We start from the raw sequence: 72,089 nt of genomic DNA, 5'->3' as shown, positions 1-72,089 counted from the left end.
CTAAATATTATTGTTTTGTTAAATTAATTTTTCGTACATATTCAAATAATGCTTTTGCCTCACACCCTTTTTTTTGGCCTCAAATAGTACCTTCAAAAAGTTTTCGTGATTAAATAAACCAAACAAAACCTTTTGCGCATGCGCTTTGAAGGAGCAATGATTAAATAAAAACACCAGGGTCCACGATCACCCTGAAGTATCAAATTTTCTAAAAAAATATTTGTTTTATTACTTGATAATACAAGAAGTGTTTTCTTTTTTTGTTTGTTCCGTAATAAAATATAAAGGAAATGTTAAAAACTAGAGTATTTTTTTTTTAGAAGTATATGGTTTCGTTTTTCGTGTCTTCCGTTCGGTTTCGTTTTTCGTGTCTTTCGTTCGGTTTCGTTACATAATCAACCGTATCCACGTCCGGTAGCTTGATTTTTTTCCGAGCAGCGATCTTGGACATTACCTAAAAATATACAGATTTATTATGCGGGGGGGGGGGCTCGTTTTAAAACTATATCTACGGCAGTATTTTCTTTAATTTTCTATTTTTGAGTGATTATTGAGACTCCTAAGTCGTGATTATCTCATGTCGGACATTTTTTGTACGAAAGTAACACTCTACATTACTTGTTTGTTTGTTGTTTTTTTTTTTACTAAATGAACTCTTTAAAATAAGTTGAACCACTAAAGACTTTCAAAGCTAGGTAGAAAACAAACACTTAGAAAAATCAATTTATTTTTTTTAAAACAACAGTAAACAAGTAAAAATATTTTTAAAAAATATTATGAGATGTGTATTTTCTTTTAAAGACGATATCTTCTTCAAGAACGGTCATAAAATATGTTTTCAATCGATATTTATTCAATAAGGGATCAGTTTTCCTACCTAGCAAAAGGTGATGAGTTTTCCGGGGTCGAGTTTTCCGGATACGAGTTTTCCGGACACGAGTTTTCCGGAGACGAGTTTTCCGGGGACGAGTTTTCCTAAATTCACCTAGATATGCGATATGCAAATAAAAAAATGAACATATGCGTTATATATAGATTTTTTTCCACCGCAAAAGTTACAAGACAGAAAAGAAAAGAAACTGACGTAAAAATGACTTTGGTATATTTATATCTCAATATCATTGATCTATTCAATATAAGTAAAGCGCCAAATATCAGAACATTTCTCTATTAGCAGAACTTAAATCGACGCCATTTAATAAACTCTTTCGATAGAGGCAACGAACGTCTATATTACTCGTATGCTATGGCTGTGTTTTTCGAACGCTTTTGTTATTAGAATCGGAATCGGTAATTGTATCGAATCGAAAAAAATTGGAATCGTCCAATCTCTAATACATATACATAAGGATGGAATACTGTTGCCACATCTGAGCAGGAGCTGCTAGAAAGGACTGGTCCTGCCTTGATAGAGTTCAAAATAGACTTCGTAGCCTCGTAGGAGATGTGCTTTTCTCCTCCTTGCAACCTCTATCTCACAGAAGAGATGTTGCGAGTTTGTCTCTGATGTATCGTTATTTTCATGGAAAGTGTTCAACTGAGCTTCAATCTATGGTCCCCCCTCGCCAAACTTTCACAAGAAACACTCGTCTAGCTGTAAACACTATCAATAATTTCCCCCACTTTTTATCTGTGCCTAAACCTAAACGTAGATTCCATGAACAAAGCTTCTTTCTTAGAACTGCACGCCTGTGGAATTGTCTTCCGTTTTCCTGCTTTCCGGCTGACTACAATATGGTTGTGTTCAAGTCTAAAGTAAATAAGTTCTTGATGAGCCGTTCCATATAAGTTATCAAATTTACCAAATTTTCATTACTAATGATTACTATATTGACCAATTTCTACTGTACACTCTTTAACCCTTATCCTTGAGTGGCCTCTGGGCCTTGATAATGTGGTGATGCTAATGTAAAAAAAAAAAAAAAAAAACATAAACACGGTAGTGTTTGAATACATGTTTAAGTGGCAGTTTTAGTCATTTAGAACTGTTTTAAAGCTTCACCGCTCACTTATTTTTCGACCAAATTTCAAACAATTATTACAGTTTAGTGATCATCTTCTCAGCTATATTGTGAAAAAAAAAATTCAATTTTCGTTCAGTAAAATAAAAGTTATGATGAATTTTCTGGTGTTCAAAATCGTAAAAATATGTAAGGAAGTGAACGACGCTTTTTATGACTGATTTCCATAGCAACCACGTCGCTTCAGCGACTACTGTTGCTGCTAATTTACTGCTGTCGCGGAAAGAGAAGTAACAAGTGAAACAGAGAGAATGAAATCTTGAAAGGGAGATAATGAGGGGATTTTATTGAAAGCAGACGAGTGCCGTACATTGTTATTACATATGTGTTTATGGGGGCAAAAGAATAAAACTGAAATTAAACAAAGAACAAGTGAATTTATTGGAAGCCTGGAAAAATTATGAACTACAATAGAAAAATGCGAGCATGAAAAGTAATATGGTTAAGCTTAAACATGGAAAAGTAAAGGACTAGTTGTTAAAACTGGAAAAGAAAAGAACAAGATATTCTAGTAAAAAATATAAATTTATAACTTAAAATATTGCAGCATAAAGAATTTTATTTTAATTCAATTTATAACATTCTATAATCAATTCATGTTTGAGCTTAACCATGTTATTTTTCATGCTCGCATTTTTCTATTCTGATATATACATGGTGCGCAGTAAAAATAGCATCGAAAAAATGTCATGGTAAAATGGTACCAGTAAAAATGGCACCAGTAAAATGGCACCGGTAAAAATAGCAATGGTGAATAAATAGGTAAAGATGGCACCTTGATAACGGAAAAGCAGAACCGTTTGAGAAGTGCGGGCTAAGCTCCCATTCCCCCAGTTTAAAATAGGGCTAAGCCTCTTTATTTTTAGTTTGAAAAAAGTCGGTTTAGTTAGGTTTAAACTCTGCAGAAGCACTAAAGAAATTATAACGTCTTATTTAATAATTATTTTATTATAGATATTTATGTATAATAATCTGAAAAAAAGATCGAAATAACATTTTACCGCTGCCATTATTACCTAAATTCAATTTATTTTTTAAGTTTTGAAAATGGAAACTTCATTCAAAGATTTAATCGCTGGCGGCCATTACTTTTAATTTACTCGCACTAAAACGATTTTTGCTTGTTAAAAATCATGTTAATATACAGAAAATTGGCAAAACTGATTTACAAATTTACATTTACAAATAATCAAATGAAACTTTGTTTTACAATAGACTTTAAAACGTTTATTTGGTTCGAAAAATAAGTAGTGTTGAGCGTTATGTGAAAATAAGAAAAAAATGACCGCCACTATAAGGTTATATCTTTCGAGTTTCGATAATGACATAAAATAAATAATAAAACAAATTACTAGTAGAAATCCACCCAATAAAAGTTACTGACCGTGCTGAAATAATAACATTATTTAGAAAGACACCCTTAACACGAAAAGAAAGGTCCTTTGTTAACTATTCTGTACTTTTACCTAACAATTTAATAAATAAATGAACTTGGGAAATTGAAAATATCGCCGGAAGTTATATTACTGATGAAGTTTAATATCAGGAAAAGGATCTGATCAAACACCGTTTGCTACTAACTTTGGATCGGGTACTGTTATGGTTTGCCAATATTTATTAAATTATCATTGCTTTTGTTTTGTTTATGTTTTCTCCCAGTTCGAATTACAACATTTTTGTTGAAAATTAGTTATTACTAGAAGAGAGACCCGACGTTGCCCGGGATTAAATGATGATCAAAGAATGTTTCACTCTCCCATATTTTTATTGTCATCAAAATTGGTAAAATCATCCATTTTTCAACCAAATCAATTGATTGCCTGCTCTAGTTGGAAACCCATGACTGCATCGGGAGGAAGCTTCAGCTTCACATGCCTATTCGAAGTGACTTAGTCCACAATACATTGTAGTCTACATTGCACTGTAGAGAACCTAATGTTGATTTCATTAAATTATTTTTATATAATGGCTTGATTTAAAGTTTAAAACGCAAAAGTGGTCCAATTGTGCTCTAAACAGAACATTCATTTCAGACGCGCCCCTATCATATCAAAGGACCTACCATTGATTTTATATGCCTGGCTTTTCTTAGGTGCTACAGGGTTATGAATTTATGATGAATAGTCAAACTAATAGAGAAAAACAGAGAGTGGATATAAAAGCAATAAAATTTAATATTCCTTACCATACCCCCCCCCAAGACTTTTCACACTTGTTCGCTAAGTCAAACTATCAGAAAACATTTTCATTTTTAGTTAACCGCCATTAGCCCCCATTAAAAAAAAAAGGAATTTGGGAAAACTCGTACCCGGAAAACCCGTACCCGAAAAACTCCCCACCTTTTTGCTAGGTAGGAAAACTGGTCCCTTATTTAATAAATATCGTTTGAAAACACATTTTATGATCGTTATTGAAAAAGATATTGTTTTAAAAGAAAATACACAATCCATAATATATTTTAAAAAAATATTTTTACTTGTTTACTGTTGTTTTAAAAAAATTAAATTGATTTTTCTAAGTGCTTGTTTTCTAGCTAACTTCGAAAGTTTTTCATGGTTCAACTTATTTTAAAGAGTTTATTTAGTTAAAAAAAAATGTAACGTCGAGTATTACTTTTGATCAAAACAATGTCCGACATGAGATAATCACGTCTTAGGAGTCTCGATAACCGCTCAAAAATAGAAAATTAAAAAAAATACTGACGTAGATATAGTTTTAAAACGAGTTCCCCCCCCCTTCCAAAAGAAAATAAATTTTTATATTTTTAGGTAATGTCCAAGATCACTGTTCGGAAAAAATTAAGCTACCGGAAGTGGATACAGTTGATTATGTAACGAAACCGAACGGAGGACAAGAAAAACGAAGCCATATATTTATAAAAAATTACTTTAGTTTTTAATATTTCTTATGTTATTACGAAACAAACAAACAAACAAAAACACTTCTTGTATTATCAAATAATCAAACAAATATTTTATTTAGAAAATTTGGTACTTCACGGGGGACGATGTTTTTATTTAATCATTGCTCTCTCAAAGCGCATGCGCAAAAGGTTTTCTTTGGTTTATTTAATCACAAAAACTTTTTGAAGATACTATTTGAGGCCAAAAAAAGGGTGTGAGGCAAAGCATTATTTGAATATGTATGAAAAAATAATTTAACAAAAAATAATATTTAGTGGAGAAAATAATAATAAAAAAATAAAATGAAATAAAATAAAATAAAACAAAATAAAAGTATGAATCAAATTTACCCAAAGAAAAAAATTTTTTTAATAAAATAAATACACACACGATAAAAAATAAAGTCGAAGAATGTGAAAGAAAACTGTTTGAGGGAGCAATTATTAACTAAAAACACCGTTTACGCTGGGTCCACATTCCCCGTGAAGTACCGAACTTTTAACACTTTTTGTGTACACGAAACAACAAAATGCACTTGTGCAGTATGAGGACGGCGGCCATTTTTTCTTGGCGCATTTCCCTAAACTGTCGCCAGATGGCGCTTCTCGGTCAAAAGACATTTAAATTATTAATTTGTTGTTGACTCTTCAAAGTTGCTTTAATTTATAAAAATGTTTCATTTAAATTATTTTTTTGTTCGAAAAAAAAGAAGCTCTTTTACTTACAAAAATCTAATGTTGTTTTTAATACAAAATTGTTTTATTAAAATTATATCTTCTTACGCAGACTTTTAAATAAATGTTTTTACAATTATATATTCATACATTTTTATATAATTAATGTTTTGGTTTTCAAATATTTTTTCTGTTTGGAAAAAACTCTTGTTTGTTACTTATTTGCCTCGCTATTTGACCAAGAATAAATTGGAGATATCACCCCCCCCCCTAACAATAGCCGCCGTCTGCATACTACACAAGTGCTCCCGAAATGACTTTTACACGATACCCTCCCCATGTTAAGAATGGCTTTCGAAATAACGTTATTATTTCAGCGCTGTACCAAAAATACACAAGTACCGTGTTTTCTTATGCCAAAAATACATATGTACCGTGTTTTCTTTTTTGTTGTTTCGTAATAACACAAGAATTATTTAAACTAAATTAATTCTTCTAAATAAAATAATTGCTTTCTTTGATAATACGTGTTTTCTTTCTTTTATTTTTGTTTCGTAATAATAACACAAAGAGTGTTAAAACTGTATACTGTATACTCTGGAATATCAGAGGGTGGCTAACACGTTCTACACCTTACCCAAGTGTGATCTGGAACTGTGCAAGGTAGACGCGTTCAGCTCCTTGAGGTATTACACACACCTGCATACCTAAATAGATACAACACCTAGTATTTGCAAATGGTTACCCATCTGATACTGGCCAGACTCAACATTGCTTAACATCTGTAATCTAATGAGAACTAGTGGGTCAACATGATTATACTGTATTATCACTGCTTTACTTGTGGTTAAATATTGCAATATCATATTGTGTCTTAGATGGGTATGTTTGCTAATGATACACCGCACGAGGGAAGAACAGATGTACACAAATCTAAGACAATTGGCGAATCCTTAGAAAATGACCTCCAGGCCATAGTGGAATGGGGCTGTAAATGGATGGTAACATTTAATGCTGGTAAGACTAAGCTGCTCTCCTTTAACAATTGCAAGAAACATTCTCAGTCACCGATATCCATGACAAATAACACCCTACGTTAAAATTCTTCCTTCAAACTCCTCGGCTTAACATTCTCAAGCAATATGAACTGGAACAAATACATTGAGGATATTGCAAAGACTGCTGCAAAGAAGGTGGCTTCCCTCTATCGTGCTAGAAGACTCACACCTGCCAGTATTCTGAACCTCTACTAAGCCACCATTTGCCAATGCATGGAGTATTGTTGCCATATCTGGGTTGGTGCATCTATCGCTAGTTTCTCCTTCTTTGATGAGGTCTAAAAAAGGGTCTCCAATCTAATAGGTCCCACTTTGTCAACTAAGCTTCAACCCCTGTTCCATCACCGCAATGATGCATCCTTGCGCCTGTTTTACAAGTATTTTAACGGGATGAGTTCTGATGAATGATGATGAAATCACACCCCTTCGCTGTTGAGGTCCTTAAATGCCAGAAAGCTTTCTTCCTACAAACAGCTAGACTTTGGAATTCCCTTCCTGCTGCCTGCTTTCCTAACTGTACTAATATGCAAAAGTTTAAATGTAACAGGAATTAAGATCTTGTTCATCTTCCCTAAGCATAGTCCCAAATAGTAGCCCTTTACGTCCAATGGCAATTGAGGTGAACATGTTTAAAAAAATAGGACAGCGTGTGTGTTATTTATTTTGTGTGCCACGCTTACATCCGAGTGACTGTCGTTTATTTGTTATGTACATCCATTTCTTGTAATAAATAATTTTACCAAGAATTTTTCATAAGTTTTGGTTACAGTTTTGATTATAGGTGATGGCACTCAAGTAATTTATTTATTTTTTTTTTTTTAGAAATAATTTTATCAAGAATGCTTCATAAGTGCTGGTTTCGGCTTCAGTTATAGCTGAAGGAACTCAAGTTATATATATATATAAACATATATTTTTTTGATATGTTTTAGTTTTGGTTTCAATTCAAACTAATGCACCCAAGTCATATGTATATTTTTTTTTTATTTTTCAAATCGCAACTTTATAATATATAAAAATCGATAGAACATTAACTCTATAATAATATATACGAAATCTGCAAGAATTAAAATATCATATTTAAGCGTACTTTTACGGGCGTTCGTGCTAGCTTAGATAAATACTTTTGCGGTTTTAACAAAAAAGCTACAATAATATCAGAGCGTCTCTATTTATGCTGAATATCTACAGAATGCCAACATCAATATATTACATATGAATGAGTCCCCTGTGGAATTTCTTTTTTGTTTTGTTTTTTACAAATGATTAACCACTTATCAAGGCTCAGGACCACTTGAGATTAAAGATTAATGTATGGTGATCACTGGGGGCAACAGCATAGTAATCGTTAGTGATGGAAATTGCATATAATTTGATTATTCAAGGGGCCCAGCTCAAACAGGACATTTTTTCATTGAACTTAAGATGACCATATTGCAATTCGCCAAAAAGCAGGCTGGCCGAACAGAATTCCACAGGTGGACAGTTCTAAGAAAGAAGCTTCGTTCATGGAATCTGTGTTTAGATTTAGGCACTAATAGAGAGTGGAGGAAATTGTTGATAAGGGTTGACAGAGCAAAAACAGGCTCACAACGTCTCGTCTGTGGGGAAAGTGGTGGCAGGGAAGAGAAAAAGGCATCGCCTATTAGGTTTCGAAGCCAGTTTAGAATTCTATCAAGGCAGGGTAGGGTGATCACAGCAGCTCCTGCCCAGATGTGCCAACAGTATACCATACTAGGATGTACTTTACTCTCATACAGGTGGAGGATTGCATTATCAGTGAGATATCTACTGAAGCGCTAGTATGATCCAATCATCTTTCTAGTGATCTGATGTATGTGTTCCATTTCAGATCAGGAGTGAAAGTCAATCCCAGAAGTTTGTCAAACATAGTCCTTCCTCTAGACAAGAGCTATTCATTTTAATCCAGGCCAGATGGGGGTGAAAGCGTGGATGATGAAAAGAGAGAAGTTTGGATTTAGATGCATTAAAATTAACCAGCCACTTTTGTCCCCATTGAACTATGATTTTAAGGTCAGAAGAGAGAGAAACCAAGAGATCTTGGTCATTACCGGCCTTTGAAGTGTTACCATAGATGGTAGTTTTGTCTGCATAAATGTCTATGAATTATCTAAGAATGTGATTTGGGAGATCGTTGATGAAGATCAGGAAGAAAGTTGGGCCCAGGATGGAATCCTGAGTGGAGGCCAGTATTAATACTATGAGCATCTGACTGCTCATCGATGAATACTCTTATAAACCTATCAAAGAGAAAGGATTTAATGATTGAGAGGACATTTTCAGCTATTTCATAAATGGAAATCTTGTGAAGTAGACCTTTGTGCCATACTCTATCAAGTGACTTTAATATGACAAGAGCGATTGCTCTAGAAACGAACACCCTATCAAGAGATTCCTGTGTGATATTACTCTGAACATATGAGCCATAGATCTAACAGAACAAAAACCGTATTACATGTCATTGAGTAGGTTATTTTTACTGAGGTGGTTGGCCACTTCTCTATTTATCACAGATCCCAGCACCTTATTCATGATGCACAGACATGACAATCAGAGACATTGGAGATGACAGAGGACACATAGAATGTAGAGGGTTTTTCGGGATGCAAATGTCTGAAGCTATCCGAATCAGCCCTTGAGTATTAATACGTCCTGCAAAAAAGATGAATATTGATGCATCATGCAATGCAAAGGAACATTAGAGTTGTACTTGAGCTTAAATTTTTTTTTTTTTTTTTTTGTTATTGTTAATTTTCTTCCTTTGAAGATTGTAACGCTGGGTATTGGACAGCCAAACCAGCTGCCAACATTTCCGTGCTTTTTATTTAATCCAACCGAGAGCTCTTTTTAGTATCCTCACTGTTCCCTTAAGTGCAATTGTCTGGATCTCTTTTGCACTTGGTTCACCAGGAATATTAGTTAGGTAGGACTTCAGGTTCTTCTTCATAAGTCCTGTAGCACCTATAATAATTGGTATGATTGATATCTCCCTAAGATTCCAGTTTTTTTTCATATCATACATGAGACCTTATTTGATCTCTTTCTCTCTTTCAGCTCTGTTTAGACCTCCATTATTAGCGACATTCACTAAACCAAGGTTGCCACTCTCTCTGACTTAATGAAGACAACCATGTTGTATCAGAAAGGATGGAACTGAAGATATGCATTGTTCAGGGAAAGATGTCAAGAAAAGATCAAGAAGGCTTGAAAAATGAGTGTCTGCATGATAGTTACACAATAATCTAGGTCAACTCATAACCAGGGAAATCTATATATATATAAAAGTGAACGTGTCTGTGTGTGTGTCTGTTTGTGTCTGCATGTGTACATTTCCCTACGCAATAATTCTGTCAATTTTCAGTCTACAGACTCGAAATTTGATATACAGGCTACTGAGATTTGCGAAAATCTTTGTGGTCGGTTTTCGACCAGAAATTTGTCTGTTAAGGGGTCAAAGTTCAACGATTTGACCTTTGAGAACTCTACCAAACTCCTCCGACAATTTTGGATCTAAACACTTGAAATTTTAGATATAGGTTCCTTATGGATCTAACTTAATAATGTAATTTGAGACCAAAAAAATAAATGTTAAGGGGACATAATAGGGGTCAAAGTTTAAAAAATTGATCGCATTTTTTTTTTTTAATGCTCAACCTACACCTCCAAACACCCGGGCAACGCCCGGCTGAAATGCTAGTATAATAAAATCTTATTCATCATGAGTTGTGTTCGAGTAGACTAGCCATTGAACGTTGTATATATTGAAATCGCTATAGGTATAAATGTTGGCAGAAGGATCATCAGATAGTATCTCGTCAATTTTTTTTTTTTTGGTACTAGTGCACTTATTGAATCGTGCTGAAATAATAACATTATTATTCAGAAAGCCATTCTTAACATGAGGAGAGGAGAGGGTGTTTTGTAGCTATTCTGTACTTTAACCTTACAATTTAATAAAAACAGATATCATAAAACTTTAATTAAACTTGAAAATACTATTTAAAAATAATAGTGCAGGTCAATAAGTGCACTATACCTTTTTTTATATATAGATACTCTGAATAACAGTAACTCCTCATTATGGGGATGATAAGCGCAAAGACGAAAGCGGTGTTGTGGACAAGGGTGATGCAGAAACACATATAGGGTAACTCAGTGTCTTTGTTAGATCCGCTAAATCTAACAGGTTCCACACTGTCTACCAAGCTCCAGACCCTGTCCCACCGTCGTAATGTTGCCTCAGTGTACTTTAATGAAATGTGCTTCAACGAGCTTGCTGTACTTGTGCTCCCTAAACGTAAATATCACAGACTAATCTGACAATCAACAAAATCCCACCTCTTCATTGTAAAAGTACTTAAATACTAGTAAGCTCTCTATAATAGCTTCTTTCCTTGAACTGTTTACCTTTGGCATTCCAACCTGTTTTCTTAGATTGCACCAACATACAGAGATTTAAATGTAATGTGAACAAACATCTTGCTGTACGATTTCACACTTAGAATTCCCCTATAAATCTGGGCCCAATTTCATAGCAGCCCCTTATATGTCAGTAGCAATGTGTCTTGTTTGGGATGAATTTAAACCCAAATTTTCACAAATAATTTTGCTGCAAATTTAATTCTTTCTGATTAGGGACACCTATTTCACAAATTTTCACTTTCCCCTTTCGTCACCATATAAATCTCGCCTGTCTGTTTAAATGTATGTATGTATGTATGTATGTTTGCTTAAAACTGACGACAGAGGCAGCGGATTTTTACGAGATTAGTATCGTTTTGAAGCTCGACCCTTCGGACAACAAATATAAAAAAAATTGGCCAAAAACATTAATTGCTTCACCCTCAACTGGACACCTTTCTACAAAGAGGGGTCGCTTTTTTCGCCAATATTTTCAAAAGTCATCCCCTTTTTTTTTCGATTGACTGGCCTTAATTTAAACCTTCACCAATGGACGCAACAGCAAAGACGTCACGTTTTTTTTTTTTTCATGTTCTTTTCCTAATTCGCGGTGCAGGTTCAAGCCTGCCTACTTACTTCCACTTTTGTTTTGTTTTCATTTTTGTTTTGGCTCAACACACCTGAGCAACGCCAGACACCCAGGTTTGTAAATAAAATAAATTGTAAGCGACATCTGAATAACTGTCCAGAATGTTGATGGTTGGTTGTTTTTGTTTTACGGCATATCAACCCTTTTCAAGTTATTTAATGCCGAATCTAGTGATTATGAAGAACAATTTTTGATAGAATATATTTGTTTTTTCAAGTTGGTTTCTATTCAACCCATAGTTGGGACCCTAGCAGATGCTACCACTCCGGGTCAGGGTGGATCTGGGAGCAATGGCAATTAAGGAGTGGCTCCACACTCCCCAAAGCCCGCAAGCTGGGGCCTCACCATCGGATATAGTTTAAGGTCATATCCAGGACCCCCAAAGCAACTGGTCTTGACAAGATTTCAGTCATAGTACCCAGGAAACTGCAAACAGCAATTGAGTATTTAGTTCTCTCCCTCTACAAGAACTGTGATACCAAGGTCAGCAAGTGGGATTGGCAAGTCAGCGCTACTGAGGAGGGGCACTCAGACCTGTAAAAAATGCTTGGGCAGCCCTATCAACAATCCCTGGTAATGGCGCCTCAGGCAATTAGCAATAAACTAACTGTTGTGGTCCTGTTTAGGGGGGTCACAATATTAAGGTGGAAGACTCCTGGTGTTGACTGCAAGTATAAACTATGCGGTAGAAATGTCTGGCTTACAAACTGCCAGACGTATCCAAACTATCATGGATATAGGGGTGTTAACTACCCCAGAACACTAACCCATTCTCAAAGAGAGAAGGCAAAACCTTGGTAGGTAGACCTCCTAGAACTTCACAGAACCAGCATTACACTACAATCAACAGGGACTAGATCGTTACAAGATCTAATCCCTGTTGATTTTCAGGGCTGAAAATAAATTCCTAGCCATTGCGCAGGACTCCTATCCTTATAACCGTAGGCAAAAATTCCATGTCCATGGTGATATTATGGATTAGGTTAACAGCGGAGTTACTATCTTTAAGAGTATATCTAAGAAAATTGACTACATCCTGTCAGCTCATCCTTCGGCTAACATCCACATTTGTGGTGACTTCAATGTCCACAATGTGGAATGGCTGACCTACTCGAACAAGACAGATGATGAGGGGAGGTTCTGTCATGAATTCTCCATTGCCTATGACCTCATCCAGATTGTTCATGAACCCATCCGTGTGCCCGATACTTCTGGTCAGTACGCTAGCCTTCTAGATCTTTTTCTCACAAATTCCCCTGAGCTGTGTTCGTCTTCCATTCTGTCCCCTTTGGGATCTTTCGATCACTCGGTTGTATCAGTTAAGATAAAAACAAAATGCAATAAGTCTTCAGACATACCTCTCCACTGTATGGTATATCAATACTCTACGGCTGACTGGGATAGCTTCTGTACATTTATATCTGATCTACCCCTACATTCCATGTTTAAAAAGGATGTGTCCTCCATAGTATCAGACCTGACCGAATGGTTAATTGTAGGCATAGATCGATTCATACCATCCAAAAATTTCCAACAAAAACCTAACAGCCAGCCATGGTTCTCCCCAGAATGTTCTGCTGCCATTACGCACAGAAATCACTTTTTCCATAGCTACCAACGTAATAGATGCACTGTAACTAGAGCTGCTTTCAGGACTTCCAGCAACCACTGTAAAAGAGTAATAAAAAATGCAAGAGAGCTATATGCTCAGTCCGTTAAATCCAAAGTTGCTGAGCAGTTCTGGCAAATAGCAAACAGAATCCTGAACAGAAGTGTGCGTTCTATCCCAACCATCATCAATGGACCTGAGGTCATCTCGTCAGCATCAACCAAGGCCAAACTATTTGCCAAGAACATTGCAGCTAATTCTACCCTACGCGACAAAGGCCATCAACTCCTCGTATTTCCTCCTATAACAGACAACATGCTATGCAACATACAAATATCTGTGCGTGAGGTCGCTAAGCTAATCAAGAACCTTGAAAAGCAACTGGACCTGGTGGCATTCCAATTATAGTGCTGAAAAAGCTTCAACCAGAACTTGCCCTCATACTTACAAAACAGTTTAAGCATTGCCTTAAAGAGAAGTGCTTTCCAACACCCTGAAAAACCTCATCAGTATGCCCTGTATTTAAGAATTAAGGTGATAAGTGGTCCCCCTCTCAGTACAGACCAATAAGTCTCCTGTGTGTCATGAGTAAGTTGCTGGAATCTATATTAAATAGAGAAGTAGTCAACCACCTCAACAGAAACAACCTTCTTAGTGACATACAATATGGTTTCCATTCTGCAGGATCTACAGCAAATGTGCTAACGGTTATATCTCATAGGATTAGTGAATCTCTTGACAAAGGTTTTCTCTCTAGGGCAATTGCTCTTGACATATCAAAAGCCTTTGATAAAATATGGCATAAGGGCATACTTCACAAGATTTCCAGCTACGGTATAACTGGAAATGTTTTCTTGATCATTAAATCATTTCTCTCTGATAGGCTCATAAGAGTAGTGGTTGATGGGCAGAAATCAGAGACCCTCAGTATTAATGCTGAAGTCCCTCAGGGGTCCATCCTTGGTCCAACTCTCTTCCTGATCTACATAAATGATCTCCCAAAACACATACTTAAATCATTCATTGACATCTATGCTGATAATACAACCATCTATGGCAACACATCAAAGGCCGTAAATGACAAAGTTCTCTCTGATTCTCTCTCCTCGGATCTTGAGCGTGTAGTACAGTGGGGGAAGAGGTGGCTGGTTACTTTTAATGCATCTAAAACCAAGCTCCTATCTTTACATCATCAACGCTCTGATCCCCATCTGGCATCAACTGAAATGGATGGCTCTCGACTAGGGGGAGCTCCATGCTTTGATAAGCTTCTGGGCTTGACCTTTACTCCTGACCTGAAATGGAACACGTACATCAAGTCTATCGCCAAGGTCACTGGAAAAATGGTAGGATCCTTCTACCGCTCAAGAAGATATCTCACTGCTGATGTAATTCTCTACTTATATAAACGCCAAGTACGTCCAAGGATGGAGTACTGCTGCCACATCTGGGCAGGAGCTGATAAAAATACTTTATGCTGCCTTGACAGAGTACAAAATAGGCTTCGTGGCTTAGTGGGTGATGCCCTTTTCTCTTCCCTGCAACCTCTCTCCCACAGAAGAGACATTGCAAGCCTATCTTTGTTTTATCGCTACTTCCATGGCAGATGCTCGTCTGAGCTCCAATCCCTGGTCCCCCCCTCACCGATCTTTCATGAAAAACACCCGTCTGGCTGAAACTACTGTCAAAAACTTTCCCCACTCTTTATCTGTGCCAAAACCAAAACGTAGATTCCATGAACAAAGCTTCTTTCTTAGAACTGCACACTAGTGGAACTCTGTTCTGTTTGCCTGTTTCCCACCTGACTACAACTTGGATGTCTTCAAGTTCAACATAAACAAATTCCTGATGAACCGCCTCCTTAAGTAGACACTTTATCAAATCTCAACATTAACGTACTGTACACGCAATAACACTTATCCCCGAATGGCTTCCGGGCCTTGATAAGTGGTGACCACCTTGTAAAAAAAAAAAAAAAAAAAAGGTCATCAGTAGCATTTGATGGGTCAATACCAGTTTAAGACAAAATGAACAAGTCAGATTCAGTTTTCTGCAAATAGGTTTCAACCTCTGGCAAGTTGAAATACAGACCACTGATTTTTAAACAAGGGGATCTGCTGATAGAAGGGGTCCACATTGACTGCTATCGTTTGTTCTTTATTAAGAGGTAAACTGAGCTATCCATTTTAGGAATAATAGACTTATTCACAGACTATAAATATAGTTATATCCAAACACTGGGGTAGTGATTCGCGCTATTCATTTGGTGATGGTTCTAGGTCGTAGAAATACCAGTTGAGGTTCCGACCTTGACAATCAATCCAATAGGAACCAGGTCATTTTGGTGTCCTGTTGTGTTGAAAGAAGAATGAGAAATCTTGGAAACAGTGAAATGAAATATATATTAACAGAAAATACAGAAACATATATTGGTTGAGTGGGACTCTGTTCAGCTCAAAGGACAAAGTAAGATTAGGACCCACTCCCACTGAGTCTCAAGTCCAGACTGCTGGATAGCAAAACCTGGAGGTAACATCAGGAATAGTCCATTGCCAGAATCTGTAGGGGTGCCACCCCAACATCTTTTTATATGATAGGCTGAGGCATTCATTTTGGATATAAACAAGGCAACTGGTCCCGACAACAGTACTCAAAAAATTGCAACCAGAAATAACTCTTATCCTTACAAAGCTGTTCAATTGTTGCTCAAAAGAGAACTGCTTTCCTTCACCTTGGAAGATTTTATTGGTCTGTTTACAGTATTTAAAAATCTCAAAGATTGGTCCTCTGCATCTCAGTACAGACAAAGCATTCATGTGCACCATGAGCAAGCTGCTCAAATGTGTAATAAATTAATAAATTGTCAACGACCTACAGAGAAACAATCTACTTAGTGACAATTAATAAGGATTTCATCCTGCAAGAACTACAGTTGACATGCTGACTATGATACCCCTATAAATCTGTCCCCTAATCCACAGCAGCCCTTTATATTTTCACGATAGACATAGAAGATAATGGAGAGATTCGGGACTACTTCACTTAGGTTATGAGGACACTTTGAGATCTGGAACAACTTCCATTGTCTTTCCAGGAAAATATTTGACATATAATTTAAATTTCATTGAAATCGGAGATGGGTATTTGAAGTTTTATGAGAGTTTTTTTTTCTAAATGCATTACTTAGAAGTGGGACCTGTTACCGATCTATTGCTAAATATTATAATTAGTGTTCGGACGATTGTGACGTGGCTGTTACATTTCCACTCGGACCCACACGTTGGATGCAGAGACAATTGCAAAGGAACAAAGGAAAGAAATTTAACTCCAGTTTTTTCAGTTTTAACAAAAGGCACTCATTAATGGTACTTTCCAAGCCATGCTTGTATCTTGTTTTTCTTGTAGTTCTTCTCGTCTGCCATGTTGTTAATAAAACTCTGTATCTCGACATGTCTTTTTTTTATTCTCTCATTCTGCCACAGGCTTACACAACTATCTGACATGCTGATATGTGCTTTCCGGTCACTGATGCCAACATGTCGTTCCCAATTCTCTGTTTACTTTTTTCTTCCCTACACTATGACGTCAACTTGCACCACGGCTTGGTCATTTGCATACGTAAGATGCCACTGCTATTAAATACGTGTCCATTGCTTTTTTACATTATTAATCGGAATCAGAATCAGGAATCGAAAAAAAAAAATCAGAACTATTTGAAGTATCGGAATTGGTCTTGGAACCGGGGAAAAATTGTTTCTTTTTTCTGATGCCAAAAACGATTCTTTTGTTTTTATTTGATTGTTTTTGTTTAAAATTTAATTTTCCAAGACTTGCAATAATAATGAAATGATAAATATTTATTAATTTTTAATTATCAGTAAAACTAAAATTTATATATCACTCCTACAAGTGTATTTTCATGTTTTCGAAATCATATGCATATATTATATGGGTCTTTACAGTAATCTGGCGGCCCCCGCTCAAACAAAAATTAACTCTATATTTAGAAATCTAAAAAGAACCAGAATCGAAACCAGTAATTGCATTGAAATTGCAAAAAACATTAGAATCGTTCAATTCCTAATCATAATAGCCCCTTATATTTCAGCAACAATGTGTTTGTTTGGGATCGGAATGAGTTTTAAAAAAATGAATTTTCTGCATCGATAAATATTAAATGTAAAAATCGATCAAATATTAAATGTAAAAAATCGATAAAATATTAAATGAAAAAATTGATCAAATATTACATGTAAAAATCGATTAAATATAAAACGTAAAAATCCATCAAAAAGTAAGTTTAAAGATCAATCAAACATTAAAAGTAAATATCGATCAAATATTTAATAAAAAATCGAAAAAATATAAAATATAAAAAAAAATCAATCAAATATTAAATATAAAAATCGATAAAATATAAAATATAAAAATATATAAAATAGTAAGTTTAAAAATCGATCAAAAACTTAAATATGAAAATCAATCAAAGATTAAATGTAAGGAATCGATTATATATGATATGTAAAAACCGATCAAAAAGTAAATGTAGAAATCGATCAAATAGTAAATATAAAAATCGATCAAATATTAACTGTAAAAATCGATCAAATATTAAATACAAAAATCTGACCAAATAGTAAGTTTAAAAATCGATCAAATATTAAATGTAAAAATCTATCTAATATTAAATTTAAAAATCGATCAAATATAAAATGTAAAATACCCATCAAATATAAAATGTAAAAATCGATTAATATAAAATGTAAAAGTAGATCAAATAGTTAGTTAAAATATCGATCAAATATTAAATGTGAAAAATTGATTAAATGTAAAAATCGATCAAATATTTAATGTAAAAATCGATCAAATATTAAATATAAAAATCGCTCAAATATTAAATGTAAAAATCGATCAAATATTAAATGTAAAAATCGATCAAATATTAAATGTAAAAATCGCTCAAATATTTAATGTAAAAATCGATCAAATATTAAATGTAAAAATCGATCAAATATTAAATGTAAAAATCGATCAAATATTAACTGTAAAAATTGATCAAATATTAAATGTAAAAATCGATCAAATATCAAATATATCAATGAGAAAATAGCAGCGTGTTTATCATAATTTAGACCTGGTATTTATTTTACTAATGAATCACCAATTATCAAGGCCAAAGGCCACTTGAGGATAAGATTTTAATGAGATGGATAGATTGGTCAGTTGAATAGTGTGCTCCTTTCTCCCTTCTTCACTCTTTGTTGGGGCACCCTAAGGAAAACAAAGCAGCACTTGTTAAATTAGTTCATTAAATTAGTAAATAAAACGACACTGTAATGTTTCTAATATGCCTGCGCCTGCCTGTTTGCTAGTCAAACCTACTTCGATATAACATGTAGAATGGGATTTCCCCCTCACCCAAATATTGATGGAAACACCCCCTATAAATCGTGCGAAAAGCAGTATTTTGTTTAATTTTCGATTTTTGAACCTCTCCAGATGAGTCGACATTAGGCAGTCATCTGGCAGAAGACTCGGTGCTACTTATGTTTCAAAGTAAATAAACGCTTTAAAATAAGTTAAAACACCAAAAACGTATCCAGGTAGATAGAAGAGTAACTGGTTCTTATGTAGTTCTTGTCTCCCTGTTTCTACTTTCGTTTTTTTCTCGCTCACATACCTCTATTCTGAATTCGTAGCAGTGGCAGTGGTGGTGGTGGGCCAATACCAGTAGTGGACTTGACTTGTTTTCTTTTCTTTCTTTTTTTTTTTTTTTTTTTTTTTACCAAAACGGTCATTAACTATGTTTGTTTGTTTGTTTGTTTTTTAAGTTTAACGTATTTCAAATTTATAAAAATTATTGCACAGTAAAAATAAATTAAGACAAAATCATTTTACTTATTTTGATTCATTTAATCAAGTAAAAATTCCCATTTTAGTTGATTACTTAATTTAAAAAGTTATTTTAGCAAATTACGTAATTATTTAATGAACAAAAATACCGTAAAAATTCAATTTAATTACCTTGAAAATATTATGAAAAAAAATCACTTTTTAAAATGTAGTAATAAAGTACAATAGATTTTTTACTTGATTAAATAATTCGAAATAAGAAAAATGATATTTGTTTTTATTTAATTTAATTTTTACTGTGCAATTATTTATATCAGTTTGATATAGGTTAAACTTTAATAAAAAAAGAAAATAAGTCATTCTCATGTACTTTTTGTCTCCCTGTTTGTACTTTCGTAAGTCTACTGATGTCGGCCTGAATTCGAAATAGTGAACAAAAAAAAAGGGGTATGTTTTACTGTCCACTATCATTCGAAAAAGTGGGGGGAAAAAATCAGATATATAATAAATAAATGTTACCAAAGGCAAGGTAAGTTACTCTTCTATCCAACTTGGTAGGTTTTTAGTGTTTTACTAAAATGTAAAACGTTTAATCAGCTGGAAAAACAAGCAAGTTCAAAGGGTACGCGACCACAAGAACAAAAATGGGCACAATATATTTGGTACGCGAGCATTTTTTCTTGTGGTAGCGTACATTTTGAAAATACTTGTTTTTCGAACCGAATAAATATTTTACACGAAGTAAAAACACTAAAAACTTACCAAGCTGGGTAGAAGAGTAACTTATCTTGCCTTTGGTAACATTTATTTGTTATACATTTGATTTTATGACCACTTTTTTGAATGAATGTCGACAGTAAAACATAGCCCCATTTATTTATATATATATTTTTAGCTTTTTTGTCTATAAAGCAAATTAAGGTGCGTGTCGGCGAAAAAAATAAAACGAATCAAATTTCAGATTTTGAACGTGACAAGAGCGTAACGACACAGAAACGCTCGGTAAAACGATTTAATTTTTTTTAATCCGAAATTTAACTGAAAAAAAAAAGGAAAGGAAACGGCTTAGTTATTTATTTTTATAGAATTATTTGAATAATTTCAAAAAATATACTTTTTGTTCTGCGACAGATACAAACGAACGTCTGTTGTAGTGATAAGCGTCGCTCAAAAATATTTGAACCATACTTTTGAACACTTTTAAAAATAAAATACGACAAAAAATATGTTATATCCACAGATCGATTTAATATTCCTGTGAAAATCGGTGGTTCTTTTTGGTAAGTTTTTGTTTGAAAGTGAAACATCTTTTAGTCACCGAAAAAAATCGATTTCGCATAAATGAATATTCGAAAGTATAAATAAGTATTTACTTCAACAGTGCTCAATACGTAGGGAGAGCTATATATATATATATATATATATATATATATATATATATATATATATATATATATATATATATATATATATATATATATATATATATATATATATATATATATATATATATATATATATACACGCTTGTTTTTCGAGCCGAATAAATGTTTGACATTATGTAAAAACACTAAAAACCTACCCAGTTAGGTAGAAGAGCAACTTATCTTGCCTTTTGTATAATTTATTTGTTATATATTTGATTTTTGGCCACTTTTTCTCATATATTACTGCTGGGAAATTAATATAGCCCTGAGGTAAAGCAATCAATGAAGTTTTGGGTATGTTTTACTGTCCACAGTCCTTCGAAAAAGTGGTCTAAAATCAAATATATAATAAATAAATTATACCAAAGGCAAGGTAAGTTGTTCTTCTACTTAACTGGGTAGGATTTTAGTGTTTTTACTTAATGTAAAATATTTATTCGGCTCGAAAAACAAGCATTTTCAAAGGGTACGCGACCACAAGAAAAAAGTGGCCGCATAAACGAATACATTGTGCCTACGTTTTCTTTGTGGTCGTGTACTTTATGAACTTGCTTGTTTTTAGAGCCGATGAAACATTTTACATTTTAGTAAAAACACTAAAAACCTACCAAGTTGGGTAGAAGAGTAATTTATCTTGCCTTAGGTAACATTTATTTATTATATATTTGATCTTCTTTTACTATTTTTTCGAAGGGCAGTGGACAGTAAAACATACCCAATAACGTTATTATTTAGAAAGTCAGTGTTAACTATTCTGTACTTTCACCTAACAATTTAATAATAAAAGATAACTTGAATTTAACTTGAAAAAAACAGTAAACAAAAAAAACAAAAAAATAGCGAGGTACAATAAGTACATAATCATCTTTAAAACTATTCTGGGCTTTCATAACCAAAAGATATCGTAAAAATTTAATTTAATTTTAAAATCCCAGCTAAATAATAATAATAATAATAATAATAATAATAATAAAAATAGAACTATAGGTATCAGGAAATGTTTTTTTTTTCCTTTTTTTTTTTAAATATTTGAATCTATTTTTTTAATCACGTGCTATAATTTAAAAAAAATATATGTTTGAATAAATATTGATGAAAATTATCTAAGAAAAAAAAAATGCAAGAAAAAAATAAAAATAATTAAATAGATATATTATTTGATCTTCGTGATTTTTCGATAATTTCCGGTCGAGTGAGCAGCAGCCGGTTGGATGGGATGGGATGGGTGTAAGTGTTTCCATATAAAAACCCGACGTCCTTCAGGTCGCATCTCCAAAAAAAAAAAAAAAAAAAAATCTTAACTCTTTTCAAACTTCGGTTTCCCTCCCCTCCGCTCCGCTTTCGAATCAAAAACGATAATTTAAGGTAAGTGTTTCTTTGGGCTTTTCTTTACTTATTCCCACCAACGAGACTGTTTTTTTTTTTTAAGTTTTGTCCATTTTTTTTTTTCTTTCTTAATTATTATTTTGAAATTTTCTTTCGTCGTCTGTTAAAATTCAAAGAAAAAAAAAATGTCGACATTTCTGTAGTTATTGAACCGTGCTGAAATAACATTTAGAAAGCTATTCTTAACCTGAGGAGGAGGGTGTTTTGTAACTATACTGTATTTTCATCTAACAATTTAATAAAGATATCGTAAAACTTTAATTTAGCTTGAAAATACTATTTGAAAATAGCGCGGTTCAATAAGTGCGCAAGCACCAAAATGTCTTCTCTCTGAACATTTTTATAATGAAGATTAACGACACTTCATTTGCAAGAATTCCTTTTTTTTCATTAAAGAAAAACACTTTTCTTGCTGTTAATCTTCAAAACCATTACTCTTTGAGCGTTGAGTTCCATGGCGACCAGCAGAATTATTTAATGGTCGCTCCCTTAGTCCCCCACTTAGTCAAGGCTAATGCATGCGCACGTAATATTTATTTACTGACGTTGGCTTAGTAACTAAACGATTTATTGATAACTTCGTAACCCTTAAACGCATGCCGGAAGACTTAAATTGGTTAATTATTGTTGTAATGAAAAGTTTCATTCAACACAAAACCAAAAACACATACTAATGATAAATGACTTACTATTCATTGAAATTTACTAATTTTTACATGAAAAAAGTTATGTAAAAATGTTTGTAAAGTGAAATTATTTTAATATTCATTTAAATTTTTTTTTTTTTCTTAGATTAGGTCAACCTTATAAACACCCTCAACCTCCCCATGTTAAGAACAGCTTTCGGAATAAACACCATTGGGGGGGGGATATTTGTAAAATTTAACTGATATTTGTTGTCGGCATACCCACCCACAAATACTATTTAAAAAAAAAAAAAAAAGAGGGGTTCAGTGTCCGTTGCAGAGTAGATATATTTATCTATAAAAGTTGGGTTTGTTTTACTGTACACATAGCTTCGAAAAAGTTGTCACAAAACAAATATATAATGTTATCAAAGGCAAGATAAGTTACTTTTCTATCCAACTGGATATGTTTTGGTGTTTATATTTAATGTAATGTTTATTTAGCTCGAAAAACAGTATCTACCGATGTATTGGAAAATTTAAAATGGCAGCCGACTCTCTTTGAGTTATAAACAAAGTACTGTTAGAAACTCGCTCAATATGTTATCGTGACATAGGCTGGCATATATTCACCGGGTTTTTAACAGTATTTTAACTAGTTTATTATTTATAACTCCTTTTCCCAAACTTACCGTCTCCGAGAGTCGGCCGATATTTTGAATTTTCCAATACATCGGTCGAGTTGAATAAATATGTTACATTAAATATAAACACTAAACATCCAGTTTGGTAGAAAAGTAACTCATCTTGCCTTTGATAACATTTATTTGTTCTATATTTGTTTTGTGACAACTTTTTCGAATCTGTGTACAGTAATACAAACCCCAACTAAATAAGTTAAAACAAACTAAACTTTATTTTCATCAAAAAAATTATGTTTTTTTCTTTGAGAAACAAATATTTCTGACTTATAAATGCGGTAGGCTCATGTCATTTTTACTTTCTATGGTTTTGATATACCCGCGTTTTTATTGGTTACAAAATGGGTGATTGATTTACCAGAATGTTGTAACTAAAAAGTGAGCACCCTTTTAAAATGTCAATCTTTTTTGTTCATTTTTCATAATCTGGTTAGTCTAATCAATAATAATCCAGTGAAAAAATTTAAAAATCCTATCTGTGTAGAAATTACGCATGGTTGTACAACTCTTACCTAATTCTGCTGGTCACCATGGAACTCAACGCCCAAGGAGTACCCCATTGCCCATTACTTGTTATAAAAGTCGCGAAGACTTTCAATGAATTTCAATTTTAAACTCTTTATTCTCTTAATAACGTCCTCAAATTAGGGTACTTGATGAGGAGTGTGGACCCTAGGCAAACGTTTGCCCCCCCCCCCCCGAAAAAAAAAGGTTAAAGAAAATGCTAAATTGATTTTGACGGCCATGTTTTTTATTTTCTGTCGGGTTTCTCTGTAAAATTCGATAACGATTTACAACACTCGAAACCCGACCACACAATTAAAATCGTATTCTTGAACTTTTTCGGATCAATTTAAATGCAAGTATTTAAAACCTAAATATTAACTAATTTAGTACTAATCGCGAATTTAATGACTTTTTAAATCAAGTTTAAATTAGGCTTTTAGAAGCTTTTCTGTCTAATGTACTAGTAATCGAAACTACTGCACATATTTTATTTGACAATAGTTAAAGAAATAACTGATTTCGGTTAAACTCTTTAAAAACTGTATAGCAAGCAGCTCTTCTGATTGGCAGTAAAAATTCAGTGTAGTCATGAATGAAGTCTGAATCACCAGGTTGTATTCAGATGAAATGCATGTCATTCTTTTCGACGTTGCAACGAACAGTTGCCGGGTTTGTATGGTAAGTTTGGGAAAAGGTGTTATAGATAATAAACTAGACAAAATACTATTAAAAAAACACCGAATATATGTCAACTTATGTCACGGTAACATATAATGAGCGAATTTCTAACAGTATTTTGTCTAGTTTATTATTTATAACATCTTTTCCTGAACTTGCCGTGTTAAAGAGTGTCGGGCGTCGGGCGCCATTTTGAATTTTCCAATACATCGGTAAACACTGCATGTTTTTCGAGCTGAATAAACATGTTACATTGAATAAAAACACAATTATATCCAGTTAGGTAGAAAAGTAACTTATCTTGCCTTTGATAACATTTATTTGTTATATATTTGTTTTTTGACAACTTTTTCGAATCTGTGTACAGTAATACAAACCCCAGTTGCCTGCTAATGTTGTATTGTTGCACTTTTAACTGAAATGCTATTATGGTTTAGTAATGGTGGCTTTATACGAGAATTCAAAAAATTTATTTTAAATGAACTCTGTAGATGAAGAAAACGAGTGAGAAATGTTACTCTTCAGTCTCAAAGTTTATCTAAAACAATATGGCAAGAGAAATTATTGTGCTAGTGCACTTTAGGGACTGCCAAAAGTCACCACAGAATTACCCCACCCTATATGTAACACGATGTAACTTTATTATAAATTAATATTGTCAGTATAATTTTTTGTACCATTTAAAAGGGCAAAATAAACCAGTAATAATTAAAAAAAAAAAAAAAAAAAAAAAAAATGAAATTGCGAGATGAAAATTGTTTACATAATTGGCGCTTTAAAATGTTCCGAACGTGAAAACATACCCGTATTTAATAAATCGAGCAAAAATCAACTAATGGTTAGATTTTCGTGAAATTTTTGATACTTAGACATTTTAGAATGAAATTACATATAAAATGCAGTTTTCGTAAAATATACGAGGGGAAATATTTTTTAGCACGTGTCCCCCCCCCCATATTTATATTTTCGGAATTTGAAATTTCTATTATGAAACATAAGAGTTCAGATAAAAAAAAAAAATTTTTTTATTTAAATACACATATTGAACAAAAATTTACCTTGAAGTTGCAATTAAAAAAATTGATATAAACTTAATTTTTTTTTTTTTTTTCGAATTAATGTATAATATAATCAGTTGAATTGCCAAGAAAAAGAAACTTCGTAAACATTAATTTTTAAAAGATTAAAACTATTAAAATCCCATTTGAAAAATGTTCCGTTACAACATAGATTATTAATTGTTTAAATTTTTTTTAAATATTAAGTTTTAATATAAACATGACTCTTGTCAGCTATTTTCTCGCCAGATTCAAACCAATTTGAAAATATTGCACAAATATCAGCATTTTGTAACCCCCTCCTCATATTTTGTTTTTCTCTTTTTACCGAACAAAAAGCCCGTAGGTAACCCAAAGAACATTCAGTAAAACCGTATTTCATATTTAATATACTAATGTTTATAATATTATTAATCATTAAACTAAATCTTAAAGCCAAACAAAATTATAACAAAGATTAATTATTAATTGCAGTTTGAAGAAGATAAAGGTTTAAAAAAAAAGTCGCTTCTGCTTTTCCATAGTTCGTATAATTAACACAAATCCGACGTCATGGAAACATGCGGTCCAATCTTCACACTCGTTTGGCAGTCCCTCTAGTGCACTTACTGATCTGCTATTTTTTAAATCGTATTTCCAAGTTAAGGTTTTTTTTTATTATTATTATTCAATTGTAAGGTTAAAGTACAGAATAGGTACATGTTAAGAATGGCTTTTTAAATAACGTTATTTCAGCATGGATCAATAAGTACATGAGTACCGAAATTTTATATTTTGAACTTTGAGGAATTATTAGGTTATTTTAGCACTCGTGAAACAAAGTTAAATATTAGTGCAAAATGCAAATGTCGTCTGCTAAAAGAAATGCTAGCAGATATGATTATTTTTTGTTTTCAAACTCCTGTTCATGAACGTTTCAACAAGAAAACTGATCCACATGAGCTGTCCAAACAACTAATACATCAGTTGCATCACCATTTGTATGCAAAGCTTTTAAACATGGAACATGTAAAAACAGATGTTGACTTTGGTGCCAGTTTCAGTCAGGAAATCCATAGGTTCACTTTAATTGCTGGCACACAAGTGGACAAAACTACAAAATTAAAGGTGAAGTTGAGGTGTCGAGCTGTTGCCTTACATCAAGCAGAAAAGACTTCCTGAAAAATGCCAACCTGTTTAAAGGGCTTTCATTTCTAAATCCTGATAAGTTCTTAATCGAAGATTAAGAGCAAAGTTTAAAGACTTTCCATTTCTACATATGGAAATAACTAATTATACAGGTACAATACAGAAAAGTTTGTTAGAATGGTGTGAAGAACCATATTTTGCAGAGAATAGCATTCCTCCAGATTTTCTTAAATTCTTGCAAGGTGTGGTAAAACATAATTTTAAGGAACTTGCAGCATATGCTTTAGCATCCCTAATAACCCTTGCATGGTTTGTTTTACTGTACACATAGATTCGAAAAAGTTGTCACAAAACAAATATAGAACAAATGTTATCAAAGGCAAGGTAAGTTACTTTTCTACTTAACTGAATGTTTTTAGTGTTTATATTTAATGTAACATGTTTATTCAGCTCGAAAAACAGTGTTTACCGATGTATTGGAAAATTTAAAATGGCGGCAGACTCTGAGGCGGTAAGTTTAGTAAAATGAGTTATATATAAAAAAAAAAAAACAGACAAAATACTGTTAGAAACTTGCTCAATATATGTTACTGTGACATAGGCGGGGTTTTAATAGTATTTTGACTGTTTTTTTTTATTTATAACTCATTTTCTCCAAACTTACCGTCTCATTTTCCAATACATCGGAACAGTTTTTCGAGCTGAATCAACATGTTACATTAAATATAAACACTAAAAACATATCCAGTTTGGTAGAAAAGTAACTTACCTTGCTTTTGATAACATTTGTTCTATATTTTTGTGACAACTTTTTCGAAACAAACCTCCCTTGCAAATAATGCAACTGTTGAAGTTTTTCTTTAGTTGCTATCAGAACAAAGCCTTATAATAGAATTCAAAGTAAATTACTGAATACTATTGTAAGAGTTCGTTCTTACCTTCTTATATAACAGTAATTGCTACAAAGACTTAATATGCACAATAAAATAAAAGCTACACAAGTGACAATCTTCATAGTAAAGAAAGCGGTGCCACAAATAATTTAGAAAATATTCTATTTGCCATGAACTAGTTACCTTTTATTTTTTCGCCATGTTATAGACATTTTGGTGAATATGAATTACTCCACCCTCGGTAATTCCTTTAAAATTACCACTCTTATAGGTTTTCGGGGTCGCTGAAAACGAAAATAACGTTTAAAATTGCGGCAAACGAGTAGTTTCCAAGATATGAAGAAATGTTAGTTTTAAAAAAGTGGGGAATCAGTTTTCTATAATTTAACGTAAAATGAGCAGCTACTTTGTGGCCACGATTTTTTTCGGCGGGTGGGGACTTTCTTTCCACCCTCAGAAAATCCTTTAAAATTACCACTAACTTTTAAAATTCCAGGAAACCAGTAGTTTCCAAAATATGAGGAAATGCACTCGCTTTATTTTTATTTATTTATTTTTATTATTATTTTTTTTTTCGAGGGAGGGGGACCGGGGACTGCCGGTTTGTTTTTCGTTCTTTTTGTGGAAGGGAATTTTCAATTGTAAAACTTGTATAGTTTTTTTAACAGGTGCTTATGCAGTTTAATTAACTGTTTTGAGCAGAAGAACTGTTTAATATTTTACAAAAATTCTGTTTAAATTTGTTGTGGCGAACCCCGGCCCCCCCCCTTACTGCCTCTTCAGTCTCCCAGTCCCACCAAATGTAAACAGAATTTTTGTAAAATAGTAAATAGTTCTTCTGCTCGGTTAATGTCGGCGCGTTACTTACGTTAAAACGGTTAAACTGTATAAGCACCTGTTAAAAAACAAGTTCTATAATTGAATATCCCCCCTCCAAGAAAAAAGAACGAAAAAAGTGACCATAAAGTGAGTGCATTTCTTCATAACTTGGAAACTTGTTTCTTGGAATTTTAAGATTTTCCGAAAACATCGTGGCCACAAAGTGTGTGCTCATTTTACGTTAAATTAATACAGAAGTGATACCCCACTTTTTTAAAACTAACATTTCTTCATATCTTGGAAACTACTCGTTTGCCGTAATTTTAAACGTTATTTTCGTTTTCAGCTGCCCCGAAAACCTATATACATCTTTCATGTGTATATAAAATCAGAACTGGACTTTCTGGACAAATTTGTTACCTTTCTACCACATTTACTCGTGTTCTGACATTCTCGTGGACTATCAAACGTTTATGTGGAGAGCTGCGTTTCAATTCAATGTTTGTTTTTATCTTGTTTTGATTTTCATATCTTAAAGAAATTGAATAATAAACCTTTTTAAGCCAAACTCACTTCCATGATAGTAATTAATAAAAAGTTGTTTTTGTTTTGTTTTTTTCCAACTATATTGGTGTTAACCCTCAGATGTTTCCTATTTTAACAGTGAGGGGGTGGGGGCAAAGTCCTTATGAAATTGAAACTAGCCTCTTTGTAGGTACGGGCAAAATGAATGCTGATGCTCAAAATGTATAAACATTTTGACCCCTCCCATAAAAAAAAATCACCAAAAATTAAGAAATTAACTAATTTTAATGAAATTTTCAGTATTTATTAAATAATGATCGCAGAATATAATGAACTAAATTTTATTTAAATCTGTTTGGAAATGTATTTTTTTTTTTTTTTTTAACAAAAAATACCTTTAGTAAAGTTATACTTTTCAGTAGTAAATAAAAAATACAAGACTTTATTTTTGCTTTTTTTTATATAAAGCATCGTAATTTGTAACAATAAAAATTAAAATTTTTATAGGAACATTACGGAAAAAAAGCCCCTAAATCCATATTAATGAATTCTATATAACTCTTAAGAAAAATGAAGTTCTCGAACTACTGATCTGAAATGGAACACATACCTCAAATCTGTTGCCAGGGGTGCTGGGAAAATGGTGGGATCCTTCTACCGCTCCAGAAGATATCTCACTACTGATGCAATTCTCTCTGTATAAAAGCCAAGTACGTCCAAGGATGGAGTACTGCTGCCACATCTGGCAGGAGCTGCTAAAAACAGCCTATCCTGCCTTGACAGAGTACAAAATAGACTTCGTGGTTTAATGGGCATGCCCTTTTCTCTTCCCTGCAACCTCTCTCTCACAGAAGAGACGTTGCGAACCTGTCTTTGTTTTATCGTTATTTCAATGGCAGGTGCTCGTCTGAGCTCCAATCCCTCATCCCCCCTCGCCAACCTTTCACGAGAAACACCCGTCTGGCTGAAACTACTGTCAATAATTTTCCCCACTCTTTATCTGTGCTTAAATCCAAACGTAGATTCCATGAGCGAAGCTTAGTGCACGCCTGTGGAACTCTCTGCCGCTTGCCTGTTTCCCATCTGACTACAACTTGGATGTCTTCAAGTCCAACATAAACTGACAAACTGCCCCCTTAAGACACTATATCTAACCACCCAATACTAATGATTACTACAATACTATCTCATTGATTACTGTACACGCAATAACCCTTATCCCTGAGTGGCCTTCGGGCCCTGATAAGTGGTGAACCCCATGTAAAAAAAAAATTTAAAAAAAAAAAAAAAAAATACTGATACCATTGAATTAAGCATTGCTTATTTAATATTTTCACACACAAAAATTATAATTGCAAAAAATATTTTCATTTCCTTGCTCGAAACAAGTCTAATTTTTTAAATTATACCGGAGGATGTTAAAGAAAGAATAACATGTGAAAATGTTACATTTAAATAAATTGTTTTTTTATAAGCTAAACTTTATCTCCTTTTGCAGAAGAAATTCTGGTTATATGCTCTTAAAACGCTATCCTGTTAGAAATGGGTGCTCACCGTATGTTAAATTTGAGACTGATCTCACTCTAAATTCTAAAAATTGTTTTACCCAAGTTTTTCAAGATCTTCAAACGTAATCTAAAATTAGATCTATTCATTTTTGAGGTGGGGAAGTTCCTTAGTGTTCTCATCTATAAATTTATCAACTTTTCCTTTATTTAATATTAAAATAGTACTAAATATTTAACGCTTTATGTAAAATGTTAAATATAATCGTCACCCTATTAAATTAAAATCTAAAAATATGCTTGAGAGGCAAAGCATATTTAATTTCATAGGTAATACCTTTGCCAAGAAAACGTTACAAAACTAATACAGAAAAATGACTTCAAGAGCCAAATTTTTAATTTGGATTTTTTTGGCCTTTTATCCAAAAAAAATGTGGCTTTGCTTTTGAATTCGGCCATTTTTGGCCTTTTTTCCTCAAAATTTGGCTCAATTTATAGTCTGGCAACCTTGACCCTACGTTTATATTGTGAACTACTAGTGCTATTGACACTCTTCCACAGAAGAAGATCCATGTCTTAACTTATGGTCTTAACAATCCTAGTTGAGTAATCAATGATCTGTGCTTATGATACAATTATCAATTTGCGCCCTCCACCTCGGGAAAGATTTGGCTTCAAGTATTTATGGTCTAACAACCCTGAGGATGACGCGCTGCCAAATTTCAAAAATTTAGCCTTTAAAAAAGGAACATAGACCCTGTGTAAACTCTGCTCTCTGAAAATGCATGCGTAGGTTTTCTTTGGTTTATTTATGAAAACTTTTAAGGTACTATTCAATATTTTTGAAGTGTTAGTTTACTTATGGATTTTTTTTTTTTTAAACCCTATTCAATACATACTCGAACCATTTTGTTATCAAATGTGTGTGTGTCCCACAACGGTATGGTTACGATCTTTAAGAGCATATGAGAAAATTGACCATCCTTCGGCTAACATTCACATTTGCGGTGACTTCAATGTCCATAATGTGGAATGGCTGACCCACTCAAAACCGATGACGAGGGGAGGTTCTGTCATAATTTTGCCCCTGCCTATGACTTCACTCAAGATTGTTCACAAACCCACCCGTGTGCCTGATACTACCTGTCAGTATGCAAGCCTTCTAGACCTTTTCCTCACAACTTCCTCTGAGCTATGTTCATGTTCCATTCTATCTCCTCTAGGATCCTCCGACCACTCTGTTGTAGCAGTTAAGATAAAAATGAGATGTAATAAGTTTTCAGACGTACCTCTCCACCGTACTGTATATCGATACTCTATGGCTGACTGGGATAGCTCCCATACATTCATATCTAACCTACATCTGCATTCTATGTTTAAAAACTGTGTCCTCTAAAGTATCAGACGTGACCGAATGGTTAATTGTAGGCATAGACCGATTCATACTATCCAAAAAATTCCAAAAACCTAACAGCCAGCCATGATTCTCTCCTGAATGTGCTGCTACCATCGCACACAAAAATCACGTTTTCCATAGCTACCAACGTAATAGATGTACTGAGACTGAAGCTGCTTTCAGGACTGCCAGCAACCACTGTAAAAGAGTAATGAAAAAAATGCAAGAGAGCTATATGCTCAGTTAGTTAAATCCAAAGTAGCTGAGCAGCGGCTTGGTTCCCACCAGTTCTGGCAAATAGCAGACAGGATCTTGAGCAGAAGCGTGCGTTCTATCTCAACTATCATCAATGGACCTGAGGTAATCTCGTCAGCATCAGACAAGGCCAGACTATTTGCCAAGAACTTTGCAGCTAATTCTACGCTATGCGACGAAGGCCATCAACTCCCCGTATTTCCTCCTATAACAGACAACATGCTATGCAACATACAAATGTCTGTGCGTGAGGTCGCCAAGCTAATCAAGAACCTTGATTCCAGTAAAGCAACTGGCCCTGACGGCATTCCAGTTATAGTGCTGAAAACGCTCTAACCAGAACTTGCCCCCATACTTACAAAACTGTTTAAACGTGGCCTTAAAGAAAACGTATGCCCTGTATTTAAGAATTCAGGTGAAAGTCATCTCCCTCTCAGTACAGACCAATAAGTCTCCTGTGTGTTGTGAGTAAGTTGGAATCCATATTAAATAAAGTAGTCAACCACCTCGACAGAAACAACCTTCTTAGTGACATACAATATGGTTTCCGCTCTGCAAGATCTACTGCAGATGTGCTAACGGTTCTCATAGGATTAGTGAATCTCTTGACAAAGGCTTCCTTTCCAGGGCAATTGCTCTTGACATATCGATAAGGTATAGCATAAAGGCCTACTTCACAAGATTTTCAGCTACACTGGAAACAGTATCACTGGAAATGTTTTCTCAATCATTAAATCATTTCTCTCCGATAGGCTCATAAGAGTAGTGGTTGATAGGCAGAAATCAGAGGCCCACAGTATTAATGCTGGAGTCCCTCGGGTCCATCCTGGGCCCAACTCTCTTCCCGATCTACATCAATGATCTCCCAAAACATATACTTAAATCATTCGTTGACATCTATGCTGATACCACAACCATCTATGGCAACACCTCAAAAGCCGTAAATGACAGTTCTCTCTTTCTCTCTCTTCTGATCTTGAGTGCGTGGTACAATGGGGGAAGATGTGGCTGGTCACTTTTAATGCATTCAAAACCAAGCTTCTATCTTTACATCATCAACGCTCCGATCCCCATCTGGCATCAATTGAAATGGATGGCTCTCGTCTTGGAGGTTCCATGCTTTGACAAGCTTCTGGGTTTGACCTTTACTCTTGATCTGAAATGGAACACGTACATCAGGTCTGTTGCCAGGGACGCTGGGAAAATGATAGGATCCTACCGCTCCAGAAGATATCTCGCTGTTGATGCGATTCTCTCTGTATAAAAGCCAAATACATCCAAGGATGGAATACTGCTGCCACATCTGGGCAGGAGCTGCTAAAAACAGCCTATCCTGCCTTGACGGAGTACAGAATAGATTTTGTGGTTCAATGGGGCATGCCCTTTTCTCTTCCCTGCAACCTCTCTCCCACAAAAGAGACGTTGTGAACCTGTCTTTGTTTTATCGTTATTTCCCTTGGAAGTGCTCGTCTGAGCTCCAATCTCTGGTCCCCCCCTCGCCAATCTTTCACGATAAACACCCGTCTGGCTGAAACTGTCAATAATTTTCCCCACTCTTTATCTGTGCCTAAATCCAAACGTAGATTCCATAAGCAGAGCTTTCTCAGAAGTGCCTGTTTCCCACCTGACTACAACTTGGATATCTTCAAATCCAACATAAACAAATTCCTGACAAACTGCCCCCTTAAGACACTCTATCAAATCTCCAATACTAATGATTACTACAATACTATCTCATTAATTACTGTACATGCAATAACCCTTATCCCTGAGTGGCCTCCGGGCCTTGATAAGTAGCGACCCCCATGTAAAAAAGTGATCATTTTATGTATGTCTTAGAACTTTTTATATACCGTCTAAATAATATCTACGATTTGCGAACGCGCGCCGTGTCTAGATTTATTTACATCGACTTTCATAAGATTCGCGCTATTTCGCTCTGTCGCCTGTTTGTTTGGCTTTTTAGCATAAATACAGTGAAACTAAATTCAAACAGGTCGTGTTCTTGGCTTTCGCGCCGAAACGTCCAGAAAGCAATCAGCTTTTGATCAATGTGGAGTTTCTTCTTATATCAGACAATTGCTATTCGATTTGGACAATCCCCTTTAAATGGGGAGCTGCTTCCCCCCACCCACCATCATCTTGGGGAAGCGAAAACTAAAAATACTGCCACGTCATCGTAACGCTCCCGCGATGACCTCATTTAGCGTCTACCTGTCAATCAAACCTCTTTCACTCACTTTATAAGCCTTAACTTAACACGCAAATCAATTACTCTCACTCGTGGCCAAGACGGTTAAGTGGTTGCCCTTTGTTTTCACCTCCGTGTCAAGGCTTCCGGGTTCAATCACGCCTCCCGACCAAAACTTTTTTTCTTTTACACCTTTAAACACCCGGGCAACTTTTTTTTTTCCTGTTAATTTAAACAGGGTTATTACTTCGCTTATCTAGTTTACCTCCCTCATACGCACAGTTGTTATCTTAAGATTGCAGGTTCGATCAGACAGGTTTATTTATGCCATTTTTTTCCTTTTTTATTTTGTTTTTCCGATTTTTTAACATCGTCTTTTATAAATCCCCATACACACACCTTCAAACACCTGGGCAACGCCGGGTACCCCCTGCTAGTTCATAAATATAAAAGCGAAAATGTATGTACACTTTTTGTATGTCCGCAAAAGGCTTTTTTCCAAGGGCTGCTCGCTCGGCTCCCTCATTAAAACTTTTTATATCACGCCTAAATCATATCTAAGAGTTAACAACGGGGGTCGCCTGTCTATTTAATTTGCCCGACTTTGAAACGTTAAATATTCCACATTTTTGGATCACCACATGTTGCTATCGTTTTGTGGGTATAAAAAAAAGCAAAACTCTATTCGAATATCCAGCCAGTGGTCTCTAGAAAGCAATGTAAACGTTCGGTCAGTGTCGGCTTTTCACCGTCATATCAGACAGTTGCTTTCATTTTGAGACGCTCCCCTAATAAACGGGAGCTGCTTTTCGTTCCCCAAAGTTCGGTAAAAGCTGTCCTGCACAAAATCTTAACTGCTGAACAGCCATTGCTTACATCATGTTTAAAGGTCAAACATCATGCGACTTAGCTTCTTCACACCTTTCAATTTAAATTTATAAACGTTAACTTAACATGCTTATCAATTCCTCTCCCCTTGTGGCTGAGATGGTTAGGTGTCTGGCTTTTTTTCCCCCTTTTGTTTCCACCTTTGCGTCAACGCTTCAGGGCTCAAGCCTACCTTCCTACTAAAACTTTTCTTTCATACCTCCAAACACGCAGCATTGTTTTGATCTACCCCCCTCCCCCCAACAAAACACCTCCAAACACCCGGGCAACGCTGGGTACCCTGCGCTAGTACATTCTAAATGACAAAACTTACAGTAATAATAAATGAAATATTAATTTCACACCATCTACCGTGACAGATGAAGAAATACATTGTTTAAAGCTTCTGTCTCAGTTTTACCATAAATTTCTTCATAGAAAGTCATCTGAATGAGATTCTACTGTAGTGGAATGCACTCTCATTATCTTAAATTTTCTTTTTGCATTTTTCCAAAAGCATTCAACATTATTAGTATGTACTCCGGTTAATGGATCCACAAAATTTTCATGGTTTACCTGTTTCTCACATCTCGGTTGGACGTTTATGCTTTCAATTGAAGTGCAAGCTCCCCAGCTGTCTGATTATATTGTGGTTCCTGGCTTATTTTTTTTTTATTTTATTTATTTTTTTTATTTTTTTTTTTTTAAATGCCTGAGGAATGTTCATTAATGAAAACTAGGAAACCAGTTTTCTTATCTCTATCCCAACTACTGAAAACAACATGCATATCAAAGATTTGTCTTTCAATAATGTGGCCAGGCTACCTATTTGGTATGGGTTCGACATATAGTGACTCTCTGGACCATGCATATGCTACTTTAATAAATTCCTGTAAATTCAATTATTTCTAAAAAAAAAATTTTTAATGGACGTCTTTTGACTCTTGTCAGATTTACACCTAAAAAATCTTGGTCTATTTATTATAAATAATAAACTAGACAAAATACTATTAAAAACCCACCAAATATGTCAACTTATGTCACGGTAACATATATTGAGCTAATTTCTAACAGTATTTTGTCTAGTTTATTATTTATAACACCTTTCCCCGAACTTACCGTGTTAAAGAGTAGGGCGCCATTTTGAATTTTCCAATACATCGGTAAACACTGCATGTTTTTCGAGCTGAATAAACATGTTACATTGAATAAAAACACAAAATATATCCAGTTTGGTAGAAAAGTAACTTATCTTGCCTTTGATAACATTTATTTGTTATATATTTGTTTGACAACTTTTTCAAATCTGTGTACAGTAATACAAACCCGATTTTTTGTTACAATTTAGTGTTTTATTTAAAATTATTTTTTTTCTCTAACTATTGAAAACCATAACTTTAAAGGCGTTTTTTTGTTTAAACAAAATACATTTCCACTAAGATTCAAATAAATGGGTGAATTCTATGATCATTATTTGAATACTGAAAATTTTATTAAAAATTGGTTAATTTCCTCATTTACTTGCCTCTTTTTTTTTTTTTTTTCAAGTTAAAGGAGTCAAAATGTTTAGCCGATTTTGAACATGGCTATTCATTTTGCACGTACATGTTACAGTAATGAATATTCAAACACTACGAAAAACAAGGTAGTAAAAAAAATGTTTGACTAAGAAAAATCTGGCGTGTTCTTTTTTTTTTTTTTTTTTTTTTTTTTTACAAGGGTGTCACCACTTATCAAGGCCCAAAGGTCACTCGAGGATAAGGGTTAATAGGTATACATTAGTCATTGTGATTTTAGCATAGTAAACAGTGGGAATTTTGAAACTTGGATTACTTAGGGGGACGATTCAATTAGAAGTTGTTCACATTGGACTTTTTCTTTTTTTTTTTTTTTCATAGGTATCAACTCATTATCAAGGCCAAGAGGCCACTCAGGGATAAGGGTTAAAGAGTGTACAGTAGACATTGGACAATATAATAATCATTAGTAATGAAAATTTGTTAAATTTGATAACTTATATGGAACGGCTTCTCAAGAACTTATTTACGTTAGACTTGAAGACAACCATATTGTAGTCAGCCGGAAAGCAGGAAAACGGAAGACAATTCCACAGGCGTGCAGTTCTAATAAAAAAGCTTTGTTCATGGAATCTACGTTTAGGTTTAGGCACATATAAAGAGTGGGGGAAATTATTGATAGTGTTTACAGCTAGACGAGTGTTTCTTGTGAAAGTTTGGCGAGGGGGGGACCATAGATTGAAGCTCAGTCGAACACTTTCCATGAAAATAACGATACCTAAGAGAGAAACTCGCAACATCTCTTCTGTGAGATAGAGGTTGCAAGGAAGAGAAAAGGACATCTCCTACGAGGCTACGAAGTCTATTTTGAACTCTATCAAGGCAGGCCAAGTCCTTTCTAGCAGCTCCTGCCCAGATGTGGCAACAGTATTCCATCCTTGGACGTACCTGGCTCTTATATAGATAGAGAATTGCATCAGTAGTGAGATATCTACTGGATCGATAGAAAGATCCCACCATTTTTCCAGCGGCCTTGGCAACAGATTTGATGTACGTGTTCCATTTAAGATCAGGAGTAATGGTCAAGCCCAGAAGCTTGTCAAAACTTGAGGCCTCCTGAAGACGAGAGCCATTCATTTCAATTGATGCCAGATGTGGATCAAAATGTTGATGATGTAAAGAGAGAAGCTTGGTTTTAGATGCATTAAAAGTAACAAGCCACTCCTTTCCCCATTGTACTACATGCTCAAGATCAGAGGAGAGAGAATTGGAGAGAACTTGGTCGTTTACTGTCTTAGATGTGCTACCATAAATGGTAGTGTCGTCAGCATAAATGTCTACAAATGATGTAAGGATGTGATTTGGAAGATCATTAATGTAGATCAGGAAAAGAGTTGGGCCCAGGATGGACCCCTGAGGGACACCGGCATTAATACTGTGGGCTTCTGATTTTTGCCCATCAACTACTACTCTTATGAACTTATCAGAAAGAAATGATTTAATAATTGAGAAGACATTTCCAGCTATACCATAGCTAGAGATCTTATGAAGTAAACCTTTATGCCATACTAGGCACCGCCAAAACTGGGGGGGCAGGTCAGTACTTTTTGACGGACCGTCTTTTTAAAAATCTACCAAAAATCAGGTAATTATCCGATCAATACGAAATTTTCAGCGATTATTAGGAGAAGAATGAACTTTATAACAGTGTACTTATTTTTCATAAACGATATTTATATATATATATTTTTTTGCTTACAAAACCCCCCCTTATTTTGAAGTGGGAACAAATATGCTTAAAATAATCATCTGAAACTGAAATCAACATATTGTGTTGTTGTAAGGGACAGAATTATAGATTCAAAAAAAAAAAAAAAAAATTGTTTGCATACCTTATTTTGACGTCTGAATATCAGAACTTCGATTGTGTTTAATTATCCCGCTTTTGAGTTTTGAAGTGTGAAATTCGGTGAATATGTTAAGTAAAATAATTAATTTAAGTTAAGCAAAACAAAAAAAAAAATTTTTAATATTTATACGAAAAAAGCTATTTTAAAATTTTTGATAAATAAATTAACAATTTTTTTTTAGCGAGCCGAATAATGCATGACCATTATTAAACAGGGCATGCTTTGAATAATCGATACCAAAAAAAAAAATTCGATAAATATTGTGCCCTTTGTGTTAAAAATAGCATCATTTTTTTCGATCCCGTTTGAAAACGTTTGCCGCCTTTCGACTACGGTGGACCAAACGCGCTGAAAAAATTTTTTTTTATTCTGCTTTAAATTGCCCCCCCCCCCATTTTGGGGAGCCTTGCCCCCACACACATACACATTAAAAACCAAACTCATACAAATGGTCACCCATCTAGTACTGGCCAGCCTCAGCTTAATAATACATTGAAATTTTCGTCACTGAAAAATAAGTTTTTTTGGCCTGTTTGGTCTTCCATAGTTTTCTTATCATCAAAAGAAAACGTAAACAGAGTCGATCTGAACTCTACGTCGACGCGAAATATTTGGTTACCTATATGAATAAGTGGAATTATTTGAAATTCAGGTACTTATATTATAATATTTTTGCATATTCTCTTAGAAAATCATCCTAAATATTAGTTAGACAATAAATAAATTAATTATTTCAAAAACCCTTTTTTTTTTTAATATTTAAGTACGTTTTTTGTGCAAGACAAAAAATGTCAATTAACTTTTTGGGAAAATTTAACATTTAAAATTGAATTAAAAATAGTAGAAAAAGTTTTACATTATTCTGTTTTCTATATGATAAAATTCAGGGTTTTATCTTTCTGGAAAAAAAAAGTTACTCAGAAATAATGGATTTTAATAAATGTAATTTAGTTTTAAAAAACAACTTGATTTTGCGGCCATTTTTGGCGGTGCCTATGCCATACCCTACCAAAGGCCTTAGATATGTCAAGAGCAATTGCCCTAGAAAGGTTGCCTCCGTCGAGAGATTTGCTAATCTTATGAGATATAACTGTAAGCACATCTGTAGATCTAGCAGAACGGAAACCATATTGAGTGTCACTAAGAAGGTTATTTTTGTTGAGATGGTTGATTACTTCTGTATTTAACACAGATTCCAGCAACTTATGACGCACAGGAGACTTATTGGCCTGTACTGAGAGGGGGATGAGCGATCACCTGAATTCTTAAATACAGGGCATACAGATGAAATTTTCCAGGGAGATGGGAAACTATTCTCCTTAAGACAACATTTAAATAGTTTTGTAAGTATGGGCGCTAGTTCAGGTTGAAGTTTTTTGAGTACTATAATTGGAATACCGTCAGGGCCAGTTGCTTTACTGGAATCAAGGTTTTTGATTAGCTTGGCAACATCACGTACAGATATACGTATATCACATAGTGTGTTTTCAGATACAGGAGGAAATATTGGGGGTTGGCGGCCTTGATCGCAAAAGGTAGAATTAGCTGCAAAATTCTTGACAAAGAGTTTGGCTTTGTCTGATGCTGACGAGATTACCTCAGGTCCATTGATGATAGTTGGAATGGAGCGCACACTTCTGTTCAGAATTCTGTTTGCTATTTGCCAAAACTGGTGGGAACCAAGCCGCTGCTCAGCTACTTTGGACTTAACAGATTGAGCATACAACCATCTTGCGCTCTTTATTACTTTCTTACAATGGTTGCTGGCAGTCCTGAAAGCGGCTTTAGTTTCCATACATCTATTACGTTGGAAACGGTGGAAAAAGTGATTTCTGTGCGCAATGGCAGCAGCACATTCTGGAGAGAACCATGGCTGGCTGTTAGGTTTCTGCTGAAACTTTTTCGTTTGTGAGGTGAAGGGGGTAAATAGTAACTATTGCCAATATTTTAAGTTACTTGCCTTGTTTTCAGCATAACCAAGTTGTCACGATTTTATCCTCGAATGGCCTCTGGGTCTTGATGTGGTGACCCATTTGTAAAAAAAAAAAAAAAAAAAAAAATTCCATGGTAAAGATTGAAAATTTGTTTTTTGTTAATGCGTATTAAGTACTGACATGCCAATTTAGTTGAAATTGAATTTAGTTGAAAATGACAGTCGGATACCTTTTTTTTTTTTTTTTTTTTTTTTTTTCAAATTTAACTATTAGTGTAGTTGCACCAAAATTTCCATATGGCTTGGTATTTCATGCTGAGCAACTTCCATTCCATGTTTACATCAACTGTATCCATTTCCACCATTTTAACTTTGGGAACACAATCGTTAGATTGCCAGTTTCTTTCCTACATCTGTTCATCTGTGAAGCAATAGTGTTCTAAACTATTGCCTCTATCAAAACAAGTTCCATTACTGATCATTATGCTGTCTCTCGATCTACACGACTCTAACCTTTTTATTCTAGAGAAGCTATTATTGGGCCTTGATAAGCGATACCCCTCCCTCCCAAAAAATAAACATGAAGATAGTTATACTATTCTAGACTTTCACTTAACAATTTTACAAAATACCGTAAAACTTGAATTCTACTTGAAAATATGGATATTTAGCAGAGACGCCAATAAACAAAAGGACATATTTTAATTTGTAACGAAGATTACCAAAGGCAAAATAAGTTTGTCTTCTAACTATGTGGATGTTTTTGTTTTAACAAAGTTAGTTTCAGTCAGATAAAAGTATGCTTTTTTTTTTTTTTTTTTTTTTTTTTTTTTTTTTTTTTTTTTTTTTTTTAAATCATTTTATAAGAAACTTGTAATAGGATGGTAAAAATCTTAAAACTTACTATTTTAAGAAACTTCCTGAAACTTTTTAACCCTCAAAACTGGGAGGGAGGTCATTTTGACCCAACTTTTTAAACTTTTTTATATTTTCCTGAAATTTTTTTTCACTGATTTCTTTAGCTTCCTGATTATTTCTAACCTATCATAAAGTGTTAATCATAATTTACAAAAATTTTCTTCAGGGATGTCTTTGAGAGTAACCCTATCAAATTTTTCAGAAATTCCAAAATAAGTGACTTAAAATGATCAAAATACAAACTTTTATTGCTTTCATGATGGGATACTTAAAACTACATGGAATCTGAAAGCAAATGTTGATTATAGTAGCAAAACTTTATGAAAAAGTATTGGTTTTCCTGAAACTCGCATTTTTCTAAAATCACAAGATTTCTCGACTTGACCATACTTCTTGAAGTCACTGCACATCAAAATACAAAACTAATTTTTATTGATAGGTTTACCTTACAAAATGTCCTTAAACTATATTTTCAGAGTATTGAGAAATTTGATTAAGAAACTTCTGGAACTGTCAGAAATTAAGAAACTTTTACATGGAGGCCAACTTGTGTTTATAAAAAAAAGTATGCAAGCAAAATGTAGTGCAACTAGGTTCTTTTCTTTTTTACCTTCAGAAAACTAGATGACTTATGAGGCTTGCTCCATTGGTGTTTAACTCAATTTGAGTGTCACAAGTTTGACTAATTAGTCCAAGGGACTTCAGAATTTATCAGACTTGGAGCAAGGAATTGAGATTGTGGAGAGCTGGACTGAAAGAAAATGAAGGTGAACTGTCAACCATTTGCTTTCATCACAATAATTTGGAAATGTTTGAGTGTAGAGCAAAGACCACAAAGTGTTGTGCATTTTTACAACACAAGAGGTCAAAGGTGAACGACCAATATCTTTGCAGATGGCAAAAGATCTGGAGGCAAGAGGGTATAATGTAACACCAGGTCAGTGCACAAAGAAATTTGTGAGTCTGACAGTTGATGACACAATGGATCCAGACCACGAACTTGTGAGTTCTGTGAAAACTTCGTTACAAATTTAAAAATGTGGCCTTTTGTTTATTGGCGTCTCTGCTAAATATCCATATTTTCAAGTAGAATTCAAGTTTTACGGTATTTTCACAAAAAACCTGAATGCGAGACTGGTATCCATGGATGTTTCCTCTGTAAGTCTGCACAGTGTTGCTTCTCATAGCCATGTTCATAGCGCCAAAAGGAAGTTAGAACAAACTGTTGAAACATTCAAAAGTGACATGTCCATGGTGATAAAGTTGGCGTTGACAAACTGACTGCAGAATTAATGCCCAGTGAAACGGACATCAAAGAAAAAACTGGATCAATTTCATTATGTAATGAAAATTAAATAGTGCTTCAACTATCAAATCCAAATCCTGACACTTGCTCCTGATTGCTGGTTTTGTGCAAGCTCCAAATTCTTCAAGGTGTCCGAGTATGTTCGAACTGCTAGAAAACTGAAAAGGCAAATGATATTTTTGTCAAGACCTAACAAAGGAAAACTCTTTTACCCAAAGACAGTCGACCTGGTAATGCAAATGTGTGAGAATGATGAATAAAGCTACCAAATACCAGGCAAAAAAAAATGTATAGCAAAGGGTATTCACAAACAAAAACGCTTGATAGTGTGTAATTTGCATGAACTTTATGTTGCTTTTAAATAGTTTTCCCCGATGTCAAAGTGGTGTTCTCCAAATTTGTGGGGATGCATCCAAAGTGATGTTTTAGCTGGATCTACAGGTACACATTCTGTTTATGTCTGTAACATCAAAATGCAAAACTTCTTGTCGATGCCATGAAGTTGAACATCACATACAAGGAGTCGATTTCAAAGTTTGATCCTTCTAACAAAGCGTATGATGCATTGCTGTGAAAACTGCCCTGGTAGAGAAGCATTACAGAAATTCTTGAATGAGGAGCTGTGTGATTTGAACCTGATAAGTTTCATTTGTGTCAATCGACACAACCAGCCATGCAACATTAACATACGCAGAATATAAAGATCTGTTGATCGACACCATTGATAATCTTACTAGACAATCATATCTAACAAAATGTCAAGCCAAATACTTGAAGCAAAAGAACCTTTGTTCCAATGAGGTCCTTGTTCTAGGAGACTTTGCAGAAAACTTTCAATTTTTAATATAAGACAAAATTCAAAGTTATCATTGGAGCAAGGAATATTGCACCCAGTAGTTATTTACTACCGAGATTCTGATCATCAGCTGAAGCACACTTCCTTATTTCCAATGACAACACCCGTGACACAGCATTCGTGTATCAAACTAAGACACCGACTGTTCACTTAATCCAGATCTTATTACCGCACTTGAACAAATGATGGCTGCAGGGCTCAATATAAAAACTTCAAGAATTTCATCAATTTTTGCTTGCATAAAGAGGACTTGGGTATTGAAGGTGAGTGGGTTTTCTCCGCCACCAGTCATGGAAAATTCCCTCGTGATGAAATTGGTGGTTCAGTAAAACATGTGGCTGAACAGTCACTCCAACGCCTTCTAAATCAAATCTTTGATTATAAAACTATGCTTGCTATCCATTTCTTTTCATTGCAGAAATTCTTGAATGAGGATGATTTTCAGGATTTCTTACTTCCTATCTTGTCTATCTGCAGTGCAGACTATAGCCAAATCTATTGATATGGGTGTCAAGCCCTGGATGAAAATAATGTAATTGTTATAAGTGGTGGCCATTGTTGTACGCACATTTTTGCCGCACATGTTACAAAAATATGCACAACTATAAAACATTCAATGCCTGGTGCTTTCCCAAGATGAGAGCCATCCCTTTCAATTGGGGCCAAACGGTGTCAGTGATTATGATGAAAAGAGCTTGTAGATTCATTAAAATTAACCAGCCACGTTTTTCTTGCATTTTGTTTTCAAGGTGCTCAAGATCAGAAGAAAGAATCGGAAAAATCTTGATCATTGGCGGCCTTTGAAGCATTACTATAGATTGTCATTTACATAAATGTCTTCAAATGCTCTAATGATTTGGGAGATCATTGAAGATTGAGTGAGGTCCAGGATGGAACTGAGGGACGGCAGCATCAATACTGAGCTTCTGATTTCTGCCCATTGACTACTCCCATAATCCTACCAGAGAGGATTTAATAATTGAGGACATTTCCAGCTATTCCATCGCTGGAAATGTGAAGTAGACCTTTACCACACCCTTTCAAAAGCTTTTGATATGTTCAGAGCTATTGCTCTAGAAACAGCCCTTGAGATTCACAAATCCTGTGATGTTAGCACATCAGCTGTAGATCTAGCAAAACAAAACCATATCGCATGTCAGTTGATTATTTCTGTTTAGGTGGTTGACCACTTCTCTTTTTGATCGATTTTGATTTGATGCATGGACTGATTGGTCTATATTGATAGGCAGATGACTGATGTCCAGAATTTTTAAATACAGAGCAGACTGAAGTTTTCCAGAGTATTGGGAAGCATTTCTGCTAACGTTAAAAGAGTTTTGTCAATATGGGAGCTAGTTCCAGTTGAAGCTTTTTAATCACTATAACTGGAATGCCGTTGTGACCAGTTGCTTTACTGGAATCAAGATTTTTGATAAGCTTGGCAACATCATGCACAGATATTTCTATGTTGCAGAGCATGTATTCAGACAGGAAGAAATATGGTGGGTAGGCGGCCATGGTTGAAAAGGGCAGAATTTGCTGCAAAATTCTTAGCAAAGAGTTTTGCTTTGTCAAATGCTGAGGAAATTACCTCTGGTCCAATGATTGAGATAGGACACATCTGCGCAGGACCCTATTTACCAAACCTAAGTGACTGCTCAGCTAATTAAAACTTTATGTACAGAGCATACAAATCTCTTGCATTCTATATTACTCTGTCCCTATCAGGTAGATAATGTCAGCCCAGATAAAATGTTTAACTCCGGCACCCTTATTAGTCACAAGGATAGAAATAGGGAGTGAAAATGGACATTTTAAGTGACTACTCCTGGAAAAGGATTGCCAACTGAGTATACAGCTTTTTCTTCATTTGTCAAACATCACTCCTTGTAAATAAGGACTGAGGGACAAAATAAGTCTTGGGACTGCCAAAAACTTGTACACAATGCGTTTTCTACTTGCCTTTTTTTAAAAAAAAAAAAAAGTGTTGTACTTAATAAGGGTTCTATTCATTTTTGGGAAAAGAATGGCCATGTTTGAAGATTTTAGGAGAAAAGATGGGTTACAGGTTTCATATATAATTTGCTACTTCGAACTTGGGACAAAATTTGATTTTCGATAAAGCATGTATACATTTTAAAATATTTCAACGCCAATAAATTCAACATCAAAGCTGGGAATTTCGGAACTTTAATTCTGCTATATTTTATATCAGTATGCAAGACAATGAGTAAATTCTTGGACCAGGAATTTTACATTAAGTAAAATACAATCAAATAAAAATAATTAATATTAACATTTGCATCTAAATAACAAATAAATATTGCAATTTCAGAACTTATCTTCTAGAAGCTTCCATCTTCAATACATAACTATTAGAGATTGTCTTATAGCTTGATACGACTCTGCATTCACGAACTTAAAAACAAAAAACGGACCTATGTTTACTGTTATCCACAGATAGCATGTTCTCGATCCGTCAGTCCCTTAGAACTGAATTTTACTTAAAACCTCTACCCCCACCATGGCTGATGGGCCATCTCTAACAGACATGGCCAAAACACAGAAAAATAAAGTTTTGTTTTTTTTATTTTTATTTTTATTTATTTTTTTTTTTTTTACCTGAACTTAATTATATTACCTTACTTATTAAAAGCAGAATAATATACTTTTATAATTTTTAATAGCAGTTTAAACTTTGTTGCCAAAGTCAACTGTCAATTTTTCATTCTACAGCGTAAACATTGAAACTTTAAATATTTAAAAATGTTTTTGATTCGATTAAACTTTTGTTTTGTTTTAAAAAAGATTATAAAGATTATGCAAAAATATTAGAATATTAATGCCTAAATTTAAAATCCCGAAAAAAGGAGGGTGGACCTGTAAATTCAATCTTGTCTGTTCGTCTGTCCGCACTTTTCTCAATAACTACACCTTGGAATTTTTAAAGAATTTTGCGTAACAGAACAGATTTTCCGGGGGAAAACTCTGCTTGCTCCCCCTTGGGGTGCCTTTCAGGTTAAAATTAACTTTGTGCTTATTAAAAAAAAAAAATTTGATACCTTTTGGATTTGTATAAAACTTTCTGAAAAGTTGTAACTAATTTCTATATCATTTTGTTGTCTATACTTTGCGATAACTCTTGGGTGTCTCCAGGGGCTCTTTTAGGGCTAATAAAAACACTCCATTTTTCGGACTATTTTACTATATTTGTCCAATTTTTTTGTGTTTATTTAGCAGTTTTGTATGGTGCTGAACTCAAATTTAAATATGTTAAGGTCTTTTGGGGCTGGAAGTGGGGAGGCAATGATTTTTTTTTTTTTTTTTTTTTTTGCATGGTGCAGAACTCATGTTAAACTGCACCTTTTCATTTTCACCAGGGTTTGACATCCTCTGGGGATGTTTGGGGCTAAATGGGAGAGGGGGCATTGCTGAACTTGGTCTGTTTTTTTTTTTTTTTTTTTTTTTTTTTTTTGTTTTTTTTTAATGCCTCGTTCACTGTGCACTCACCGGGGGGGGGGGGCATGCATGCTTCACTTGTTTATGACTAGTTTGATAATTAACAAATGTCATTTTGAACTAAAACTTTTTTTTTTAAATTAACCATAAATTTATGGTATTATAAATTTTAAATAAAATTTTAGCATGTTTTCGTAATCTATATCTATAAAAGTGAAAATGTGTAGGTCTGTCTACATTTCCCGACAATAACTCGGTCAGTTTTCTGTCTAGACTAGAGATTTGACATAAGGAGTATTGAGATTTGGGAAAATCTTTTTAATTGGTTTTCGGACAGAAATTTGTCTATTAAGGTGCCAAAGTTCAACAATTTGATCTTGAAAAACTCTACCAAATTCCTCTGCCAATTTTGAGTATAAACACTTGAAATTTTGGATGTAGGTTACTTGGACATGGTCAAACATTTTAATTTAATTTGAGCCCAAAACAAATGTTAAGGGGTCAAAATTGGTGAAAGTTATAAAAAAAAAAAAAAAAAAATTGACATCTGCAGTCTCTACCAACTTTTCTCTATGGAAGCCTATAATATAGAAATTACCGTACATATTCACACTTTTTAATATATACATATGCACATAAAGTTATGAACAGTACATAGGGCCCGAGCAAAGCTGGGCAGAACTGCTAGTATATATGTGAAAGTGTGTGCATTTACCTCCAAATAACTATCAATTTTCGGTCTACGGACTCAAAATTTAACATACAGGGTATTGAGATTTGGGAAAATCTTTTTAACTGGGTTTTGACCAGAAATTTTGCTGTTAAGAGGTCAAAGTTCAACGATTTGACCTTTTGAGAACTCTACCAAACTCCTCTGACAATTTTGGGTCTAAACACTTGAAATTTTAGATATAGGTTACTTGGACATGGATCTAGCTTTATGATTTGATTTGAGCCCAAAACAGTCGATGTTAAGGGGTTAAAATTGGGGTCAAAGTTAAAAAAATTTAATCTCTGCAGTCTCTAACAAATCAACAATTCTTGGTCTTGGTCTAAACATTTGAAATTTTAAATAAAAATATTCAGACATAGGGTCAGCATTCTAATCGCTTTTTGCTGAAAATTTGGCTTCCAAGTGGTCAAAGTTCAAAAGATTTGACCTTTGCGGTCTCTAGCAAACTATTAAGCCAATTTTGGGTCTAAACATTTGAAATTTTACATAATGGGTATTCACTTTCAGCAAGCTTTTTAATCAGTTGTTGGGCGAAAATTTGGCTGGTCAAAGGTGAAAGAGTTGACTGTTGCAGATTTTACCAAACTTCTCCGTCAGTTTTAGGTCTAAACACTTGAAATTTTAGATGTAGGTTACTTGGACATGGATCTAGCTTTATAATTTGATTTGAGCCCAAAACAGTCGATGTTAAGGGGTTAAAATTGGGGTCAAAGTTAAAAAAATTTAATCTCTGCAGTCTCTAACAAATCAACAATTCTTGGTCTTGGTCTAAACATTTGAAATTTTAAATAAAAATATTCAGACATAGGGTCAGCATTCTAATCGCTTTTTGCTGAAAATTTGGCTTCCAAGTGGTCAAAGTTCAAAAGATTTGACCTTTGCGGTCTCTAGCAAACTATTAAGCCAATTTTGGGTCTAAACATTTGAAATTTTACATAATGGGTATTCACTTTCAGCAAGCTTTTTAATCAGTTGTTGGGCGAAAATTTGGCTGGTCAAAGGTGAAAGAGTTGACTGTTGCAGATTTTACCAAACTTCTCCGCCAGTTTTAGGTCTAAACACTTGAAATTTTAGATGTAGGTTACCTGGATAGGGGTCAGACATTTTAATTTAATTTGAGCCCAAAACAAATGTTATGGGGTTAAAATTAGGGTCAAAGTAAAAAAAAAAAATAAAAAATGATGTGCAGTCTCTAGCAACTTTTCTCTACAGTAGTTAAGGAAGCCTAGTATATAGAAAGGCATTACCATACATATGCACACTTTTTAATATGCATATAAAGTTATGAACAGTACGTAGGGTCCGAGCAAAGCCGGGTTGAACTGCTAGTTTCTAAAATTTTAATTTTATTTTATTTTATTTTTTTTTTTTATTTTTTTTTTTTTTTTTAAGTCTCTAATAGAATTCTAAATATTTTTACAAATAGTTTTTAATTTCATAAAATCATTTTCCATTTCTTATAAGTGAATATTTTTCCTTAAACCAGATTATACTGTATTTCCCCAATTTTGTAAAACATAAAATTTAAATGAAATTCAATATTTTATTGAATTTCATTTAAAATAATTGGCAAACAATCCCTTTTTAATTCATTTTGACTGCTTGTCTTAATATCATTTTCATTGGTTAATTTAAGTCACATGATGTCAAAATCAGACAAATCTTGTGATTTTAAGCATTTTTTTTTTTTTTTTTAATGGAATGACTAGCACCTGTCACTATACTTCAGGAATCTCATGTAAAGAAACTGCAGAAAAATTGTAATTTTTAAATTTCCAGTTATACTTTTTCTTTTCTGTATCTATTTGTCAAAGCATTCCATATTTAATGGTATATTGACTACATCAGACTTTCTAAAAGAAAATTATAAAATTTTAAATTTTTATGTAAAAATGAGAACTTTTTAATGCTAATCTGAAAGATAATTATTGATGCTTGTAAGGATAGTCGAAGGATCGATTTCTTGAAATGTGATTCGACACAAAAAACGGTACTTGTCATGTCTCAAATAGTAATATATATGAAAACTGTTGAACTATTGTTTTTATTAAGTCTTGTTGCTAGTAATGAACATGCCTAAAAATTCTGAAAATGAGGTAAAAATTAGTGTTTGTTCAAATTGGCAGCAATTAAGAGTTGTGTAACAAAGATGATCGCAATTTAATAAAGTTTTTTATAAAAATACAATTTTTTTTTTTTTTTTTTCACTAGATGGAACGGGGGGGGGGGTAGCTTCCATACTTGAATGAAAGCGAGGCTTGACAAGGGTAAACAACCCACCAGGACAAACGTAAACTTTTGAATTAAAACAATTTAATTTTTTTTTTTTTTTTTCTCAGAAAATAGATTTAAACATGTATATACAGTTTATAAGCTAAAAACAAAAACTGAGATTACCATCTCCAGAAACAAATGCAATAAGTTGCCACTAAAAAGCATAAAATTTGATTTTCTTAAAACAAAACTACTTGATCAACTTTTGACTTTTGGAATTTACACTTCATTCTGTGACAAGTGTGTACACAAGTTTTCATTGCACTTTATCAGTATAAGTGCAAATCTGAATAAGCACCAAATAGTTTTTGAAGACAATTAGTGAAAATTGATATTTACTAAAAGAAACCAGTTTGAATTGTACCAAATGATGTAATTTAAGTTTTAAGCCAGATTATCAAAACTCCATTTTCACTTAATTGTCTTCGAAAACATGATTCTAAGTGAATAATCTTCTAGAGTTACAATTTATCTATATAATTATAAAACTCAAATGACCTTGTAACAGATGTTATAACCCAACATTCGGTTTACCATTTTCATGCATACATAAACAAATAATCAATGCGACAAAACATTGTTTTACTGTGTACATTTTCAGCATCCCAATTGTTTTTTTTTTGTTTTTTTTCGCGTTTGAATTAAGATATATCAATTTGAATTTAAGTATTATGGTATCTGTTCAGTGCACATTTACTATAAGTATGGCAAACCACTTATAATTCAATGTAAGTTTCTTGTTTTTTCAAAAATAAGCAATTATAAACAGAATGCTTATTAATCTATATTTTTTCATTGTAATATACATACTTGCATGGAAATGTTTTGTGTCACAAAACTTTTACGTCACAAGTGTCATGCTCATACATTAATTCCATAGCTAATATAAAATACTGACCCAACGGGTTACAGTTAGTCTAGTAATCTACTAAAAATCTGAATTTGTTTGTGTCAAATTTTTGTCATTATTCGCAAACTTTGAAATCAGAAGGATGGGGCACATAGTTTAGTACTCTCCCTTCTAGCAGGTTTTTTTCTTTCTCTTAAATTTCTTCTAGGAGGGGATTGGAAAATTGGTTTTAGTACCTCTGGAGATCTTACTCAGTATCCTAAATAGAGCCATAATCCAAGGTACTTATTGCCCTTGATAGAGCCAGTAATAACCCAAAAGTGACTTCCCCCCCAATCACAATGGATTTCTCTTTAAGGAGGATGGAAGATCCTTCAAGTACATTTTTTATCCCTTTTCACATGGGTTTGTGTTCATCATGTTCTTCCATGATCGATTTTTTTTTTTTTTTTTTTTTGCAATTACCAGATCGATTTTTCTTTTAGATTTCTTAGTGACTAGCATTTTTATTACATTATGTAAGGTTCCAAAGTGGATCTGGAATATCCTAAGAGCACTAAATTCTGTATAAGTAGCTTTTTGATCCCCGTGACAAAGGAGGGATTGAACGTAATAATTCACCTGTTTGTTCGCACTGTTCTTTTGCACAAACATTAGTTATAAATCTTTGTCAGAACAGATTTTCCGGGATGACACTCAGGGAGGGGCGCACATGACCCCCCCCCCCTCCCCCAAAAAAAAAAAAAACATTTAAAAATATAAAAATAGGTTTGGTACTTGTAAAAAAAAATAGGCACTCGGGATTTCAGTTATGGAGTTGGTCCCGGAAATGACTGGAGCAGTTTAAAATTTTAAAGCGAATTATGTAAAGACTGACCTTAAGGATGTGAAGGGTTATTTTAGAGGTAAAGTGTAAAAAAAAAAAAAAAAAAATTCAAATGCAAAGAATACCAAAGGGAAGACTGGCAGATGATTAATTAAAAATGTGACCTCCACTCCCCTGCGCTTCTGTTCATAAAGCCATTCTTAACTCTAATTGAATTTCATATTGATATAGTATATTTGCAGTCTTTAGTTTTAAAATTTTAATACTTTCATTGTAACTTCTGATTGGAGAATCACTTTGCCATCTTTCGGTTGCTTTACCACTAAGTTGCTGGAAATTAACTGGATAAGTACCAAAAAAATGTGAAGGGTTTAGAGGTAGGAGTTTTAAATTAGCCCTTCACATGGGCAAACCAATTGCAGAATGAACGCCATAATTGAAATTCTCTGGATACCCATTCTTTACTCAACTCAAAACATTTGTTTAGCTCCATTTCCTTCCTAATTTTTTTATAAATTTATCCATTCTTGCAGGAGACGATCCGCCCCCCCCCCTATAGTGATCCATGTTCCTTGTCTGCCGACTTCTAGCTCTGCTCTTCATTTGAATGCCTTTTGTTTTGTAAATCTCCGGCCAATGTCTTGTCTGACTATCTGCTTTCTGCCCCCATCCAGATGAGTGAACAAACGCTATCTCGAGGCGAAAACGGATCCGACTCCAACGATGATGTCCAGTTCAGTGTAACTCGTGTTGCTGAAAACTCCGATTCCTTTGTATCTGAACCGATTCTTCCAGCTTGCTACCAACAGGGGGGTGAGACTTATTACATTTCGCGCCGGTGGCAGGGCCAGGCAGATGCCACACTGCCTCCTCTCAGAGACTTAGAACATGCTACTCTCACTAGCAGGTAAGTAATATTCAAACTCTTGCACTGCCAAATTGGCCTTTGAATATCTTTCAAATTGAAAAGAAAACTATGCTTCAATTCGGATCTTAAACTTTTTTATCTTTCCAGAAAAATTTTTCAAAGAGCCAATTTCATGTTTTCCAGAACAGAAGAATTGAGTTTTGAAAATTCACGTTATCGCAATTATGTTGCTGATTACGAAATATGCCGGTCACCAGGTAACAATGCGTCTGGTAAGTTTAACAATCTGGATGTTCAAAGGTTCCCCCCCCCCTCCTCCATTTGGAAAATTTGAGGGCTACCAGTTTTAAGGAGACCTTTTGGTGCTTATGTAAAATGTTTTAAATCCATGTGCCTTGCAGTTGAGTACATGATTACATACTTGCATGTGATGTTGAAACTTACAAAAATAAGTGATTCAGTAGATGTGCTACATGTATTCGTGAATCATCAGCCACAATTACTTGCATTCCAACATTTTTTTTAAATGGTAGATTGTAATTTTAGTCAAAACGATAGATTGCAGTTACCTCTCTTGGATCTTGCGAACTCAACATTAATCTTCTCTATATAAATAAAATGAACTCATTTTTTCCCCGTCTGATTTTGACATTAATAGGATTAAAAATCAAGATATTTCATGCAAATATAATATGCACAAACGGCAGAACAATATCTGAGGTGTGTTATAGGCTTATTATTTCTCAAATTCCTCGATAATCTTAGATTTCTATACTTTTTCTGCTGAGAAGTCATGGCCAAAATCGGTTAAGATCAATGGAAGTGGTAAAATATTTTCTCTCTAAAAAATTCCTCCTCCCCCTGCCACCACTTAACACCGTTTGGGGATCATTCACAAGGAACAGTTGAGAAGAGAACACCGGTTTGGCTGCGTAGTTCTTTCATGTGTAGTTATTTAAAATCACTAAACTAAGCTGCAGTGCTCTGTGGCATAGTGGTTAGCGTGCTGGACAATTCACATTATATTTTCACGTTCGCGCCGACCTACCGTTTTTTTTTTTCCTAAACAACTGGAATGGACTTTTCTTGGTGGCCGAACTGTTAACGTTGCAGATGTTTTTTTTTTTTTTGTTTTTTTTCACACTTTATTTTCCTACTTTTACTCATGACTCCGGGTTTGATCCTTCCTACTTACCTACCATAAAATTTTTTAAAACTCCCCTCCCCGTCCCGGAAACAAACACTCGGGCAACGCCGGGTACCCCCGCTAGTATACAATAACTCTAAATTGCTAATTTTTATTTTTACTCATTTTTTACGGAGTCAAATCTATAATTTTTTAAATTCATTCACTGATTTTGATATCCTGCTTAATGTTATCTGAAATGTTTTAAAATTTTGTGCTTCTACGCAAGCACCAACATTTTTAATGAAAAATTAAAGCCATACTTGAACGTGTGAGTGTTAAAACAATTCCAGAGATTGTATATTTAAAGCAAAAGTTTACATAGGAAATATTGAATCATAGTATTTTGTTCTTGTAGCACAAGCGGATTTATTAGCAGATATTAGTTGGCATCAATAACTTATGGTCTGCAAATGAAGACTTCCAACTTAATTATACAAATTATATTTCAAGTTAAAACAGTTTGTTCATTTTGTCTTCATTGTAGAAAGTTCAGTGAGAAAAAAGTTGAATACCTAAACAAGTTTATATTTGTTTTTGATGCGTAGACATTAATGTTATCTGTGGGAGTTAAGATAGTAGCCCAAACCGACAAAGGGAGCAAGGATATCTGTTGTAGACTGGTTTGGATGTTTGTTAAAGAATCTGACTATGTATAGCATTCAGGATGGATCTCCAACCCCCCTCAAATATTTCAGTGGCCTATGGTAGATTTGTAACATGGCGGTTGCGTTTAAACCGTATTCGTTACAGTTCAAACCTCTTGCCCCCCCCCCCACGCCATCTTGTACTTTCACAAAGGAACAAAAATAAATCTGACTCTGCTATTTGTTTTAACAAAAGCATTGTTAATTTTCAAACAATGCTTTTCCTTTTTCTCCATCTTCCATGAGATTAAAAAAATCCTGTCTCTATGCCAGCTTAAGTCTCTAGCTGCTGCTACTACAGGGCCCATGTCCACTCCCCTGGAACATGGTTCTTTCTCAACCTCATACTGGCCTTAGCCAGCCATTTCTCACCTTCAACTTTATGCGGCCATCTTTCCCGACACGCACTTTGCTTCTCTTCAACCATGTACTGTCCTTTCTTTTTGTGATGCAAGCCTGCGCACACTTGCTAATCTGCATATATGCTCAAATGTTGCTGCTGCTAATAACTTTGCTAGTCAGCTATTCTTTGACTGCTGCTGATATTCTTATATGCACTCATACATGCTCCGTTACAGATGAAAGTTTGAATTTTTGTCAATTCGGAAAACTACATTCAATTGGTTTAGAATATTTAATTCGGACAAGTATATGCGCAGAAACCATTTTGAGTATTTTTACACTTTGTTAGCTGCAAATGCTACTCTCAAAGCATTGCACTGAACGCTACCACCATTCCAAAAGAAAAAGCCCGAAATGTTTCTTAAATTGACACCAGCATTGCAATACTAAATTTACAAGTTAGAAAAGCATTTCATCCAAGGCATGTTAAACAATGTTTTTACTATGGGCTTTAAAAATAAAGGTACAAGATTCAGTTTGAAATTTATTTATCTTCAAAGTGCACTTTTATAAATTCTACAAAGTAAGGTATAAAATTGAATTTAAATTGAATCAAAAAATTACCTTTGATTTATTTTGTGTAATGTACATTCTGTTGCACTTACAAAATTTTCAATGATTTTTTTTTTTATCTATATCATTAATTGCTAGATGAAAGATAATGGTTTTAAATTGCAACAAGATGTACATTACATAAAATAAATCCAAGGTAATTTTTTGATTCAATTTAAATTAAATTTTTATACCTTACTTTGTAAAATTTATAAAAGTGCACTTTGAAGATAAATAAACTTCAAATTGAATCTTGTACCTTTATTTTTAAAGCCCTTAGTAAAAACATTCATGCCTTGGATGAAATGTTTTTCTAACTTGTATCTTATCTTTTTAAGATTATATTTTAAAACTCTCCTCTCTTTGTTTGTATTTCTCCTCACACCACAACTCATTTTTTGTAACTTTCTCTTTGTAATACAGGTCTGAATGAGAAAATCTGAATTTTTTAACAAAAACTTTAAAATAACTTTTAGATTCAATTTTTTAAAAACTTTCAGAATAGAAAATCTTTAAAATTTAATAAGAAATATATTTCATATAAGGTTTCATTAACAAATATTCAGTACATAACAAGAAAAAGATGAAAATTTCAAAAGACCTGTATAACTGGTTACGGTCAATAGTAGTCCTCGCCAGCTAAAGGCTTTATTATTTAAAACCTTTTGTGTCTGCTCTTTCGCGCGAGGACTCTTATTATTTAGATAGCTTAATACTAAGATTACATGGAAAAAAAAATTAAAGTAGGCTCTATCCCCTCCCTAATAAATTGTATTCATGAATACTAAAGTTCAGTTGACAAATTTAAACATTTTTATCCAACAAAAATATTGGTCATCTGCCAATTTGTATACATTGTCACATGACTCAAAAAAAAAGTAAGCAATCAAATGAATACACTAAGTCAATTATTGGAAATTGGTCAGATTTTAAGTGGTTTTATTTATCACAAATTAAGGCATGAATGGCTCCTGATTCTATATTAGAGTGATGGTCTTTCAATCTGGGATTCTTATCTGAAAAACAAAGCAACTAATTTTAATTTAGATATACTGTCTTTTTTATAAATCAGTCTGAAAAATTTTAAAGACTTAACGAAAAACTTACAAGCTGTATCTTGCTAATACGAAATCAGAAGCCATTTGTCATGCCTGAAGTTATGCATAAAAACTAGTTTAAGTCTTTAAAAATTTCAATTGTACAAACTTCCTACTGAGCATTTTAACTCCAATTTAATATAACCATTTAATTTTTTTTGTTAGAGCTGCAAAAACCTGAAGTGAATGTTGAACGCCTACTTAAGGAAAACGTAAAGCAATTACCAGCAGAACGAGACTCTGATGACATTTCTTGTGCAAGATTTCTGCAAAAAGCAGCTTCTTATGGAATACATGTAGAAGATCCAAGAACACTTTCAGAAAGTTCAGAAGAGGCAAAGAATATGACTGCTTTGGAAGCTTCTCCCTGTAATCTTAAAGAATCTAGAAATAGAACCGAAACTCCATATGGAGATGGCCTGATGAATTTAGATTCTGACTTGCAATCTATGAAGTTAGAGGGGTCTCCAGATATCACCTCCTCTTCGTGGATTCCTAACTGGATGAATGATGGTTTTTATTTGAAAGACGACTCTTATTTTTCAACTTCCTACGACTCGAGTAAGGATCAATCTAATATAAATGCCAGAGAATCTTCTGTTGGTTTTGAACAAAATGCTAGTGAGAAAGCCACAAAACCCATCAACATTTCAGGAAATAAATCTGAAAATCCAAACGTTTCTTTCACACCAGACAAAAGCTGGTCGAATCCTTTTCTTTTGAATTCGTCTTCCTCTCCCCCTTCCTCTCCTAACTGTGAAGGCTTGTCCATGAAAATGAGCACTCCTTCAAAGTTTGTTGGAGTTGTGGCGAGAGATCGACCCGCCAACATAACGAGTGTGTCCACTCAGACTGATCTGATCTTCAACCCGAGCTTAGATGCTCTTCCTAAAAAGGAAATGTCTACCCAAGGAAACCAAACGAGTGTGTTGTTGAAGGATGCTGCAGTCAACACCCGACAGCTATTCACTAGCTTATATTCAGAACCAATATCGCCGATTGGTTCATCTCTTCCCAGCACAAATAAAACCAATGCCTCGGTAAGTTTTTAAATTTTTCTAAGTTTCTATGATTGTGCTGTCTAGTTAACAAGAGTGGGGGTGAAGAATAACAAATAACGGTTACCAAATGCAAAATTTACTTTTCTACCCACCTGTATAATTTCCTACATGTTTACTAATTGTAAAATTTATACGTTTCTTAGTCACTTAGCTGCGAAAGTGTCGGTTTTCAGCATGGCCCCCTTTTTTTTTTTTTTTTTTTTTTTTTTTTAAATTATACACAATGGGCTTACAATTCCACTTATGTTTTAGAATAAATTTGTTCTGGCAAAAATTTTTACCTATTTTTAAAGTTAAAAAGTAAAATGCGTCTATTGGTTCTTGTTTGTCAAGAATGAATTTCATCATCTGTGCTATTCAGTTTAACATTAGTTTTACATGCTAGTATGTGTTGGAAGAATTTTAGAAACTGATTTCAAAACTAACCTATCCATGGCCAGGTGTTTACCAGTTTTTAAATTCAGCCTTATCACTTACCATAATTTTTTTTTTTTTTTTTTTCTGGCCTTTTCCTATCAACTACCATCGCTACATCAAATGTTCTACATTTACTAGCCCAAACACTTTCATTTTTTTTTTTTTTTTAATGTGACTAAATCAGTCTCTTGTTTTGCATGCATGTCCCTACACTATTACTTTATTATATGCCATCAAACTGTTGTATAATTATCTAATTGTTTAATCTCTTTTCAGAATACATTTGATCAGAATCTGAATCAAGATTCTTGTCTCGCTGATAGTTATTTTAGCGAACAGTTTACCGATATTGTTCCTTCTACTATCCTGCAATCCACTGTAAGGAACCCGTATAAGGTGGACTACCCTGATGTTTCGTCTGTTATAGACACCCCACCTCCATCCCCTGAAACCTTGCACTCTGATAACCTTCTTTATGGCACAACAGTGAGACCTCTTAACTTGTATGTTGGTGAACCATCTCCTGATGTAAATGAAATGAAGTTGGACAGCAGTCTTTATCGTTTGGTTTTTGATAACCTTCTCCGTCAATATCCTAGTTTGGCAAAAACTCCACATGAATTACAGCGACTGGCCAAAAGAGAAACTGCATATCTTCAACTTCATAAGTCACGGCTAAACTATACTTCTCCTTCGTTGACTGAAGAGCCAAGGGCTATTACCAAAACCAATCCATCTTCAAAGGATCTCTCTAGTAGCAATCAATATCTTTCCAATTTCCCCACACTTTCAAATGATGTCAACTCTCTCGCTCCAGAAGAAAATTTTTTCAGTGGAAACAATCAGTCCTCGCAAGATCCACCTGATCTCCGTTATCCACCATATAGCAACTTTCAGTTGCCACTTCCAGCCAAAACTGACTGGAATTCTAAACAGCTACCAGAGATTTCTTCCAGAAATTCTCAGTTTGACTGGGGAATGGGTTTTAATCCTGCTGTGACTAAGCATGATCTCATAGATACTGACAATCCACTCCTCAACTCTCCCAAAATGATTATGAAGAGGGTTGAAAACCCTGGCTGGAATGCTACCCGTCCAATATCAATTAATGGTAAGAATTCTTATAAGACAATTCTTATTTTTTTTATCATCATCCATTATACAATAACCTGAATCAATTTCTGCTTTTAGTTAAGTTTTTATTTTTTGTTTCCTCTCCTAGCAAAGACTTCCAATTTGAAATATCAAAATCCCAGCCCAGAAGATTGTTTACAATTATCGAATGACTTTCAGACTAACAATTGGCAACAAGTGAGTATTTAAAAAGCACCATTTTTTATTTTATTTTTTTTTTTTTTTTTACTCTTTGTATCATCTGAATAGTTACAATTGGATTTTAATTTTTGTACTAAGTGACTAGCATGTATTACTATTCAAACATTTGTTTCTTTATTCGAGTTTCAATCTTTTTAGAGATTTGTGGAACCCTGTTTCAGCAGCAGATTTTCTCTGTAAAATGTTTTGAAATTATTTTGACTTGCAAATTCTATCAAATATTCAACTTCTATTGTTTACCGAAACCAGATTTCAACCAATCAGATTCTCTGCAAGCTGTGTGGATTCTGATATTTTTTGTAGTTTCAGCATGAAAAAAATACTGCTAATATTGACATAGATTCCAAAACCCGAAGGATGACTATGAATGTGCACTAACTGCACAATTTTCACTCATTAACTTTGATCATCTTGCACGTTATCCCAGGTTAAGGCTGTCTGTTCCAGTTGGTGTTGTAATCTCCATACTAAGCAAAACCAGAAATCTCATAAACGATAATGCTTATTTTTTAGTTTACTAATGGTATTGTCTACTTACGTGAATAACACATTTGAATGTTTACGAGGGGTGTGTAATAAGTAATGCCCCTGACCCACTTCCTATAGGAGTAGAGCAACGAAACTTGGCACAGTTGTTTGTCTTTCTCTACATAGGAAGCACCCAGTTATGCATTTCTCCCATCGTTTGATGCAGCTCTGGAGACCGTTTTTGTAGAACACCCCAGGTTGGTCCTCCAACCACGACATGACTTCAGAAATCAAGGCTGCATCATCTGGGAAACGCTTTCCTTTCAAAAACAACTTCATGGCTGGGAAGATGTGAAAGTCAGGATGCAAGGTGAGGAGAGTAGGGAGGATGGGGGAGGATTTCATAACCACACGCACGTGCTTCTGATCTGGCGACATGCGAGTTGTGGACCAGAGCGTTGTCCTGCAGGAGGAGGGTACCGTTGCTGATCTTGCCCCACCTCTTGATTTTGATAGCTTCCCTTAATTTCCTCCAAAGTGAAGCATAATAAGCTCCTGTAATTGTGGTACCCTTTGCCAGGAAATCTGTCATCACTACTCCGTCCTAGTCCCAGAAATCTGTGAGCATGACCTTGCCAGCTGAGAACTGCACCCTTACCTTCTTTGGAGATGGTGAGTCCAAGTGCTTCCACTGCATTGACTGGGCTTTGGTCTCTGGATCATAGTGATGGACCCAGGTTTCATCCTGCGTAATCAGTCTTTTGAAAAATTTTGTCTCCTCTTCTTGGCACAGCTCCAAATTCATCCTTGAGCACTCAACGCGTTCTCGCTTTTGGAATGGTGTGAGCAACCTGGGAATCCATCTGGCAGACACCTTATGCATATGCAAATGGTCATGAATGAGTTTCCACAGACCCTGTACGAATCTTGACATCTTGGGCTATTTGGTCATAGTAACGCGCCGACATTCCAAAATGGCAGCCTCAATTTGACGGACAAATGCCTCATCAATGGCAGAAGGGGGGGGGCACCAGGTCTGGAATCTGCTTCCACAGACTTCCGGCAATGTTTGAATCACGATGTCAGCGTTTTACAAGGTCATATGATGGGGTATTATCACCATAAGTTTCTTTGATTTCATAAAGTCTTTTGTGGTGTGCGTCCTTTCAAATACAAAAGAATTCTCGTTGCGTCCCCGGGGCTCAAGAGGCCAAAAATGACACTTTTTTCCCCATAACTTTTGATCCATCTATTAGTTTTCTGAAACTTGGCCAAAATATGGTGACCATTGTTTTTAATGTAAATACAGTATGAGTGACCCTGGCAAAATTCTGGTTCACATCCCCGGAGACTTAGTTCTAAAAATGCCCCTTTCTGTGTGTGTGTTTTTTGGGGGGTTTTTTCCTCAAAAACTTTGTCTGACTATATAGTGGTTTTTCAGTCAACTCAAATATACATGTGTTGAGGTCTAAAACTGCACTGTTTTCCATTTACATTGGGATTCGGCGTATCCAGGGCCTCAAGAGGTCAAAAAATGGCCCAAAATTACACTTTTTGCCCCATAGTGTTTGATCCATCCATTAGATTTTCCTGAAACGTGGCCAAAATGTGGAGGCCATTGTTAATATTGATTCAGTATGGGTGACCCTGGCAAAATTCTGGTTTGTATCCCCAAGACTTTTAGGGCTAAAAAAAAAAAAAAAAAAAAAAAAAAAAAAAAAATGCCTTTTTTGAGCTCTTTTTCATTTTACTCAAAAACTATGTCAATATAGTGGTTTTCAATGGTGTTGAATACAAATATACATGTCTTAAGGCATAAAACTGCACTGTTTATCCATTTTCACTGGGATTCGGCATTCCCAGGAGATCAAAAGAGGTCACAAATGCCCCAAAATTGCAAAAAATGATACATTACCCCATAACTTTTGCCCCATCCATTAGATTTTTCTGAGACTTAGTGAAAATGTGAAAGCAACGTTGGCCCTTCACACTTCCCACATTCATCATTTCTTCACTATTTTTTTGTGGCATCATCTCACATGCAGCACCAGAGGGAGACTATGCATGCGTGGCTTGTTTTTCTTGAAGTGGATCTCAGCAGAACTTCTCATTCATAGAGGTACTCCTTTTCCAAATCTTAAGTGGTCTTGCTGGTAAGATCGTCTGGGAGCCAAGTATCTGTTAGGTATTGATGGCATAAGCGAGAACTCAAATGCTGCTTTAGTTACACGTGGGTAAATTAAATCTAGCCTTTAGCTGCTAGGTCATAGACACTTAATGGTCATGATTGCTAAATATAGTGACATAAAATCTTAACTCGCATGTCCACACAAACAAAACTTATCTAGACATTTTGACCATGACAATTTTGATGTGGCCATATCCTTTACAAGGTTCACTAAAAACATCTTTAAAGAGTTGGGCTGTTTATGTAGTAACTATTGCTAAACAGTAGTAACCATGTACTTTATTTATGGCCAAAACATTTAATCTTTCAAAACACAGAATATTGCTTAGCATTTTCTGAAATGTCTTTTCTTTTTTTTTTTTTTTTTTTTTAACTGCATGCATAATTTTTTTTTTTTCTTTTTTTAAACAGATCATTCGGAAAAAGAAAAAATTTCCCTTTGCTATTGAACAAAATAAGTCCAATTTCTCTAAAGTTGATGCAAACACTAGAAAAGGCAACTATGAAAGACTTGTTCAAGTAATCTTAGAAAGATTACCAAATACTGACAGGTAAGGAAACTCGTTTTTTAATTTTATTACAATTTCACTCGGTTCTGATTTGAAATTATTTTATTAAACTCTTGATTTTTTTTTTTTTTTTTTTTTTTTTCTGCACAATTTTCTTTGCAGAACCAAGGTTGATGAACTTATTAGGGAAGTTAGACGCCGTAAAAATGGACTTGGTGGTTTGACCATGAGAGAAATAGTTCTTGAGGCCAGATCAATTCGACACGAGAAGACCATGATTTATGGCAGTTCTCCAGTGAGTAATAATTTTTTAATGTATTACCCATTTCAATAATGGTTAAACAATGGAATGATTTGAGAAGCCAAAAGTCTGACCAGCCTTGTTTGCATTACCCGATAGGGGTGCCTCAGGGTTTTAAGTTAAGGTGAAGCTTGGTAGTTTTTTCTAAAACTATAGAACTGTATCTTGGATTGACAGTCATCATTGACTCTACTAAACTGTTTGTCAAGAACTTGACTGGTCTAACACCTTAGGACTTTGCCAGGTAAATTTATCTTTAGGCCAGGTCAATGCAAAATTGTTTTCGTAGAACAAATTTAAAGCTATTGTAAGTTTATGCATCTATAAACGTATCACCATAATTTATAACTTAGATTCTTAAAGGCTTTTTCTGAGGTTTTTTTGTATTGACCTGAAAACAACCTTTCATTATCGTCCATCATGATAATGCTTCTCCTTGCATCAAGATCTAGTAGAATTTGTTTGGGAAATCTTGCTTCCTCCTGCATATTCTCCAGACCAGCTCCCCAGGATTACTACTCATTCTAAGGATTATAAAACCATTTAGATGGCAGCAAGTTTGAACAGGAGTTATTCATATTTCACATGTAAACTTAAAGAAGTTTACAAACAAGGCATTTATGAGCTTGTTGACAAATGCAATTTAGTTATAAAGAGTTTTTTTTATGAATGAAGATTGAAGATATTTAAAATCTTCAATCTTACACTGACCTGATAATTCTATTGACATTTTCATTTTCAGTGCGGAGGGGTATGAGTCTTTTAAAGATGAACGAGTCTGTTTCATTTATTTCAGGTTAAGGACGAACATCAATGTGCTCTTTGTGTTGAAGAGTTACAACTGAAAGCACAAAAGCAGCTGGAATGTGGTCATTATTTCCATGAAGAGGTGAGATTGCAACTTTTTATTTAAAATTTTTTTTTTATGGGAGGGAGGTGTTATGCTCTATTTTTAGTTTTTCTGTGAACATGTGATTTTTACAAATTTTCATTTTATTTCCTTTCAGTGCATAATGGCCTGGGTGTATCGGCACAAGAGATCCTGCCCAACATGTGGACGACTGGTTTTCTTTCCTGAAAACTATCCAAAGCTTCCTTAAGCTTTGAGGTTTCTGTTTTGTTTTCCATCTGATTGTCGCTTTATCATTTGGAGTCTTTATTTTGTTCATTTTTACTCGATTTGTTTATGAATTCACCATAAATCTATTCTTTACCAAAATTTCTGGTTAGGGACCCTTCAGGGATGATAAACAAATCTTGGCAGTAATATTTCGAATTTTGATCACTCCAGATACGGCTTGGATTTGTTTCTCACGGGTTTTTAGACTAAATCAGTATTTCTCATTTAGCCTTTCCTCCCATCCCAGTTTGAATCAAACCAGCTTTAAATTTGATTCGTTCGCCCATCCCCTAAAAAACCCATAATTTTCTTTACTAGTGTAGGCAGCAGCGTTGCATTTTGACAACCTGAACTTTTTCTGCTCACTAAATTGTTTTGACTATTATCTAAGCTAGGTAATTTTACAATCCTTCAAGTTTGTAGCCAGATTGTGGCTTCAGCTGTTTTGATTGGATCTTGCTCCTTTATTATCGATAAAATTTTTTAGTTTAAATTATCATGAATTTAAAAACGCTACTGTTTGTTTCTTTTTGGTATTTTGTGTTTTCGTAACGATAAAAATCCGGTTAGACTTGGTACCAGCCTTCTCCTTAGGTGTACGTTATTTTATCCGATTTATGGTGACTTTTTCTTTTTTTTCTCAAGGTGAGACGGATTACGTAAATTCACAAACTATATTCCCGCTTGTAGTTGTATTGAATAAATCTTGTTTCAACCTTTTTACTTTGTTACATTTGGAATGATTTCACCTTTTAATCCTTTGTCTTTTTAGGAACAAAGATACTTCATCTCCTCTGTATTTGCTTAGGGAAGAAATGCCCCCACCCCCCACCTTGCTTTTGCTATGACCTGCATTTCACCGGGTCAAACTTGTACTCAATTCTGTCAGTTTTACAACTGTTAGAGACTCATCTTGGGTTTGTGACGACTAACTGCTGCACCTTAAATAACTTTAAATGTCTAGTCTTTAGTCTGCCACACCTTAACAATCCTATTCTGCCCTCCCCGCCTTTTTTTTGTACTTTAGAACAACTTTTAATTTTTTTTTTTTTTTTTTTAGGAGAGTGTTACTAGTACCGTACAGATACAATGGAATACATAAGCATATCTGTTCAATTCATAGAAAACTGCATGTGAAAATATTTACTGAATAAGAGGAATGCGTTTAATGCTGATCTGTCAAGATAAGCCTTGCACTAAGATCACGTAACCTGCTTATGTCACAAATAAAATCCTATCATTATATCGAATTACAGGGAAATTACAAAAATCCCCCAAAAGTGACTTTCTTTCTATAAAGATTAGGAATTATTTTCTATTTGAACATGTGCAATTAATCTTACCAGGGGAAAATAAATTACAGTAAGAGATATTTATATTTAAGTTTATTACTGGGGAGAGGGGGACAGCCTTGGCAGGTCGTTGAATGCACTGAAATATATTTGGATTCATGCAGATTTCATATTTATTGGAGCCAATTCTCTATTGAATATTATACTGTACCTAATGTATGGTGATTTAAAAAAAAAAAAAAAAAAAAAAAAAAAATTTTATTAACGACTTGGATACTATCAGCTAGAATTGAAATCAAATTATAACTGTGTGCCCTAGCAAGAGATGGGTAACTAAAATTAATAGTAAAATATTTTTGTATGCGTTATTCATCAACTCAAGGATTTTACTAGTTATAAACTATCCTTTGGTGTACGATTACTATTTCCTGTTAATTTCGGTGTTCTGTGACTAGTAGTTAAAGAGTTTGTTAAATATTGAAGATATGCAATATGTTTTAATTATATAGATTTGATTGAAATTTTAAGCTAAAATGATTTTTTTTTTTTTTTTTTTTTTTTTTTTCTCCAATAAACCTTTTAAATGAGTAATTCTTTAATATGAATTTTTAACACTTCAGGGTAATTTAAACAAATTTTTTTTTTTTTTTTTTTTTTTTTTTTTAGGGGGGGGGGGGCAAACTTGTAGACATACACATGAAAGCTGTCAAAAATAAAGTAGCTGTCTTTATAAACAAGTAGGTGCAAGCTATAAAAAAAAATTATAGCTTAAGTTCATAAAGATGGATTGTATAATTTTAATTTTGTAACAATTTTTATTTCATACGTTTGTAACTTGCTATGGCTTGTTTTGATTTCAATACTTATGCAGAGAAGTAGTGTTGAAATGTTAGTTAGAAACCTATTTTGTACTGTAAACTTGAATTAACTAAAATACTCTTAAAATAAAAAAAATTGCGCGGTACATTTTCTTCATTATTTCATTTAAAAGCTTACAATTGATACTCTTGGCTCACGGAGAAATCTTAATTCCATTTCATGAATTCCTTCTATCAACTGTCCATTTCTTTCATGCAATTTGACCCATTAGATTTTCTTGGTGATATGGATAACATTTGACATGCTATTGCCAAAATACAGCCTAATTAAGACCTAGAGTTTGAAAATTGGACCAAGATTACACCATAGTGTTGGTGGGGGCATATACCTAAAATTTTATTTGAATTATAAATGCCAAATTTTAATCTTTGTAATAAACCGTATATTTGTATAAACTATAACACAAAAATATCTTTATTGAACTAGCTAATCTGCCACCTTTCTTTAAAATGAAAAAAATAATTGCTGGGAGCAAATATAATTTTAAACTAACATGAGATTAAGTCTCACAATAAGATTCTACTGTTTGCTTTTTTCCTCCTAATTGAAGCACGAACAGTGGAGTGGAGGCCATACAGCATCTTGTCACAAGTGATCTTATTTCTCCTGTTATGTAGAGCATAACATGGAGTGAAGATTATAGTGCGATGTGAAAAAATACTTGGTACGTAATAAGTCGATGACAATGAGTTAAGGTGCAAAGCTTATGGAGAAAAAAATGGGAAGAAAACAGTTGAACAATATATTTTTGTCTTGTCCGTGATAGTTTAGTAATTTCTAAAAAGCATGACCATGGAAGAATGCAATAAAACATCTTAAGCATGAAAAGTATCTTGTTTTTTAAATACTTAATTTTACTGAATCATTTTGTATTGAAATTTCAGTTTTTTAAATACTTAATTTTACTGAATCATTTTGTATTGAAATTTCAGTTTTTTAAATACTTAATTTTACTGAATCATTTTGTATTGAAATTTCAGTTTCATTGTTAGCTAAACACAACTTAACTTCAAATTCGGTGACCGTTTTGCTTTGACAACTTTCATATAATGTTCACACGTCCAAGTGCGCTTGTATCAATTTTAGATGCATAATACCAACTGGAGTTTTAATGGAAGTGATTACGCATTTAGTAATGACTTAGTAATGCCTAAACAAATTTTTTTTTTTATCTTCCATGGACATGATTCTTATATTACCAGAAGTTTACATGCCTGGAAGTATGCATTATTCATCCGCCCAAAGATTTTACTAGTTATAAATAGGACTGTGACAACAGCATATTCTTTATATTGTTTTGACTCTTTGAGTATATATCCATTAATATCTTCAGTTTTTATAGACTAATATGGTTCTCGGTTGATTGACTGTCTTACTATGTTGAATATATACTGGAGTAAAAAGAATGTTGTCACAGCCCTAGTTATAAACCATCCTTAATATATGATTACATGTCAGAGTGGGAGCATATGCCTAAAATATAATCTATGTAATGGATTGTTTATTAGAAAAATATGAAACTGGTGTATACTGAAGGGATCATCGCTGAAGTATCTTCTATTACAAAAATTATGATTGATCTGAAGGAAAAATTGCTCAGTGTGGATCTAATTTCGTTCTCAGCTGAATATAACTAAAGTATTTTCCAAAGCAATAACAAGTTGGCAAGACCAACTTGTAAGTCATAATGTCTACTGATTATGGATCCCTAATAATAATGCCCCCCCCCTCCAGAATATTTTCAAATCTCTTAAAAGTAAGATTAATGCTACTCCATTAAATACTTCATAAAATTTTACTCCAAGAATTATTTGGGGCTCCAAATTCTTAATGTGTGTCCCAGATTGAAGATATTCAACCATTAGTGGACTTGGTTACTGTTAGGATTGATAGAAACCAATCACGGGTCGCTAACATCTTTTTGTTTCGGGTAAGTATCTCGGGTATGGGAATTCTTGCATAGTGCTGGTAGGCACCACTAAACGTATAACTTTGAATCCCGGTAAATCTAATGATGTTGCATGCCTGGGTAACACCAATTCACCCTTCTTACGAGCTAAGGGTTAGGTGGGGTGTTTAACGAGAGGTTGAGGAAATTCATTCCTTTCTTCAAAAGCCTGGAATGTTTTTCTTGCAGATATGGTGAAAAATTTCTCAGCATTCAGTCAAGTTGACATTGAAGTCCACCCTGTCATTGAGCCATGTGTTGGACGACCGTGTAAGTGATGAGAATTAAGATGGAAGGGTATAGCTGATAAGTTTGTTTGGAGCAAATGGGTTTGAGAGAGGAGAAAGGAAAAACGATGGACAAAAAAAAACTAATCTCCAAATGACAGGAAATGCTAATCCCAACAAAATGGTTGGAATTAGGGTTCAGTTAAAGACCATTTTGTTTTAGACATGAGAATTTGCTTGTTGGTATTGAAGAGCTCCTGTTTAGGAACCAGAAGACCTAAGTTGCAAAGCTCTTGCTTCTCAGAAGCTGTTTGAATGAACCCAAGTTAAGAACACTACTACAAGGCCACAAACTTAAAAGAAAACTCTAAAAAGTTCAAATCTTTACCATAAAATATAAATACCATCAAATAACGAACTATACCAAAACATTGGCCGAATATACCTAGCGAAAATCGACTCTAAAAGTATAAAAAAATTGTAATCTTGTATACAGCATTAATAACTCAAAGAAGGTTGATATGCTGGTTACAAACATTGTTTTAATTGATGCAGCATTCGGCCTGGGTGGATGAAACCCGCGTAAAACCATGTTACTCTTAACAATTGTGAACCCCAATGCTAGCATGGGCCATGACTTTCTTCATTCTCTCCTTGTTCTGACCATGTCATTTTGGGTAGTCACCGAGGGCACATAGTGGCTTACAAATATAAAAAAAAAAGAGAACCAATTCACAATAGAAAACAAATTCTGACAAATTGTTAATGAGATCCAATTTGTTTATCATGGCCATCATTGTCGTCTGAAGTCAGCTCATCTCAGGTTTGCTAAAGCTCAGCTCGATCTGTAGAGACACAGTCAACTCCAAACTATCACCGCTACACCTGATTACTTCTGCACTCACCCTGTCAGCCACTCCCAGCTGGTTATTCATCCGACTACCTTTGTGCGCCTTGCTTGATGAATCATTTCTAACCGTTGTTCTGGATCAAAACTTTTGTTTTTTTTTTTTTCTTTTTTTTTTTGCCTCACTGATGTTCCCCTGGCTTTGGGGGAAAGTGACATTCTTAGTATCACACTGTCCCAAATCAATAAGTTTCTAAGCGAGATGTAATTCACAAGTGGTTCACATAAGCTGCATGTATAACATGGTTAATGGAAATAATTTTGCCAGTGGGTTCTTGTTCAGAATTCAACCTGACTTTAAAAAAATAGCAGAAAAAAAAAAATCTTTGAGATGGTAGGTACCTCTTGCAGAACAAAAATATTGTATTCCAAGAATCATGTAAATTTTATATATTTTTTTTTTTTTTTCATATAAGAAAATCAAATTTTATGAGGAAGTGAAGATGGTGTGTCTCAGTTTGCCATATTTAAGGGAGATAACTATTCAAACTAGAAGCAGAAATAAATCAAAATCACCCTTTGTAATTTGTAGCCATTACAAGGCTGATTTTGATCTCTATTTGTCTGTGGTTTGAATTGAGTTGTCTTCCTTTATTTAAATATGGCGGACTTTCTCATAAAATTTTTCGAAGTAAAAATAAAACTACTGATCAATTCGTTTTTTAGAATGACATTTTCATTCTGTAATGGATGCGTAAATCAGATTATTCTGTATTTTTGTTCTTAGGTTGAATTCTGAACAAGTTGCCTTTTTTTTTTTTTTTTTTTTTTTTTTTTTTTTTTTTTTTTTTTTTAAGGTTGATTTGAATTGTGCTACTACTTGACAACTGCATTTAGTTTTGTTATGGAGCCAATGACATGAATAGCGGGATGTCTTTGAGTGCGGTTCAGAGGGGTAAAAAGGTGAAGACTCCTTAAACCGGGTGATACTGTTATGAGCGTGTTGACTGCATGCACACACACACCCCATCCCCAATATAAAAAGGAGAAACGTGCTTGGAAATTCTCTTGAGTTTGTCAAAGTAATAAGGCAGTTAGCGAGATTTGATGAATACTGATCATCTAGGGAATATGAAGAGAAAGAAATGGGTTGCATGCGGAAAACCTTTCCAGAGTGTGAAAAACTTATGAATAAAGACTTTCTCCGCAAATAAGAAACGTGTTGTGCTTTTGGTGCCAGGCCAACAAGATGAGATGGAAGACAAAGGCAACAGAGAAGGTAGGACTTCCATTATATGCATGTTACACACAACCATACGCACACACACATGGAAGAATCGCATACACAAAGAGAAGCACGGTCATGGCTATGTGACAATTATAGATACCACAGACGCAAGAATATATTATATGGAAAAATGGGCGCATGAAAAGTAATATTCTTGAGATTTTATTAAACCTGGAAAAGTAAAGGACAAGAAATTCAACCTGGAAAAGTAAAGAACAAGAATAAAGTAAAAAAATAAGAATTTTTTAGACTTAAAATATTGCAGCTAAAAATAAAATTTGAATATTGATACGTATTTTATTTATTATTTGCATATGTTGTTGTTTATTGTTGAGTTAGAAAGGGTGTCAGTCGCTGGATTGAACTTATTTCCCCTCTATTATTTGCATATATTTATGTAGTGAAAATTGTTTGAATAAAATTAATTCATTAGTTAGTTAGATGGAATTAATAATTTTATAATTTACATAAAAATGAATTAAATGATCCTAATTATGATATAATAAAATTAATTTTTATGTAAATTATAAAATTATTAATTCCATCTACTAACTAATGAATTAATTTTATTCAAACAATTTTCACTACATAAATATATGCAAATAATAGAGGGGAAATAAGTTCAATCCAGCGACTGACACCCTTTCTAACTCAACAATAAACAACATATGCAAATAATAAATAAAATACGTATCAATATTCAAATTTTATTTTTAGCTGCAATATTTTAAGTCTAAAAAATTCTTATTTTTTACTTTACTAGAATATCTTGTTCTTTACTTTTCCAGGTTGAATTTCTTGTCCTTTACTTTTCCAGGTTTAATAAAATCTTAAGAATATTACTTTTCATGCGCCCATTTTTCCATATAATCCATGATTTTTCCAGGCATTGCTATTGTATTAATATATAAATTTATAATAATGATTGTCAAAAAAAATTAGCTCTCAAACACACATTTATGCAATATTTATCATTCAATCACAGTAGTTCCGAGCCAGGGTCTCTACAGAGACTGCGGTTCATGAATTCGTGATCTGTATAGAGCGTAAACTAACAAAGATGGCACTCAGTGTTTTTTTTTAGATATCGTTGGAGCTTTTGACAACATACCCTTCAGTAGTATGTTGAAGTCGCTACGAGAACTCAATGTGCCACCAGTACTAATCTGATGGATTGAGTATATGGTGAGGCACAGAACAGTTCAAGTAGAACTACTGAGGGCAACTGTTAAAAGGGAAGTAGTTAAATGAAACCCCCAAAGTGGGATTTTATCACCTTTACTATGGAACTGTATGCTGAATCCTCTTTTAAAGGACTTTAAAAATAGGAATATTTATGCCCAGGCTGATGTGATGACATCGCAGTGCTGGTCGCGGGTTCAAAAGCATCATTGGTCAGACGCATTGCCAAAATGGCATTAAATATTCCTAATAAATGGTCTAATCGAAATGAATTAGAATTCAGTAGCCGTAAAACAAATGGTCGTGTTTACATATAAAAGGAATTGCTAACTTGGTGACCTTTTTCTGAGTGGACAAATTGAAACTTTTGCAGGAGGCAAGGTAAGATAACCAGGAAAAGCCACATAGAAAAGATTTCTTCCAAGGCGACTGCAGCCCTTATGCAATGCAAACAAATTGTGGGGAAAACCTGGGCAGTTAACCCGCATGTAATGAGGTGGATATACATTGCTATGGTATGTCCCATTTTGTCGTATGCATGT

The 72,089-nt window shown here is 34.1% G+C and overlaps 1 protein-coding gene across 3 annotated transcripts; it reads left to right on the top strand.

The window, feature by feature from the left end:
* The first annotated feature begins 20,318 nt into the window (after nucleotides 1-20,318).
* Nucleotides 20,319-64,604, top strand: LOC145293209 (uncharacterized). Of its 3 annotated transcripts, none has more exons than XM_080139734.1 (10): nucleotides 20,319-20,469; nucleotides 52,408-52,640; nucleotides 52,749-52,873; nucleotides 56,651-57,525; nucleotides 58,240-59,074; nucleotides 59,186-59,274; nucleotides 62,366-62,505; nucleotides 62,626-62,758; nucleotides 63,561-63,653; nucleotides 63,772-64,604. In XM_080139734.1, exons 2-10 carry the CDS (start codon nucleotides 52,408-52,410, stop codon nucleotides 63,862-63,864), a joined length of 2,616 nt encoding a protein of 871 aa, XP_079995860.1. In that variant the 5' UTR covers nucleotides 20,319-20,469; the 3' UTR covers nucleotides 63,865-64,604. The 3 variants fall into 3 exon arrangements, with proteins under 3 accessions (XP_079995860.1, XP_079995861.1, XP_079995859.1); XM_080139735.1 differs by lacking the exon at nucleotides 20,319-20,469 and adding an exon at nucleotides 21,825-21,981 and having other exon boundaries at nucleotides 52,785-52,873; XM_080139733.1 differs by lacking the exon at nucleotides 20,319-20,469 and adding an exon at nucleotides 21,825-21,981.
* Nucleotides 64,605-72,089: the final 7,485 nt, after the last annotated feature.

The sequence above is a fragment of the Euprymna scolopes genome, chromosome 14, assembly GCF_053919585.1.
Source record: "Euprymna scolopes isolate OS-2025 chromosome 14, ASM5391958v1, whole genome shotgun sequence".
Taxonomy (NCBI): domain Eukaryota; kingdom Metazoa; phylum Mollusca; class Cephalopoda; order Sepiida; family Sepiolidae; genus Euprymna; species Euprymna scolopes.
Note: the sequence above shows the minus strand (reverse complement) of the source record. Positions and strands in the feature narration are given on the sequence as shown.

What these genes read in the sequence shown, in the direction of transcription:
- LOC145293209 (XM_080139734.1), top strand. Translation starts at nt 52,408, where the DNA reads ATGAGTGAACAAACGCTATCTCGAGGCGAAAACGGATCCGACTCCAAC. An exon ending in CAAATAAAACCAATGCCTCG is followed by an intron (nt 57,526 to 58,239) that starts GTAAGTTTTTAA and finishes ATCTCTTTTCAG; the next exon opens with AATACATTTGATCAGAATCT. An exon ending in AGACTAACAATTGGCAACAA is followed by an intron (nt 59,275 to 62,365) that starts GTGAGTATTTAA and finishes TTTTTTAAACAG; the next exon opens with ATCATTCGGAAAAAGAAAAA.